Source organism: Globicephala melas, chromosome 8, assembly GCF_963455315.2.
Source record: "Globicephala melas chromosome 8, mGloMel1.2, whole genome shotgun sequence".
In the NCBI taxonomy this organism is placed as follows: Eukaryota; Metazoa; Chordata; class Mammalia; order Artiodactyla; family Delphinidae; genus Globicephala; species Globicephala melas.
In genome coordinates this window covers 2,265,849-2,321,918 of record NC_083321.1, presented here as the reverse complement: position 1 = coordinate 2,321,918, position 56,070 = coordinate 2,265,849, and the positions used below count along the sequence as shown (strand labels likewise).

General features: G+C 57.5%; 1 protein-coding gene across 2 annotated transcripts; it reads left to right on the top strand.

Annotated features, from left to right (window-relative positions):
* The first annotated feature begins 5,802 nt into the window (after positions 1–5,802).
* Positions 5,803–52,986, top strand: CARS1 (cysteinyl-tRNA synthetase 1). 2 transcript variants are annotated; one of them, XM_030833188.3, is made up of 23 exons: positions 5,816–5,905; positions 13,961–14,209; positions 18,281–18,372; positions 19,230–19,318; positions 19,789–19,885; positions 20,300–20,398; positions 21,250–21,399; positions 31,747–31,887; positions 32,086–32,174; positions 33,779–33,900; positions 37,466–37,578; positions 37,991–38,119; positions 38,379–38,508; positions 38,594–38,697; positions 39,076–39,173; positions 39,347–39,536; positions 40,031–40,099; positions 42,385–42,466; positions 48,353–48,433; positions 48,980–49,047; positions 51,466–51,525; positions 51,927–52,010; positions 52,593–52,986. In XM_030833188.3, exons 1-23 carry the CDS (start codon positions 5,881–5,883, stop codon positions 52,725–52,727), a joined length of 2,496 nt encoding a protein of 831 aa, XP_030689048.1. In that variant the 5' UTR covers positions 5,816–5,880; the 3' UTR covers positions 52,728–52,986. The 2 variants fall into 2 exon arrangements, with proteins under 2 accessions (XP_030689052.1, XP_030689048.1); XM_030833192.3 differs by lacking the exon at positions 13,961–14,209 and having other exon boundaries at positions 5,803–5,905; positions 52,593–52,973.
* Positions 52,987–56,070: the final 3,084 nt, after the last annotated feature.

Genomic DNA, 56,070 nt, shown 5'->3' with positions numbered 1-56,070 from the left:
CCCGTGCTCGTGGCAGCTCCTTCAGACGGGTGGTCAGCTTTCATCTGTCTGGTGTCCCGTCCACGCTCGGATTTCCCTGAACTAGGAGGCTGTGTGGATAAGTCCCTAATATTTGTCCACAGTGCATGTCTGTAGACCTGTGTCCTCTCCATTGTCTTATCCAGAGAGCAGGTCACCGACAGGTGACATCGTTCAGCTGTTACCCGCACCCCCCGGGGGGGAAGGAGCAGGGCCTGAGTCTGGGAAGAGTCAGGAGCACATGCAGAGCAGCAGGGACCCCCGCCCGCCCAAGCAGGGGCAGCCGTGACGGCACGGTGTCACCCGCACGCCCAGGCCGTGTCCCGGGGGAGCGTGACCCAGAGGACACGCTGGGCTGTGAGCTCTCTGCTACCCGTGGGGGGATGGAGTGGGGGTGACTCCCCACGGGCTGACTCAGGGGTCTTATCATGTTGATAGAGGCCCACCGGCCCCCACCCACAGCTCCCACAAGAAACCAGGTTCTGGTTCTATTTCCGTAGAATTCCTCTAAGAGGCCACACAGGTTTCTGCTCCTGGAACCATTTCATTCTCTTCTCTCTGCAGGAATATGAACAAAAGTAGTTTTTGAAGGACGTTTCCTGTGTTGGTAAGCAGTCTAAATTCCTCATTTTCTTTTTTTATTTGTTAACATTTTTTTTGGTTTTTTTGTTAACAAATTTTTCTCGTTTATTTGTTTAGGCTAAATCTTCCTTGTTGGGACTTCCCTGATAGTCCAGTGGCTCCCAATGCAGGGGGCCTGGGTTCGATCCCTTACTGGGGATATAGATCCCACATGCCACAACTAAAGATCTCGCATGCTGCAACAGAGATCCCGTGTGCCGCAACTAAGACCTGGTGCGGCCAAATAAATAAATATATGTTTTTTAAAAGTCTTCCTTCTTTGACATGAATGCTAAGGCCTAACGTCTTTATTTTTGAGACGGGGGACCACCTGCCTACCCGAAGCTTAGGGAACTTTCCTGTGGACTTGAGATCCACTTTTTCACATTCACCAATGACAGTAGAGAAACAGATATTTGCCAGATATAAGTTTTGTGGGGTTCATAAAGAAGGATTGGATGTTGTTTTTATTTTATTATACATTCTTGTTTTTAAGAGAAAGTATGAGTGGGTGATGGGAATACTTATCTAACCCTAGATCAGTGGGTCCCCATGGCTGGGATGCTACGGGCTTAGGGGCAAAAAAGGCAAGATTTATCGAGCACATGCTGCCTGCCAGGTGCTTTTTATAATCTTATTCTAACAGCTCTGGGAGACTGCCCCATTTTACAGATTTAAAACACGACAATCCGAAGCTCAGAGAGGCTACAAAACTTGCCCCAGCTCTCAAGGCCTAACCTGGTCCCCCCGCTGACGCCAGGAGGCCTACCCATCCGGAGCACCTCACAGCCCATGGCTGCGTGGCATGTGAGAGGGGCAGGGCAGGGCGGACGTCAGCAGATGCTTTATCCACAGGGCTTCTGACTTGCCTGGGGTTCCTTCTCCCAGGTTCATTGGCACCAGTAATGAATGAGCAACAGACGTGTCAAGAGACACAGCAGGTCATGGCCAGACCTTGGCCTCCTGGCCCCTGGGCCTGATTCCTTCTGTGGGATCATCTGGGCTGGCGCAGGGCTTCCCAGGTCGTGGGCTCAGGGCAGGTGGAAGCACCTCTAGGGCCACACTCCCGGGAGCCGAGTTACAGAGGATGCTCCACGGGCCTCCCAGGAATGTAAACAAACTCTCCCTTTTTGCTTTTATTTTTTTCATCCATCAATAAGATCTATTGTGAATTCAGACATGAGGTTCCAGAAAGTAACTGGAAGATGTTATGGGGTTTACTGGACTTGAAGAAAATGATGAGATATGGGAACCCCAACATCCAGGAAATTTGGAAGAGCTCCTCAGGCGGAGGAATGGGCTAGGGAGGGACATTTCTGTATTTAACTCATGGCTGCCCTCCATAACACGGAGCTACAGATATGTTCGCAAATTATAAACAAATTGCTTGCAGAAGGTATCTTAGGTAGGCATGCAGAGAGCTCCCAATAAACTCTTTTCTGACACAGGGCTGTTACTTTACGCAGTGTCCTGGGTGGGTAGGGTCTGAGCTTCTTTTTTTTTATTTGCGGTACGTGGGTCTCTCCCGTTGTGGAGTACAGGCTCCGGACGCGCAGGCCCAGCGGCCATGGCTCACGGGCCCAGCCGCTCCGCGGCATGTGGGATCTTCCCGGACCGGGGCACGAACCTGTGTCCCCTGCATCGGCAGGCGGACTCTCAGCCACTGTACCACCAGGGAAGCCCAGATCTGAACTTCTTTTCCAGTTCTGATCCCACCAGAAACTTCATGAATCCCAGATGGAACTGCGGTCCTTATCCAAATGGATTCTGTATAAACTTCCAATGGGGACAACAGCTCTGCCCACAAGCAAAGGTGCTTCTCTGTCAGGGGCACTGCCTGTGGCCAGTGTGGCAGAGATGGGATCCCAGGGGACTGCTGATTGCACTGGATGGGCTCACGTTCCTCGGAGCATTTCCCTAGGCTCTGCGGCCAGGAGAGTTTGGTGGTTGTCCTTCTGCCCCCACCAACTCCTTGATCTCAGAGTCACCATGACGTCTGCATGACCTGGGACAGGGCGTGGCATTGAGCAGGTGCTCCATGAATAGGCACAAGGAAGTTGGTGACAGGCAACCCACAGGCCACTCTGAGTAGTCAGAGACGCTGGTCCATACCTGGCCCTGGGACCAGACTATCCCTATCAAAAAGGGGCAGAAGGCTCTGCTCAGTATTCTGTGATAACCTCTATGGGAAAAGAATCTGAAAAAGAATGCTTATATGTATATGTATAACTGCATCACTTAGCTGTATACCTGAAACGAACACAGCGTTGTATATCAACTACACTCCAATATAAAAAATAAATTAAATTTTTTAAACTGGGCAGAAGAAACAACAAAACAAAGCAAAAAATGGGCAGAAGACCTAAACAGACATTTCTCCAAAGAATACAAACAGATGGCCAATAGGCACAGGGAAAGATGCTCAACATCACTAATTATCAGAGAAATGCAAATCAGAACTACAACGACGTATCACCTCCCACCGGTCAGAATGGTCGTCATCAAGAAGTCTACAAATAACAAATGCTTGAGAGGGTGTAGATAAAAGGGAATCCTCTTACACTGTTGGTGAGAATGTAAATTGATGCAGCCACTATGGAGAATAGTATGGAGGTTCCTTAAGAAACTAAAAATAGAGTTACCATATGATCCAGCAATCCCACTCCTGGGCATACATCTGGAGAAAACTCTAATTCCAAAAGATACATGCACCCCAATGTTCACAGCAGCACTATTCACAATAGCCAAGACATGGAAGCAACCTAAGTGTCCATCGACAGAGGAACGAACAAAGAAGATGTGGTATACATACAATGGAATATTAACTCAGCCATAAAAAAGAATGCCATTTGCAGCTACGTGGATGGACCTAGAGATTGTCATACTGAGTGAAGTAAGACAGAGAAAGAGAAATATCATATGATATCGCTCATATGTGCTATCTAAAATATAATAGAAATGAACTTATTTACAAGACGGAAACAGACCCACAGACACAGAGAACAAACTTGTGGTTGGCAAAGGGGAAAGAGGGGAGGGATCAATTAGGAGTATGGGATTAACAGATACACACCACTATATATAAAATAGATAAACAAGGGCCTACTCTATAGCACAGGGAGCTATATTCAGTATCCTGTAATAACCTATAATGGAAAAGAATCTGAAAAAGAATATATATATGTATGTATAATTGAATCACTTTTCTGTACACCTGAAACTAACACAAAGTTGTAAATCGACTATACTTCAATTAAAAGAAAAACAAAAAAAAAACCCTAAGACTATTCCTCTGCTCTTGTATCTGAGGATCAGATTAGAATGTGACCAGCTTTAGGCCCCAGCTTCCTAAACCAGAACTAGCCAGGGTGGGGCATGGTGACAGTCACAGAGACCTTTTTTAAGTACCTGAAACTATTTTTTTAAGGAATGGATATCATTATAAACTTTTTGAGATAATCATAGATTTACATGCAGCTGGAAGAAATAACATGGAGAGATCTCCTCACCCTTCACCCAGTTTCCTAAAATGCTAACATTTTGCACAATTATGGTACAATATTAAAGCCGGGATAATGACACTGACACAGTGAATATACCCAACCTTTCCATCATCACAAGGACCACTCATGTTGCCCTTTTTTTTTTAATGTTGCATCTTTTTTTTTTTAACTTTATTTTATATTGGAGTACAGTTGATTGACAATGTTGTGTTTGTTTCAGGTGTAGCCGCATCCACCTTCTTCCCGCATTAACTTCTGGTATTCACTTGTCTTTATTTCTATGATTTTTGCCATTTCAAAATGTCAAATAACTAGAATCACACGGTATGTAATGTTATGAGATTTTTTTCTTTGCATTTAGCATAATTCTTTAGAAAAGTAGCTTAAACTGTTAAAGTTTTAATGCCAAAGATACGCTTTTGCCAAAAAGTTGTACAATTTAGCAATACTTGCTTTTATACTTTTTCTTTACCTAATAAAATTTCCATCCTAAGTGTTTCTTTTCATTCCCTGTGTGTGCAGAAGCTTGAGTGTGATGTCCTTGGGAGATGGTATCTTACACAGAGGAAGGCACAGGCCCTGAGGATGTGATCTGTGGGCTGAGGGACTCTAGAATGGGGATTAAACGCCAGAGAAGCCTCTTCTCCTCGTTTGTGTTATTCCCCCCGGGGCCTCTGTCTCTGGGAATGACAACCCTGTCCATACAGAGTGTGTGCTCCACCCTGCCCCCCTTTCTCACTCACCCCAAACATCATCAGTCCTTGGAAATGCTGACAAACCAGCTGCTTTCTTCCACCCAGCACCAAGTGTCTTCAAGTTCATTATTAAAGGAAATGCCATAACCACCAGTCTCTCTCAGGACTGAAACGTGGGTGTCATCCCCGGCCCTCACCTCGCTCACCCGCCCCACCCCATCCCAGCATCTGCTGCCCCTCATGGCTCTCCCAGATCTGCCTGCTCACCCTGCTGGTCCAGGGCACCGTCTCCTCTCCTACAGACTATCGAAAAGGCTTCCTGCCAAGTCTTGCTTTCCTCCTGGCTTTCCCTAATCCACTCCACCGCCACACAGCAGCTGGAATGAGAGGTCTACAGCACAAATCCAGTCAAGCCTGCTGGGTCTCTGCCATTCCTGACTTTGCTTACAAGATGCTTCAAGAAGCGCCAGCCCTAGCCTTTGCCCCAGGCCCCAACTCTCGCCAGGGCTGCTCCAGCCTGCCCTGCGGTCAGGCTGAATTTCTCAGTGGCATGCTCTCTGTTGGTATCACTTGCAGGACAGTACCCTCTGCATGGAATGCACTTCCCACCCATTCCCAATCCCCTCCTCTAAGCCTCCTTCCAACTGGTCCTCCCTCCCCGGACCCTGGGAGACAATTTTTCCACGGAAGTGGGTGGGTGGGCGGATGGTTCAGGCGGTAATGCGAGAGATGGGGAGCGGCAGATGAAGCTTCGCCCTCCCGCCTCTCACTTCCTGCTGTGCGGCCCGGTTCCTAACAGGCCGCGGACCGCTAGCGGTCCGCAACCCGGGAGCTGGGAACCCCTGCTCAAGGGCACTGGCCGCAGCGCAGTAGGAACTACAACTCCCAGCATGCCCCGGCCTGCGGCGTCTCGAGCCCGCGGCGGTTGCCTAGCGACTGGGCGTGTCCCGGAAGGCGCACCGCCTCCGGCGGGACTTCCGGGGCGGTGGTTGCGTCAGATTCTGGGACGCTGTCGGCGCGGCCGCGAGTGCGGCGTTCCAACGATGGCAGGTTCCTCCGCGGAGCACGGTGAGTGCGCGCGGCGGGCGGGCCAGCGGGGGCGACCCCGGGCCGAGGGGCGGAGGGGCCACCGGGGATCTGAGGGGGCGCCAGGTCCCTGAGGGGCGGGTCTGAGGGCGCGCAGAGGGCGGGGCGCGACCCCCGGGCGCCCCCGGCAGGCCCCGCTCCTCCAACCTCGCGGGGACCCGACTCCGGACCCGGAACTGCCGAGGCCACCCCGTCCCCAGACTCGGTCCCCTCCTTGGGTCCTCCAGGTTCCATTGCGCCTTGACCCCAGGACGTGGCCCTGCGTTTCCCCCGCCGGTCCCTGGGCCGGACCTCGCCCCTCCTGTCCCCTGGACTTTGGAGGACAGGCACAGCCCTAGGGTGGTTTTCGTTTCCGCCCAGCCCGGGCAGCACCCGGGTTGGCACTTAGGAAAATGAGGCCGAGGAAACAGGGTACGCGGACATACAGGAAAGGGCTTGGGGTTTTACGAAGGCTTTCATCTGCGGCTGCAGACAGTGGCCATTGGGACCTGCGTGGTCACAGCGTTATTGCCGCCTCCGAGGTTCCGTGAGCAGCGCTGGCTCTGCCCACCAGAGTCACTCGTGTCGCCAGCCGGTAGACACGCCGCCCACAGGCAGACTCCAGGGAGCGCTGGGCCCTTGCTCCCCTCCCTCAGGCGAGATTGTAGGTGCCAGACAGACCGGAGGTTGTCCCTGGATTCCCTCGTCTGGAGCAGACTTTCTTCAGGAAGAACTCTGAGTGTGTAGTATTTATTCCCCGGGCTGCCGGGTTTAGGCTGTGCAGGCTTCCTGGAGCCCTGTGATCCCTCTTGCTTCTGGGGTTCCAGGCGGGAGCTCTGACCACCTGGGTCACCCAGTGACGTGGGCGGCCCCTGCTGACAGGGCTGCTGTGGTACCCACCTTCCGGGCGCCCCGCATTCCACCCGACAGGTGCGCCTGGATTCCAGCGCCATCTCTACCCACCTGGAGCCTCGGCCCTCGGCCCTCAGAAGTGCACCCGGACTCCTGTAACATAGCAGCGTGGTTGACACCCCAGTCTTCTGAGGGAGCGGGGCTGGGGGCCCACCTCTGCCCCTTCCTCACGTGCAGCAGGGTAACACGTCCCCGCTCGGAGGATGTAGTGGGCATTAAAGGGGCTGGTAGAGGTTAAGGGTTGAGAAGAACACTTGGCATGAAATGGGGGCTGTGTCCGGGTTGAGAGCCCGAGCTTGTTTCTTTTCTGTCTTCCTTCCTTCTTTCCTTCCTTCTTCATTTGTGAACACAACTGACGTATTTGATTTTGGGGTTTTGGTTTTTTAATCGCTTCGGAACTTGAGGTTTCCAGAGCCTTGGTAAGAACTGGCCTGTTTCTGGAGATTGGTACCAGAGTTCTAGACATTCTTGGTTTCCGGGTTCTGAATGCTTTTCATTCTCAAGGTTGGATTTATCGAAAGTGACCATCTTTCCGGACTTTTTAAGGAGACCCTCGTCTAGAATATTCTTCCCATTTCTGGTCATCTTCCTTAAGTTGGCTCAGAATGTCCATTTGGTTCCCTGCCACTGGGGTTAAAGCTTTTCCTTTGTAGCTTGAACGTGCAGCCTGTTCCAGGGCCCAGTGTTTTTAGAAAGACGAGTCTCATCCCCGAGGACCCCGGGGTGGATGGAGCGCGTGTCAGAGGCTTTGCCCTGCAGATCGGGCCACTTTGGTGGCTGTGTGTTAGGTCAGATTTGCAGTTTAATTTTTTATGCAGTTTAATTCAAAGGTTCTTCGTAATAACAATGCAGCTAGCTTTTTTTCTTAGCATGAGTCTGTGCTAAATGCATCTGCGGGGGGCCTGTAATCCTCAGAGCAGCCCTTTGTGGTCGATACTGCCCTTATCTTCCTGTGCAGGCGAGAATCCTGAGGTTCAGAGAAGCTAAGTGATTGTCCAAGGCCACACAGCTAGCCAGGGCCTGTGTGACTGCAGCAGGGATGTTGACTACGCTGCCTTGCTGCCTTTGATGACTCTATTCAGATGAACAGCAAGCACCCCAATTCCAGAGGGCGTCAAGGCAGCCCAGAGGAGGGAACACTTCCCTGTGTTTCCCAGAGAAAAAGTGAAACGCACATGTTTATAGACTACAGACATTTGCTCATCCCTGAACCCACAGTCTCCTGGTATTTACGCCTTAAGAGTTGTGAGAGATAGTGTCCTCGGGGGGAGATTAAACCGTTCCCAGTGTCCACACTGCTGTCCCCGGGCAGTGGTGCCGTCTGATCACCTGTGTGTCCTCAGGGCATCAGGTCACGATGGTCCTCATGACCTAAAAATCCCACGTGAAAGATTCACATCTGCTGTTTCTGTGGGAAATTGCCCGAGTGGTTCAAAATAATTTCCTTAAATAGATCTGTCACTTTATTTATTCAGTAGATCTGCTTCAGGCACCGGCTCTGCCGGACGCTGCTGGGCGTGGAGATGCAGCATGCCTGGAGGAGCGTCTCGGCCTTCCTGGGCCTTCCGTCCAGCGGGGCAGGGTGGCCGGAGCCCAGAAGCCCAATGCCTCCCCAGGTTGCATGGGCCATTCCTCTCTTGGTCACTCCCCAGTGCGTGTGCTGCCGGGTGGCCTGAGTCTACGGAGGTGGTTCAGGGCCCACAGTCTGCCAGAAACTTGGCCGGGTCCTCCTCTGCCAGCTGCCCTGTGGGCAGGGCGGAGTGCAGGGAATCACTCTGGAGGCCCTGCTGGGGCAGGTCCGGACGCTGCTGTGGGCATTAGCCTCCTGGCCAAGCCCAGCCCCGGAGCCCCGAGACAGAGAGCCTGGGTCTGGGGAGCCCCCTGTGCTCTGCTCCTGAGGGAGGGCCTGGCTGCAGGGCAGGTAGGGAGCCTCCCGAGAGAGGCTGGAAGCTGATCCTAGAGAAAAAAGGGGAGCGGGAGTCCTGGCAGAGAGCACCTCGTGCACTAAGACCTGAGGGCCAGCAGCACTGCTTTCCGGCAAGTTCCTGAGGCCAGAGGGGGGAGGGGGCTGGAGATGGGCCACAGGACCAGGTCTGCAAGGGCCTTGCGCACATTTGCGGAATTGGGGTCTTGTCTTTGCGTTCTGGCAAGATATCTGCCCCCTCCCCCGCGTGTACCAAGGCAGGGAGAGCAGGAAGAACCCAAGACGGTGGTAACCGGCGGCCTGGGCCCGTGGCGGTGGTGGGTGTGAGAAGTGGACAGTCTGGGGAGGACCGGGGCAGGTGCTGGGTTTGCTGTGGGATGAAAGAAACAGCCACCCAGCTTCAGACCCAGTGGGGAAGGTGGCTGTACCGTTCCCGGACTTGTCCCCAGTTGGAGGGCGAGACATGATGCTTGGGAGCACCCTGTGGACACGTGACCGCTGGGCCTCCAGGGCTGGTGCTCAGGACGGAAGGGGGCGCTAGAGAGGGCCTGTGGGAGGAGGTCCTGGGTGCCGGGAGTGGGTGGCATTGCCGCCAGGTGCATGCACCTCTCTCCTTTATGAGATTCGTGTGAGGAGGGGATGCATTCGTTTGAGAAGGCTTTTCCAGTCCCCGTTCTGAGAGCCACCTGGGCAGGCTGGGAAGCCCCACAGGAAAGAAAAGTGGGCCTGAAGAGGGACCCAGGGGGAGGGGCAGCTGCAGAGGCGGGCCAGGGAAGCTGGAGGAGCCTTTGCAGAAAGGATCTGATCCACAGGGCCGGGTGCCGCCGGGGCCTTGCAAGGTGTGGACCCGAGAGGCCTTCAGCAAGTGCGGGAGGGGTGCAGACACCCGCTGCGCTGGGCCTGGGAGCTTAGGAGGAGGGCAGACCTGCGGTGAAGGGGCCTGCGCTTCAGCAAGCCGCCTGGGGGCTCCTGGCAGCTGAGCTCTGCACCCGCCCCCCCAGGTTCCGATTCCAAAGGTCTCAGGTGGGCCTGGAACGGGTGCTTCCAGGAGCTGGCCCTGCTGCCACTGCGCTGGAGCCTCACTGAGCGGGAGCCTGGCTGGAGCGGAGGAGGGGGTGGGAGAAAGCAGGCCGCGGACTGCTGTCCAGCAGGTGTGAATGCTGACGGGAAGGGGCCAGGGGAGGTGACGGCTTGGTGTGAATTCGGTTCCTTAGCTGGTTCTTGCGTTTGTGCGAGTTCAGTAAGCGTCTTCTAAACTGTGAAGACCACGGTCCACGTTTAGGGCCTTCCCACAGTCAGAAGGTGTGTGTCCTGCGATGCATTTCTGGATGGACCTGCGGTGGACCTGGCGGTGGGTGTGGCGCGTGCGTGGGGCTCCCTGGGGAGGGCCAGCGTGGCCAGTGGGCGCCCTGCTCGGGAACCATCTCCTCTCATCTTGGCATCACGGGCTGATAGCCAGACCGCAGTCTGGCCCAAACCCAGGGCCACTTGAAAGCTGACCAATTTTTAAATTTGTTTCCTCAAGTCACGCTTAGCCACAGCTGCCACGGTGACCCCATGACTGCCCCCCTCTGCCCTGCGGGCTCCCTGCTCCAGACGGGGCTTTTTAAATGCGTGTGTGACCCCTGGGTAAACGCCTCCAGGCAGTTTCAATAGTAGTAACACAGGAGCGATTAAAATAAGAGTAATGGCAACTGCCGGGCGCCGGCTGTGTGCCCGGCATATTTCAAACAGTTTACAAGTGTGATTTCACTAACGCTCACCAGCTTTACCAGGCGTGTGTTGTGTGAGCCTGATTTGCCCTTGAGAGGAGCCCGCCGGGTGAGGGAGGGGTGCAGACCCCGCTGAGCCCTTGTCCCCTGAACTGCTTCATTAGTGCTTTAAAGCCATCGTGTTGGTAGAATGGTTGACATGTTTTTCTCATTGTAAAAACAACATATGCTTATTGTAGAAAATGTGCGCAGCGAAGAAAAGAGAGGGAAATAAGACGCCCTGCGAGCGCACTCCTCCAGGGTAGCCGACGTCAAGGCCAGGCAAGTCCCCGGGGGTCTGTGTTCCCTGGAGTAGTTCCGGAGTGAGGGAAGTCTGTCTGTCCAGTGCTGTCCTGGGGGTAAAGGGGCAGGGGGAGCTGGGAGACCACACAGCTTCTCAGAGAGGGGCTTCCTTCCCCTCCCTCCTGTGTCCTGGCATAGATGGCTGCACCAGAGGGATGCTCGGAGACGGGCAGAGGGAGCTTGGAGGGTCGGTGTCGGGTGACCGGCTGCCGAAGGATGGCCTGGCCCGCTCCGGGATGCGTCCCCCCACCCACCGCCCCGGCTCTGTCCACCCTCTGGCAGGTCCTCTGACTTAGCCTTCGTGAACTGAACTTTCTCCATCACGAGAAAGGAGCACGCTTGCCGACTCCTGACGGGCTGGCAGGGCTGCCAGGGAACCGTGCCAGGTGCAGTAAAGTTCCCTGGAAGGAAGACTCCGTGCCAAGGAATTTCTGTAGCGTTAGGTTTCCCGGTGCCCAGGGCCGCCCCGGCAGGTGCTGCTTCCTTCTCCCTGGGTGGGACAGAGCGGTCCTGTCAGAGAGGGGTGGGGGGCACGGGCCCGCCTGGCCTTCCTTCACTGTCTCAGAGGGGATCTGAGCCCTCAGGCTGGGTCCCTAGAGCCAGCCACCTGCTCCCGGGAAGGAAGGCGAGCTGGCTGGTGCTGCTCCAGGGCCCTCGTGGGTTCCCCAGGCTTCCCACTGGCACCTTGGGCGGGAGGGGCCGCCTCTGTGTCTCTCTTTGCTTCCTCCGACACTTCCAGGAACTGGAGTGGAAAGCAGCTGCTTCTCCTGCTAGGTCAGGTGTGGAACAAAAGCAGCGCCCCCTGTAGGTGTGCGCCCTCGGGCAGCAGGGCCCCAGCGCAGCCCGCCACGGGTCAGAAGCCTTCTTACACTCAGCCGGGTCCCCACCCTGGTGTCTGGGTACCGGGTGCTTCCCGGGAGAGGGCTTACGAGGCCCTGGAGTGACAGGTGATGCCGGCCTCCCGCGGGCAGGCCTGCACTTCGAGGTGCATCTGCCGCCCATCCACTCGTTCAGCAAATTCACTGAGTGTCTTCAGAACGTTCCAGGCTTGGTTCTAGAGGCTGAGCATATGCTGAGTGCATGAATCGGATAAAATCCCGGGGGGTGGGGCAGACAGTAAAGGAAAGAAAGCAGGGAAGTGTGTGTGTTAGAAATAAGCGCTCTGGAGAAATAAAGCAGGAAGGGGTCGGGGCCCCGGGGGGCGGGGGGCTCACTTGGAACAGTGCCCCGGAGGACCCAACGGAAAAGGGGACACCCGTGGAGCCCCGAGGAAGGGAGGGAGGCTGGCTGTGTCTGGGGGAGGCTTCCAGGCAGGCAGGGCAGGGGGCATGAGGGGCGGGGGCAGGAGCTGAGGTCAGAAGGGTGTGGTGGCCCTCCTGGCCGGCGCGAGGACCACTCTTGGTGGGACGGGGCGTCTAGAGAAGGAGCATGGGCCACTCTGGCCACGGTGTCCTGTGAAGCCCGGATACCAGCAGGGGCGCCTGCATCCCGGGGGCCAGGCGAGAGGAGGGCTGGACCTGCCATGGCAGTTGGGGTGAGAGGGCTGGGTTCCGGGTACGTTTAAAGGTGGAGGCCTGCAGTATCCAAGGGCGTGGCGCTGGGTGCTCTGACGGTATTCTGTAACGGGCAGAAGGGTATTCCTAGCTGTGCGCCTCAGGGCCACCCTGGGCTGGCGCCCCCGCGGTGCGGTGGGCAGGCAAGCATGCCGGTCTTCCTGGAAAGCCTGGGCTTGAGAGCCCAGGGAAGACGTTTCCCTGGTGCCCATGCCTGTCCTGGGGATGAAGAGGTCGGGGTTCAGGAGGTCCCCGAGAAGCCAGCCTCCGGGAGGCTGGGCCCTGGATGGTCGCAGCCCCTCCGTGGGGCACCTGAGGACGTCCGGAGATGCTGCCGGCTTTGGCCCTTCTGTTGGCTCCTTCCGTCTCACCCCCGTGCCCAGGAAGGCAGCTCCAGGTAGGCCCTGACAGAAGGGTTTCCCGCGGTGGAGACGGTGCAGGAGGGTCTCGTGTGCACAGCTGCTTCCCCACACGTGTGCTCTGCTGTCTGTTTGCAGGCGTCCTGTGGGCTTGGTCGGGGCGAAGTTCCTGTTTCTGTGCCAGGCCTGGCCGGTGTCGGCCCATATCTCCTCCCCGCTCGGAGCCGTCCCACTCTGGGTCCAGCACGGTGACCCAGGGATCTCGTGGTGTCAGGCAGCTGGCCGCGAAGGGCTGCGGTGTCAGGGTGTCTGCCCCGTTCCCAGGGAGAGTGAGAAACCGGGCTTGTGCTCTCCCACTCGGAGCCGACTCCGGGGCTCAGGGTGTGTCTGTGTGGAAGGGAACAGGCGCTGGGCCCTGTTCACACTCGTGGACTAGGGGACCAGGCTCCCTCTTGCAGCTTCAGGGACTGGTCTGCGCCCCTCCCCCCGATCTCCTACTGCGCCCCCCCAGCCAGCAGGTGATGAACGCATCCGCAGGGTAGTTGGAGCAGTGATCGGGGACGTAGGGAGGAGGTGAGGGTCTCAGAGGCAGCAGGGGGGGAGGAGGGGCTCAGTGGAATCAGTGCTGTCTGCCGGCTGTGCCTGCTGCCTGGTCCTCGCTCGGGCTGGACTTCTGTCCTCCCACGTCCTTCCTGAGGATTCCAAGGCAGAGGAGTGGCCTCAGGTCCCTGCAGGGGGGCAGGCTTGTGCCAGGTGCTGGCTGGACGGTTGGCCCCCTCTGGCAGGCATTTCCGGGGGCGGGGCCGTGGTCCTCCCAGGAGCTGGGCCTTGGCTGCTAGAAGCCTCACCGGTGCCAGGTTTGGAGAGCTCTGCAGTTCTTAGGCGCCACCCATCGCCCACCCAGGGACGGGTCAGCACCTGCCCTCCCAGCACCCAGTGCACAAAAGGGTGTGTGCGTGTGCGTTTCTCTTTAATTGAGGTGAAAATCACCAACGACGAAACTAACCATTTTAAAGTGCACAGTTCAGTGCGTTTAGAACCTTCACAATGTTGTGCGACCACCCGCTCTTTCTAGTTCTAAAACATTTTCGTCCCCAGATGGGAACCCACTGGCAGTCACTCCCCACTCCATCCCCCAGCCCTGGGCACCCGCCCGTTCTGGACATTTCCCAGCCAGAAGGGTGACCCTGGGACCCCATTCTCTGGACTCACCCAGGCCTCCAGCCCCACTGACGCGTGTGCCTCTGTCTTTGCAGCTCCCGACTACAGGTCCGTCCTGAGCATTAGTGACGAGGCAGCCAGGGTGCAGGCCCTGAACGAGCACCTGAGCACGCGTAGCTATGTCCAGGGCTTCTCCCTGTCCCAGGCGGACGTGGACGCGTTCAGGCAGCTCTCAGGCCCTCCTGCCGACGCGCAGCTCTTCCACGTGGCTCGGTGGTTCAGGCACGTGGCCGCGATCCTGGGCAGCCCCCGCGCCCCAGCCCCGCCCTGTGGGCTCCAAGCAAGTGAGTAGCAGAGCGGCTCCCCGGCCGTGAAAACCTCCCCTCGAAGTTCTGTTCACACTCGTGGGCTAGGGGAGCCCACGAGTGTGACCTCCCTCTGAGGTCAGGGCCCTGAGGGTGCGAGGCGCCCGCGGGGGAGCCCGCGGGGCTGGCACTTGTCCCCGCACTCAAGCAAGCAGACTGGGGGGCCTGCCGGCGCCCCCCGAGGGGAGATGAGGACAAAACGCCGAGAGGTCAGCCCCCAAGGATCACGACTCCGGCAGCTGCTGTAGCAGAGCCTCTGGGAGGGCGGAAGGCCTGTGCCCCTCTCAGGGCCGCCTTGGCCGTCAGCTCACTCCCGACCTGGCTCGGATTTGATTGGCTTCTTTTCCTTTATTCTTTCCCTAAGATTGCAGGGTGTGTGTCCACCAGATTTAGAATTATTGGATCTTAAGGAAGTATTCATGGACATGAACTCTTTGGAGACCGGAGAGAAGGCGTTTCTGGGCTTTGAGATAAGACCAGTCTTGCAGCTCTGGCCCCCACCTGTCGGTGTGATGTGTCTGGACCCTGTCATTTCAGGGGCGATTCTGGAAAGTCTCTGGGGCGCATGGTTCCTGGGTGGTCTCTCTCCTCCGGTGAATCGAGGTGCTTCTCCCATAATCGCCAGTGCCCTCAAGCGGCTCGGCCCCCCCGGGGGGGCTTCGAGCACGCACCTAAGCAGCGAGAGGGGTCCAGTGCCGTCTGAGTCGTCCCTGCTGGGCTGGGCAGCCTGCGGGGGCCTTTTCCAGATCCCTTCGGCTGGGACATTTGGACCGTTTCCCAGCTTCTGCACCTCTGCCTGGTCTCTGCTGGGTCCCCCTCTGTAACGGGGCAGAGGTGGGATGTCGTTTCTCCAAGCGTGGGGTGTGTTTTGGTTTTCTCGGTGATCCTGCAGCAGACACCCCTTCCCCGGCATAGGTGGGAGCCTTGCTGTGTAGAGCGTCTCCTCCCCGTGCTTCCAGGCGGTGACCCAGGGGTGTCTGCGGTGGCAGGGCTCAGTTGTCAGCTTGTCCCCCAGGTCCCCCCTCCCGAGGCACGGCCTCTGGGGGTGGAAGTCAGGGTGGGTTGGGGGCACGGCCTCGGCACGGCCTGTCTGGTGTTCCGTCCGGGGAACTTGTGGGGAGAGTGATGCAGACAACGTGAAGGAAAGGCGGGTCTCTGCCCTGCCAGTCGGGGGGCCTGCAGGTTCACCAGGGCGGTGAGGGAGGCACCTGGACAGCGCCAACAGGACTATTCACCTCCTTCCATTTCCAAGTCCCCCGTCACCAATGCCTCCCGGGGGCCGGCAGGGACCCTGAGTGGCCGGGGACGGCGGATGGGCTGGTGCCCAGAACCCCCAGAGCCGGTGTCCTAGGCCGCGTCCTGGATGCCAGTGGCCGAGCGTCCGCCTCCCCGCATTGCTGGCCCGTCTCAGACATCTCTCCAGCCTGTCCTGGGCGGGAGTGCCCCCTCTCCCAGCCCCTCGATCCACAGTGCCCCGCCGGCCTTCCGTCCATGTCCCACTCCTGCTTGAGACCCCCAGCTGGACATCTCAGCACCGACATGCCCACAACTGGCTTGTCACCGTCCTCTGCGCTGGCCCAGCCTAGGTCCCTGTGCCTCTTGCCGTGGCCACGGGCCTCAGCAGCCCCGGGGAGCCACTCAGACACAGGAGGTGGACCAGGGCTCTGCCTAAGCCCCTTCCCTACCTCTCTGTTCCTTGTCTCACCCCCTCCCCATCTTGTCGCCTCCTCTCTGCGGCCCCAGCAGGGAGGGTCCACTGTGCTCAGGGTTTCAGCCCTGCTGTGCTCTGTGTCTGGAGTGCCCCTCGCCCAGAGCGGGGCTCAGTCCAGACGGCTCCTCCTCCCGGGGCGCCCTCTGCCACTGGGCCCCCCTCACCCCCCTACCCGCCCTCCTGGGAAGGATCTTCAGGGCCTGCCCTTCACTGAGGAAGGCGTGTTAAGTCCCCCGGAGCGTGGGTCTGTCTGCGGCTGGGTGGGGTCTTCAGGGATGTGAACCTCTCGCTGCCCCTCCTCCGAGGCTGAGGTGCGCGCTGCGCCCAGGGGACTGGGGGCCTGGCTGGTGCATCTCCCTCCATCTCCCCTCGGCGCCCTCCCTGCCTAGAGCCTCGTTCTCAGGGCGTCCCTGAGCGGCACGTGCAGGTTATGTTGTCAAAGGTCAGGAGTGTATTTCCCCACAGCAGCCACGTGCCTGGGGCAGAGCCAGGGCAAGACTGGGGGTGCTAGCGAGCAAAGGCATGCACAGTGTTTCGCACAAACCAGAGGAAGGGCAGCCGCCTCAGGAGTCTGTGTCGGGGTGGGGAGGGTGCTGTCAGTGCCGTTGTCGGGCAGGGAACCGCGGAGGGACTCTGGTGAAGCGTCCTTCTTGGTAAACCGAGGTAACCTCCCGATTTTCCCCTTTGGCAGATGGGGGTCGTGTGTGCTGGTTGCCTTGAACTGTCACCGGCTGTGTGGCTGTAGCCACGCTTCGGGGAGCAAGAAAACCCAGGTGTGACCCGGTGTCCTGGACAGTGTCCCGCTGGCCGGGCTCCCTGGCTGCACCCTCAGCTGTGTCCTGTCACTGCCGTCTTTTCAGATGAGCCTTCGTTCCCCCAGACCCCGAGCCCCCCACCCCGGCCCCTGGCTCAGGGCAAGCACGGTGGTCGTCAGGCTCACATCAGTGTGTGGGCAGCTCTCGCCGGCGTCCCCTGTTGTCCCAGGTGGCAGCTCTGTCTTTGTGTTGGGAGCCGCAGCATCTAAGCAAGGGGAGGGGTTGATGGAGTCATAAAGGGGCAGGTGGAGCGTCATCGAATCGTTTGCTGCGTTTACAGTGAACCCTTAGACCACGCCTGACCTCAGGAGGCATTCGAAGTGTCAGGGGGACTTGGGCTTGGCCACCTGGGGGTTTGCTGGCGCTCCCTGGGGTCAGGAGCTGCTGGATAGCGCTGTCTGTCCCCCTCCCCGTCTGCCGCTCTCTGCCCGCCTGTACACATGTACACACACACACACAGCCACCTCCCACCCCCTTCACCGGTCAGTTACGTGCATCCTCTGGGTGGCACGTGGCCAGGCCCAGGGCTGAGTGCTCCGTGACCCGCAGTAGGGAGCAGCAGGTGGTTGCCTGGTGGCCACGCTGGACGTGGATTCTGTGCCGGGAGGAGGGAGAATCGCTTTGCAGACACAGAGGCAGGGGTCGGGGTTGGGGGTGGTGCCGAGAGTGGGCACCTGTGCCCTCAGGTGTGCAGGCGGTGTGCAGCCCGCGCTGGCGCCAGGAGAGGGCTGCAGAGCACAGCTGGGTTCTGGGTGCAGGAGCAGTGCCTTGGGGGTAGCTGGAAGGTCACCAGATGCCCAGGGCCTGTGAAGACTCAGCTTGGTGGCTCTTTCCGGCCCAGGGACGGAGCTGCACCCCGCCAGGCTCTTGGGGCGCAGGCTGTGTAAGGCCTGCCCTTCACCCAGCGGGAGGCGTGTGCGCATGAGCAGCAGGGGCAGGGGGTGGGGCTGGAGGAGGAGGAGGTGGGGCTGCCGGGGGACTGTGATTGGAGAGGCTCAGCTCCGTGAGGGCGTGGGGAGGACCCGGAGCTGCTCCCAAAGGCCTCCGGGGCCCATGTGGAGCCATGAGTGCCGGCATCAGCACCGTGTCCGGGAGCCTACATGTCGCCCGGGTCGGGGACAGGAACTGCGCGGGGGAGCCGGCCACTGGCCCGCAGCTGTTTCCGTCCTGACCTGGCTTCTGCGCCCGGAGGTGGCCCACGTCCTGGGAAGCCTCCACGGAGCCCGTCCTCCTGAGGGGGTGGCCAGCTGCGTTGCGGTCCAGGCATGCGGCCGGCCCGTGTGCAGGGCCCGCGCCTCCTGTGCGCCCTCAGGCTGGGTCGGGCGCCTCATGCTTGGAGCCGGTGGAGGGGAGGCTGGGTGTAATGGGCCTTCTCCCGCCCTGTGAGGTTGGGACTGTGGGATGCGCCGCCACTCAGACGTGAGCAGGCAGAGAGGGGGCACGAGCGCTGGACGCGGGTGACGCTCTCAGGGTCCACTTTCCCCTTGTCCCGCGGGTGACCCAGCTGTGCTCTCTCCCTGGCAGGCAGAGGCCGGCGCACGCAGCCCCCGTGGTCTCCTCCAGCCGGGTCCGAGCCGTGCCAGCTCCGCCTGTACAACAGCCTGACCCGGAGGAAGGTAGGGGGGCCCTGGGGGCAGGGGCGGCAGCTCTTAGCTAGCGAGCGTCCTCTGTGTGGCCGGGGCAGGACTGTCCTCAGAAGCACACCTGGCACGCCTCAAGGGGCCTGCCCGTTGGCGCTCTGGCTCTGGCTGTGCTCGGGGCCAGGCCCGAGTGTAGATGCTCGTGGCTGCTCTGAGCCAGGCCAGGAGCCAGCGTGCTCTTGCAGGGGACCTGTGGTGGCAGCTGGTGTCCCAGTGCCAGCCAAGCAGGGCCTGTTGCTGTCAGGGGCCCAGCAGGTGTGGGGACGAGGGCAGTATCGGCCGGGGCCGCTCAGCAGGGCCAGTGGCTCCAGAGATTTTGAAAAGGACTCCGGCCGAGGGCTCATTGGATTGCCATCAGCAAGCACCCTGAGCAGATGGGAGACGGGGTCCCCCTCATGGACTTAATTGGTGACAGCGGCCCCTGAACTGGTCTGAGACCATCGGGCCGTCGGCGGGAGGCCTTGCTCTCTAGGCCGGCTCCTCTGGGATTGCGGACCCCTGGGCATCTGAAAGGAAGCATCCCTGCTCACGTCGTTCCTGGGGGCAAAGGCAGGGCAGTCCCTGCGCTCAGCACGGGGCCTGGCTCGCAGCAGTGCTTGATGAACGGAAGAGCAGCAAAAGCAGGAGCGTCCGTCTCCTTGACCCCCAGCTTGCGTCCCCGAGTGGGATCCCAGGGAGGAAGGGGCCTGCCCCCATCCCAGATGACTGTGACTTTCCCGTAAAGCTAAGCAGTCCTCGTGGAATGTGTATGAACCATTTGTCTCTGGCGGCTGTGGTCCTGCACGGTGCCTCCTGCATCCTTTGTGACGGTCATTCCTTCATTTCCAACCAAGGACGTGTTTGTACCTCAAGACGGGCGGAGGGTGACGTGGTACTGCTGCGGGCCCACCGTCTACGACGCCTCCCACATGGGGCACGCCAGGTAGGGCTGCACCTGGGCGCCGCTACAGGGACCCAAGCTCTGAGAGGAAGCTCAACGCCCAGCCTTTCCTCTTATTTTTAAGAAGAAAAATTTTCATTCCATCAGTACTACATATTCACTGTAGAAAAACTAGAGAGACCAGATAACCAGAAAGAAAAAGCCCACAGTCCCGATGTTATCACTCTCCTGGACTCTGACCAGATACTTTCCTCCGTGTGCCTGGCAGTTCCTCCTCATCCGAGGCTCTGGAGGTGGGGGTGGGGGGTGCCCGGTGCTGGGATCCCTGACACCCACACCCGTGGCCAGTGTGCAGTGCCCCCTGCCCCGCAGTCACGAGTGGGGTGGGCATGAGAGTAGCGGTTTTGGGGGGAAATGCGGGGGATCTTTTTCCTTGTATGTGTTTTAACTGCAGAGCCAAGGTGATGTGCGTGATGTGCTGTGTGGAAAGGTTTGTCTTTTTATTGTCCTAGGTCCTACATCTCCTTCGATATCTTGAGAAGAGTGCTGAGAGATTACTTCAAGTTTGACGTCTTTTATTGCATGAACATCACAGACATTGATGATAAGGTAAAGGGAGTTTTCAAGGTTAAATTTTAAATACAGTGGACGGTACGAGGGAAGAAATGACTTTGGGTAAGTTAATAAAGTAACGTGGGCTTGAGTGCCCTCAGCCCAACACATGCTGTTTGAATCCCCTCTGGGACTTGTATCACGGTTTATGCAGATGATGATGTCCTGTGTTCAGCTGTTTGGATGCTGTTGGGAAACCGGGGGAAATGTAATAACACCCGGTGCCCCAGGGAAGGCGCGTGCTATAGTGTCTGGCGCTGCGGGGAGGCCGGGCCTGGCTCAACATGCTCGGACAGTTCCAGCGTCGGTGGTGGGGCGGTGTGTGTAAGTGTGAGCTCAGGCACCGCCCGGCACTCTGCACAGGGACCCGGCAGGTGCCGAGCTGACCCCATTGCCCTCCTCTGCTCGCAGATCATCAAGAGGGCCCGGCAGAACTACTTGTTTGAGCGGTATCGGGAGAAGCAGCCCCAGGCAGTGCAGCTCCTGGAGGACGTGCACGCTGCCCTGCAGGTGGGCCCCCGGCCGCTCCTGGGTCCCTACGTCCCCACGTCCCCACGTCCCCGTCCCAAGCGCAGGGGTTGTCCTCAGCGCGCTTCATAACGTGTAGGGTCATGATGTCTCGGTCGCAGTGCTCCCCTGGCCCACGGGGGAAGCCGCCAGGACGGACGCACACGGGTGGGGCGGGGGCTGGGGGTGGGTGACCGTTGCTGCCGCTTACGGGAGAACCTCAGAACCGGTCGCGGCGATCTGCGCCGACTTGTGAATCTTCCACGTGGAGCTCACGAGCAGATGACACGCGTGTGACCAAGACGCAGAAGCTGTGCTAAGCTTCTCAAATGGGTGGTGCTGGAAATTTCTGGAATTATTTGAAGAAATTAGTTCTTTCCAATTTAATATTTTTGTTTTGAATAAACAGTATTACAACTGATGGTGTCAGACAGTGAGGTCAGGAAAAGGCATTTTCTTCTTTTCCATAATTGTTATCTTTAGTAATTGCAGTAACGATTGTTGTGCTTTTCATGTATCTCTGGAAGAAAAATGTAGGAATAAAATTAGGGCTTAGCAATCCTCTAGGCGGACGAGGGGGGCCCACTGGGCGGTGGTGCCTTCGTGGTGGCAGGTGACACCCGCGTGGCCCCGGGCACAGCCTTAGGACGCTGCCACGCCCGGCTCACTCAGACGAGGCAGCGCAGGACAGCCTGGGCCGCAGGCCAGGGTCCCTCTGGGGTGACACTCCACAGACACAGACCTCTGGGTCGCCACGGGCAGTGGGCAGAACTGGCCTCGTGCGTGGAGTCACCTCTGCACACGGGGTTCTGCTGAGCGGGCATAACAGCTGTGGCCTCTCCTCACGCTCGCAGCCGTTTTCAGCAAAGTTACGCGAGACCTCGGATCCCGACAAGAGGCAGATGCTGGAGCGCCTGGAGCGCGCCGTGAGGCTGGCGGCGGAGCCGCTGGAGGAGCCGGCGCGGCGCGGCCTGGCGGGGGAGGAGCTGGACGGCCGCGTGCAGGTGAGGCTGAGGTGGGTCCCGCCGGCCCCTCGCCTTTGCCCCACTGCCTTCAGGGAAACAGCAGGCTCTCGGGGCGGAGCGGGCTCCTCAAGGTGCTTCCCACTCGCCGGGGACTCTGTCCAGCGTTGGCACTGGCAGCACCTGGGGCGGGCGGAGCGACAGATGCCGGTGGGCCTGAGCTCCGGGGCCGCGGGGACCCGCTGGGCTTGAGCCTTCCCCGCGGCGGCCTTCCGCCCCTGAGGGCGGGCTCCGGGTGCCCGGCCTTCCTCCGGTCCCGACGGCCCTTCTCCTCTGCGCCGGCGCCCCCTGCTGGCCGCTTGCAGAACCGCGGGAAGGACGCAGCCAGGGAGGCTGCGGCCGAGGGCGCGGACGTGTAAGGGGGTGGCCGCCTGCAGGGCCCCCCTCTTCTGGGGCCTCGCGGGGCAGGATGCTTGGTGTGCTTGTCCTGAGCTTCGTGAGGAGTCAGGCGCACGGGGTCTTGGGGACGAGGGCTATCCCGCTGGCGTGCTTCTGAGACGGGCCACACGAGGTCCCGCCCTCCCTGCAGTGGCCGCCTCGGGCCCAGCCGTTTATTTCTTGTTTCTTTCTTCTCCTGAGAAGCTGGTTACGTTTCTGTGTTACCAGCAGTGACGCTGGGCATTCTCTTCCCAACGATTCCAGTGAGGTCCTTTTTGTTAAAATTGTGGTGAAGTACGCATAACATACAGTTCACCACTTGAACCATTTTTAAGTACATGTGTTCACATGGTTGCGTAAACGTCACCACCGTCCATCTCCAGAAGTTCTTTCGTCTTCCGAAACGGATGCTCTGTCCCCATGGAACACTCACTCCCCTCCCCTCCCCCAGCCTGGGCCCCACGTCTGCTTCCTGCCCCCATGAATCTGGCTCCTCCAGGGACCTCACACAAGTGGGGTCACACCGTGTTTGTCCTTTTGTGACTGGCTTATTTCACTCGGCAAACTGTCCTCGAGGTTCAGCCACGCTGTAGCCTGTGTCAGAATGTCCTCTCCTTAAGACTGAGTACTGTTCCGTGATGTGGGTGGACCACGTTTTGTGTGTCCTGTCATCCTTTGGTGAACGTTTGCGTTGTCTCTTGTGAATCATGCTGCTATAAACATGGGTGTGCAAGTATCTGTTCGAGTCCCTGCTTTTAATTCTTCTGTGGGTATACCCCCAAAAGCAGGTTGTACGCCAGCTCAACTTTTAATATTCTGAGGCACTGCCGTGCTGTTTTCCATAGTGCACAGGGGTTCCAGTGTCCTCACAACCTTGTCAACCCCTGTGCTTTTCTGTTTTCCTGACTTTGCAGGACATTTGGTCCATGCCAAGAGGTCCTTGAAATTTGGTCCCATCCAAAACGTCCATGGTTATATCTGGTCCATGCCAAATGGTTTTAGATAGGACCACACTTCAAAGGCTTTTTGGTGTGGACCAAACGTCTTATGGACCAGATGTCTTACATGTAAATGTATCCTCCAACTAACATGCTGCCAGTGTCCTGTTAATTTGCCTATACACCAGCACTTTGTGTTGCTGGATTCGTTCCTTTTTATCAATGGAACGTATACTGTAAAGTGGTAATTACTGTGGTTTGAACTTGCATTTCTCCAGCCTCTCCTGAGACTGAGTATCTTTTCACATGTTCACTTGCTGGCTATAATTCTGCACATGCATCTTCTGCCCCGTTTTCCACTGGGCTGTTTGTCTTCTTACTGGTTTGTAAGCATCCTTAGGTTTTCCCTAGACACTAATCCTTTCTCATTTAAATGTGTTGCAAGCACCTTCTCCTAATTTGTGGCTCTTCTTTTCACTTCCTTTTAATAACAGAGGGTCTTAGTTTTAATGTATTCAACTTTATCTGTTTTCCCTTTTATACTTGGCAGTTTTGTGTCTTAAGAAATCTTTCTTGCCCTGAAACGTGAATATATTCCTCAGTATTTTCTTCTGAGGATTTTAAAGTTGTACAGTTCACATTTAAGTCTTTGATCCCCCAGAATTAGTTTTTGTAAGTCATGTGAGTAGAGATCCAATCCCCTCTCCCCCACACAGATACGGGAGGCCACCCTTTCCTCGCCCCTTTCTGTCGTGTGTCGTGTCTCAGTTCTGTTCCATAGGTCAGGTTAGCCACTCTGTGTGAGTCTCACTGCGTCTGTCACCAATGCCTGGAGAGGTAGGAAGCCTCACCTTGTTTTTGTTCTCCAGGTATGGTTTTCTTTTTTAAATATTTATTTATTTAATTTATTTTTGGCTGCGTCGGGTCTTAGTTGCAGCACGCGGGATCTTTCGTTGCCGCACGTGGGCTTCTCTAGCTGTGGCATGCTGGTTTTCTCTCTCTAGTTGTGGCGCGCTGGCTCCCGGGTGTGTGGGCTCAGTAGTTGTGGCTCGCGGGCTTAGTTGCCCTGTGGCATGTGGGATCTTACTTCCCTGACCAGGGATTGAACCCACATCCCCTACGTTGTAAGGCGGATTCTTTACCGCTGGACTGTCAGGGAAGTCCCTCCAGGTATGTTTTGAATGCTCCTTGCTTGTCGAGTCCCATACAAGATACTGTTGGGGCTTTATTTATTTATTTATTTATTTACTTATGGCCGTGTTGGGTCTTCGTTGCTGTGCGTGGGCTTTCTCTAGTTGCGGCGAGAGGGGGCTGCTCTTCATCGCAGTGCGCAGGCTTCTCATTACGGTGGCTTGTCTTGTTGCGGAGCATGGGCTCTAGGCACGTGGGCTTCGTAGTTGTGGCACATGGGCAAAGTAGTGTGGCTCGCGGGCTCTAGAACGCAGGCTCAGTAGTTGTGGCGCACGGGCTTAGTTGCTCCGGGGCATGTGGGATCTTCCCAGACCGGGGCTCGAACCCATGTCCCCTGCATTGGCAGGCAGATTCTCAACCACTGTGCCACCAGGGAAGCCCTTCAATATTATATATTGAAGGATCATTTCAGAGCTCCACCTTTGAATGTGTTGATCCTCTCTATTCTATTTCAAAAAAAATTTTTTTAAAGAGTTTATCGTTTTAGGTTTATAGCAAAACAGGTTTCGTGTTTTGATAAATAAAGGTTTCCTGTGTACCCCCCACCCCACCCCCATACACACAGAGCCACGCCCACTGTCAGCATCCCCCCCCCCCCAGAGCCGTATGTTTGTTACAACTGGGGAAACTACACTGACACGTTGTCATCACCCACACAATAGTTTACATTAGGGTTCTGTCTTGGTGTTGTACATTCTGTGGGTTTGGACAAATGTATAGTGATACGTATCTGCCCTTAGAGTCTTCCATACAGTAGTTTCCCTGCCCTAAAAATCCTCTGTGCTTCGCCTGTTCATCCCTCCTTCACCCCAACACCTGGTAACCACTGATCCTTTTACCGTCTTCATAGTTTTGCCTTTTCTGAATATCACAGAGTTGGAGTCATGCAGTATGTGCCCTGCTCAGATTGGCTTCTTTCACTTAGTAATGTGAATTTGAGGTTCCTCCGTGTCCTTTCATGGCCTGATAGCTCACTTCTCTGTAGCACTGAAGGTTAGTTCATTGTCTGGACGGACCACAGTGTATCTACGCACTCACCCACTGAAGGGCATCTTGGCTGCTTCCAAGTTTTAGCAATTAGGCATAAAGCTTCTGTAAACATCCATGTGCAGGTTTTTGTGTGGACACAAGTTTTCACCTCTTTTGGGTAAATACCAAGGAGCGTAACTGCTGGATCATGTGGTGAGAGTAGGTTTAATTTTTTTTTTTTGCGATACGCGGGCCTCTCACTGCTGTGGCCTCTCCCGTTGCGGAGCACAGGCTCCGGACGCACAGGCTCAGCGGCCATGGCTCCCGGGCCCAGCCGCTCCGCGGCACGTGGGATCCTCCCATACCAGGGCACGAACCCGTGTCCCCTGCATCAGCAGGCGGACCCTCAACCACTGCGCCACCAGGGAAGCCCCTAATTGTTGAAGAAACCGCCAAACTGTCCCCCAAAGTGGCTGCACCATTTTCCACTCCCACCAGTGGCGGATGAGAGTTCCCGTTGGTCCAGATCCTCACTAGCCTTTGGTGTTGTCAGTGTTGCAGATTTTGGCCATTGAAATAATGTACGGAGTATCTCGTTGTTTTAATTTGCATTTCCCTGATGCCACACGATGTGGAGCATCTCTTGATATTTATTTGCCATCTTTATGTCTTCTTTGGTGAGGTGTCTGTTAATGTCTTTGGACCTTTTTTTAATCAGGTTGTTTTCTTATTGAGTTTTGAGAGCTCTTTGTATATTTTGGATAACAGTCCTTTATCAGATGTGTCTTTTGCAAATATTTTCTTCCGGTATGTGGCTTGTCTTTTCATTCTCTTGACAGTGTCTTTCCCAGAGCAGAAGTTTTTAATGGTGATAAAGTCCAGCTTATCAATTCTTTTCTTTCATGGATCATGCATTTGGTATTGTGTGGAAGAAGTCATTGTCAAAGCCAAGGTCATCTTTGAAGTGCATAAGGTCTTGGTCTAGATTCATGGTTTTTGCATGTGATGCCCAGTTGTTAAGCACAGTTTGTTGGAAACTGTTTTTGCTCCTTTGCTCCTTTGTCAAAGAACAGTTGGCTATATTTATATGAGTCTGTTTCTGGACTCTGTTCTGTTCCATTGCTCTGTTTGTCTGTTCTTTCACCAGCGCCACACTGTCTTGATTACGGTAGCTTTACAGTAAGTCTTGAAGTCGGGGAGTGTCAGTCCTCCACCTTTGTTCTCCTTCAATATTGTGTTGGCTATTCTGGGTCTTTTGCCTCCTCTCCATATACACTTTTTTTAAAAAAATATTTATCTATTTATTTATTTGGCTGCGCCGGGTCTTGGACGTGGCATGTATGATCTTTTAGGTGCGGCATGCATGTGGGATCTAGTTCCCCAGCCAGGAATCAAACCCGGGCCCCCTGCGTTGGGAGCGTGGAGTCTTAGCCACTGGACCACCAGGGAAGTCCCTCCATGTACACTTTAGAATCAGTTTGTCAATATCCATAAAATAACTCGATAGGATTTTGATTAGGATTGAATGGAATCTACAAATCAAGTTGGGAGGAACTGACACCTCAACAGTATTAAACCTTCCTATCCCCAAACATGAAATGTCTCTCCATTTCTTTCATCAGAGTTTTGTAGTTTTCCTCATGTAGATCGTGTACGTATTTTGTAAGACACATATGTATTTCATTTCGGATGCTGATGTAAATGGTATTGTGGTTTTAATTTCAAATTCCACTTCTTATTTCCTGGCCTGTAGTTTTGTCTTCTTTCCCAGTCAATATACAGACGGTCCCCGACCTCTGACAATTTGACTTAGGATTTTTTGGCTTTACGATGGTGCAAAAGCAATAAACAGTATAAACCATACTTTGAATTTTGATCTTCTCCTGGGCTAGCGATATGCAGTCCAGTACTCTCTCGGGATGCGGGGCACCATCAGTGAGCCTCAGATCGCCAGCGTGAACAACTGACACACTTACAATTACACTGTGCCCAGACAACCATTTGTTTTTCACTTTCAGAACAGTATTCAATACATTACATGAGATATTTCAACACTTAATTATAAAATAGGATTGGTGTTAGATGGTTTTTCCCAACTGTAGGCTAATGTATTCTGAGCACATTTAAGGCAGGCTGGGCTAAGCTATGATGTTGGGTAGATGAGGTGTATTAAATGCACTTTCAGCTTAATGATATTTTCAGCTTACGATGGGCTTATAATCCTGTATAATCCTCTTTTTTTGCCCTTTTCTTGCCTTATTGCATTAGCAAGGACTTCCAGTATGATGTTGGAAAGGACTGGAGAGAGGGGACATTCTCGCATTATACCTCATCTTAGTGGAAAAGCTTCCGATTTCTCACCGCTAAGTCTGATGTTAGCTGTAGGCTTTTTGTAGCTGTTTTTTGTTTGTTTGTTTATTAAGTTGAGGAAGTTCCCCTCTATTCATTTACTGAGAGTTTTTATCATGAATGGGTGTTGCATTTTGTCAGATGCTTTTTCTGCATCTATTAGTATGACCTTGTGGTTTTTCTTTTTTAGTCTGTTGATGTGATGATTTACATGAATTGATTTTATAAAGTAGAACCAGCCTTACATACTTGTGATAAATTTCACTTGGTTGTGGCGTATAATTCTTTTTATACTTTTGTGGATTCAATGTGGTAATATTTTGTTAAGGATTTTGCATCTGTATTCATGAGAGTTTTTTTTTTTTTTTTTTTTTGCGGCACGCGGGCCTCTCACTGTTGTGGCCTCTCCCGTTGTGGAGCACAGGCTCCGGACGCGCAGGCTCAGCGGCCATGGCTCACGGGCCCAGCCGCTCCATGGCATGTGGGATCTTCCCGGACCGGGGCACGAACCCATGTCCCTTGCGTCGGCAGGCTGACTCTCAACCACTGCGCCACCAGGGAAGCCCCCACGAGAGATATTGATCTGTGGTTTTCTTGGAATGTCTTTGTCTGGTTTAGGTATTAGGGTAATGCTGTCCTCCTAGAAGGAACTGGGTAGTATTCTCTTTGCTTCTGTCCTCTGAAAGAAACTGTAGAAAATTAGTATAATTTTTTCCTTAAGTGTTGGCAGAATTCAGCAGTGAATCCATCTGGGCCTGGTGCTTTCTATTTTGGAAAGTTATTAGTTATTGATTTAATCTCTTTAATAGATACAGGCTTATTCAGATTCTCTGTATCATGTCGTGTGAGTTTTGGCAGATTATGTCTTTCAAAGAATTGGTCCCTTCAGGTTATCAAATTTAGGGGCACAGAGTTGTTTATAATATTCCTTTATTCTTCTTTTAACTTCCATGGGATCTGTAGTGATGTCCCCTCTTTCATTTCTGATATTAGTATTTATGTCCTCTTTTTTTCTTAACTTGGCTCATCAATTTTATTGATCTTTTCAAAGAACCAGCATTTGGTTTTGTTGATTTTCTCTATTAATTTCCTGGTTTCTGCTTTAATTTAAAAAAATATTTATTTATTTGTGTGGTTGCACTGGGTCTTAGTTGCAGCAGGCAGTCTCCTTAGTTACAGTTCAAGGGCTCCTTGGTTGCAGCTCGCTGGCTCCTTAGTTGCAGCACGTGAGCTCCTTAGTTGTGCATGCGAACTCTTGGTTGCTACACGCACGTGAGATCTAGTTCCCTGACCAGGGATCGAACACGGGCGCCCTGCATTGGGAGCGCGGAGTCTTAACCACTGGACCACCAGGGAAGTCCCTCTGCTTTAATTTTTTATTATATCCTTTCTTCTGCTTACTTTGAATTTTTTTAAATTGGCAACAAGCTAACTTTATTTATCTTTATTTTTATTATCACTATTTTTTCGGCTGTGTTGGGTCTTCGTTGCTGCACGCAGGCTTTCTCTAGTTGCGGCTAGTAGGGGCTACTCTTGGCTGTGGTGCATGGGCTTGTCACTGCAGTGGCTTCTCTTGTTGCGGAGCACGGGCTCTAGGTGCGCAGGCTCAGTAGTTGTGGCACGTGGGCCCTAGAGTGTGCGGGCTTCAGTATTTGTGGCGCGTGGGCTCAGTAGTTGTGGCTCGCAGGCTGTAGAGTGCAGACTCAGTAGTTGTGGCTCACAGGCTTAGTTGCTCTGCGGCATGTGGGATCTCAGACCAGGGATCGAACCCACATCCCCTGCATTGTCAGGCGGATTCTTAACCACTGCACTACCAGGGAAGTCCCTAACCATTTTTTTTTCAATTAATGTAAAGTTAATTTACAGTATTGTGTTAGCTCTAGGTGTACAGCAAAGTGATTCAGTTATATATCTCTTTTTCAGATTTTATGGTTCAGTATATATCTGTTTCTATATTTTTTTTTAAATGGGTATTGTGGTTGTGACTTTATTAAAATAAGTTTATTGGCTGCATTGGATCTTTGTTGCTGCGCACAGGCTTTCTCTAGTTGCAGCGAGTGGGGGCTACTCTTCGTTGCAGTGCGTGGGCTCTAGGTGCGAGGGCTTCAGTAGTTGTGGTGCGCGGGCTCAGTAGTTGTGGCTCGCAGGCTCTAGAGCGCAGGCTCAGTAGTTGTGGCACATGGGCTTAGTTGCTCCGTGGCATGTGGGATCTTCCCGGACTGGGGCACGAACCCGTGTCCCCTGCATCGGCAGGCAGACTCTCAACCGCTGCGCCACCAGGGAAACCCTTAATATTTATTTACTTATTTATTTATGTATTTATTTTGGCTGCGCCGAGTCTTAGTCGCGACAAGTGAGATCTCTGTTCTGTTATTTTTTGTCAGCCTCTGAGAACAAAGCCTTTTTGGTTTTCAGTTTTGGAGGCTGCTACTGAGATCTCCTCAGGCTGAGACTCCTTCCTCAGTCACGTCCAGTCAGGCCCATCAGAGACGTTCTTCGTTTCCATTTCGGTGCTTTCCCCTCTAGCATCTCTGTTTGGTCCTGTCTTGGGATTTCCGTCTCTCTGCTTACATTCCCCACCTGGCTTCGCGCTGCCTGCTTTGTCCACTAGGGCCCTTAGCATATCGGTCACGGTTGTTTTAAATCCCTGGTCTGATAATCCCAGGATCCCTGCCACGTCTGGTCCTGTTGCTCTCTCTGTCTTTTCAGAAAAGTGGCGTTCCGGCTTCCGGTTCGCCTTGTGATTTGTTTCCATGATAGTACATGATGTACTGGGTAGAAGGAGCTGCTGTCAGTAGTCGTGTGGCGAGGTGTGGGGAGGACGCCCTCTGTGGTCTTGTGATGGGTCTCAGTCCTTCAGTGGCCTATGCCCGTGGCCTGTGAACATCACAGGTGTTTCTGGGTTTCTCCTCCCCTCCCCCTTAGATGGGGCAGGATGTGTGGGGGGCCTGGAGGTGGACGTTTTCCTCCCGCAGGTCAGTTAGGCTCTGCCGGAACCCCAGCAGCTTAGGTTCTGGTTAGCTGGTTCCTCCTGAGGGCAGTCTTGTTCGGAACAGAAGGCTGTGTCATATTTCCCAGCAGTTCCTTTTCCTCTCCCCCTGCTGGAAGCATGAGGGCATTTTTCTCCAGTATTTACTGTGAGTAACCGTCAGGGCTCCTAGAGGTAAATCTCACAAATTTGTGGGGCCCCAAAGGCTGGGTCGCCCTGGAGTTTTGATCTCAGACTCGTCCACACCGAGCCTCCAGCGGGTGGTCAGTTTCAGTTCCGGCCTCCCTGCCCGTCACTGGGTCCCAGGCGCTTTCTGCCCCGGTAGATGGCGGTTCTCTGTACCTGCCCGTCTCTCTGCAGTTCAAGGGGCGGCAGTTTGCCCTGGGCCTCTTTCCCTTACGGATCTAAGAGGAGTAGTTGCGCAGCCTTTCGCTCATTGTCGGGACAGAGTGGCAGCTCAGGACTTCAGCTCATTTTCTGGTTTAAGCATTTGAGGCCATAAATTTTCCTCTAAGTATCATTTTTGCTACTTCCACGTATTTTGACATTATTTGCTTCTGAACGGTTTTTTATTTCCATTTTGATTTCTTGTTTGGAAACCCAAGAATTATCTAGAAGTTTGTTTGATTGGAATCTCATTCTTCTGCTTGGTCATGATCTGTGTCGATCCCGAGGGCGGGGGTGGGCTTTCTGCCCCTCCGCATGGGGCAGGCTCTGCCCCTGGGCACCAGCCTGGTCCTGGGAGGTTTCCCCTGCTGCCCTCCAGCGCAGCAGCACATGAGCGGCTCTGTTCTGTCTGGGAGCTGCCACACGGGGTGCCCTTGCCACCGCTTCCACGCCCAGCTTCCCTGCGCCCTCTCCCTCCACCCTTTGGTCTTTGCCTCCGCCCCTGCCAGTGGACCGCAGACCGCCTGCCTGTCCCCACGTCTGTCGGCTCCGGTTAATGAGCAAAAACACTAGATTCCTCCAGGGCAGAGCTCCAGGTCCCCCTGGCCTTCAGGACTCCGGATGCAGCCCTGATGCTGTCACATCATGTCTCAGATGGACGTTCCTGCGTGTGGCGTGAGTGCTGCGGCGACAGGACGTGACTCGTACCCATGCTGCACCATTGTGGTCGTAACACGGGGCCTTTGGTCAATGGCATGTGGCCGGCAGGGCGGCGTGGCCTTGGAGACTTCCCACCGGGACGTGGCTCCACCTCCTGTTGTGACCCTCCCCTCGAGCACTCAAGTGTCCAGGCTGTGGGTGACCACACCACGTGCTCTCCCACCCTGCCCCAGGCAGCCCCACTGCACCGCTGGGCCTCCCCAAGCCCACCTTGACCCTCCGGCGACATGGTCAGCGCTCTGAACACTCCGGCCTCTTAACCGCCAGGCCATCCGTGGGAGCGCCGTGGTCTCTTGGGTTGGGGCCGCGTCTTGTGCATCCGAGGCCTTGAGCGACACGGATTGACCGCGCCAGCTGTGAGCCCGTGAAACTTGCATGTGTGTGCGGATGTTGTTTCTGTTTCTTCAGGTGCTGTTGGAAGAAGCAAAGGACCTGCTTTCTGACTGGCTGGATTCCATGCATGGCAGTGAAGTGAGCGACAATTCTATTTTCTCCAAACTGCCCAAGTTCTGGGAAGCGGAGTTCCACAAAGACATGGAAGCCCTGAACGTAAGTGTCGCCGACTGTCTTGACCTTGCTGTCTTGGGCTGAGGATCCCCCATGACCAGAAGGCCTTGTGGGATCCAGACCATTTCGCTTTGCAAGTAAATTCAGTTAAAGATGAGCGTGGGGTGGGGGGTGGGGGGGCTTCTGGGCGCCAGCAGTGCTGCAGCTGCCCTTGAACCAGGACTTTGTCATTGTCCCCAGGTCCTCCCTCCAGATGTCCTAACCCGCGTTAGTGAGTACGTGCCGGAGATCGTGGACTTCGTCCGGAAGATTGTGGACAACGGTTATGGGTGAGCTTGGGGCCCTGCTCGGGGCTGCGCAGCATTCCAGGCAGGTTTTCCAGGGAGAGCGGCTCTCCTCTGGCTCCAGACCAGGAGCAGGGAAGTGCACGGTTTTGCTGCTCAGGGTGGTGGTGCCCTGGGGCTGCCGTTACAAAGCACCACGCGGCAGGCAGCTCAAACCACAGAAGAGTCAGTGCACAGCTCCAGGGGTTCCTTGTGCGTGCACACGTGCCGCTTGTCCCTCCCTTTGTGTCCCGATCTCCTCTTATAAGGACACTGGTCGTACTGGATTAGGACCCCACCCTAATGGCCTCATTTTAACTTGATTCCCTCTGTAAAGACCCTCTTTCCAAATACAGTCAGACTCCGAGGTGCTAGGGGTCGGGGCTCCAGCGTGTGATCTGGAGTACACGGTTGAGCCGTAACTTCGCCTTATCGGCAGCCGCTTTCCTCTGTGCCACTTGGTTCTCAGCTTCCCAGTTGTTTTGTAAGAGAACCCTCTGGGTTTTCCTTGGTAGTGGCGGCTGTTCAAACAACCATTTAGCTGTACGGAGGCCATGTCTTTGTTCCAGGCAGGAAGGGGAAGCAGGAGGGTGGTGCTGGCTACACCCAGCCTGTCCCCGAAGCCCCCGGCAGGTTTGGTCATACAGCTTGGGGCCTAGTCCAGGACCTGGGGCCACCCCCACCCAAGGGGCTGGCCAGCACCTCTGCCCAGGCCCGTGGCCTGCCCTGGGGACCACAGTGAGAGATGCTGTAGGTACCACCTGGCCCCTGGTCCACTGGGAAGCTCCCAGTTAAGGCCACGCGTCACCAGGTCCCCAAAGCAGCACGCTGTTGCCCTGGGCACCTCCAGGTCTTTGGAGACGCAGGCCACATGGTGTGGGCACTCAGAGTCTTCCTCGTGTCGGGTCCCAAGGCGGGTGGCCTTTATCCTTGCCGGGCCGGGATTTGGCCCCAGGTTACCGTCCTCACCATCTGCCTGCGTGGAACGCTTTTCATGCCTCTGAGTCAGCGTTTTCAGAAACAGGCAGCAAGTGGACCGGTGGACGGGGGCCAGGCGTCTGTGTGCCGATGCCAGGCCCCCGCCCAGGAGAGCTGCGATCCCCCTCGCGCGAGGTGAGGCGGGCGGGGGCCTCGGAGCAGCAGGAAGTGCCTGGCACAGGGACCAGGCCGTGGGTTCCCGCGAAAGGACAACAGCTCCTTGCACCACCACCACCGCCACCCCCACCCGTCACACGGTCACCGTGGGGCAACTCCAGACTGCCAAGCTGAGTGACATGGGCAGGGCCACGGCGAGAGGAGACAGGGCATCCCGGCCTGGAGTAATCCCCACGCTCCCAGGAGGCAGAGCCTGGCGGGCCGGGCAGGTGGTGGCGTGTAGACAGAGGCAAGGGTGGCAGGGCGGAGGGACAGGCTGTCAGGGAGTGTGGAGTCCCTGTCCCGGCCCCTCTCAGCCCACACAGCAGCTCTGTTTGAACAGCCTCCTGGCCTCCCTGCAGCGTGGCTGAACCAGGGGAGGCTCGCAGCTGGAGCAGATGCCCCAACGGCCTGCGGGTGTCCAGGCCGGCCCGCGAGCGCCTCATCACACCTCCCCCAATGGCTTTGTTTTCCAGCTACGTTTCAAACGGGTCCGTCTACTTCGACACGGTGAAGTTTGCCAACAGTGAGGGACACTGCTACGGGAAGCTGGTGCCTGAGGCCGTCGGGGATCAGAAAGCCCTGCAGGAGGGGGAAGGTAAACGGACCGGCTCGAAGTCAGAGCCAAGTGGAGCCGCGGCCTCACCGCACACGATCGGGGTCACCTAGGTTCACGGGGACCGTGGTTTTTCACCTAAAGGGATTTTAGGAGCTCTGTGCACTAAGCCCCTGAAATGTATTATTACTTAAGAAACAGAAGAGTGAGTGGCTGCAGTGCCATCCTGAGAAGCGCACAGACCTCGGGGCCTCGGCCATGGGGCTGGACTTTGCTGGTCTCTCGGCACCCAGAGCACCCAAGGGTCGGGTGTGTGGAGAGGAATCAGATGGTGCTGAACCACGCGGGGCAGCGGGGAGCCTGCGGAGGGAAAACCCCAGGGTGCTGTGGTCGAAGGCGTGCAGTACCCCCAGTGAGGGAGTAGACGTAAGATTGTTTACTTACCGATCCCACGAGGAGGGCCGGAGGTGGGCACTGGGCGGGGAAGGGCAGTCCCCCATCCCAGGGCAGGAGCGAGCAGCTGTTACTTGTAAGGCGGCTGTGGGAAAAGGAAGGTGGGAACTGAAGCCCGCTCCTTATCTGGAAGTCCAGACTGTGGCTGTGGGCAGAGCTGTCCTGCCGTGAGAAGCTCGGGCAGCAGCTCAGAGCGGCTGTGTTCTCAGCGCAGAGAGTGTGACCATGTATAACGACAGCCCCGGGCCCATCTTGATCCAAACATTTTAAACAGAGACACAGTGCCTTTTCTGGGCCAGGCGGGATTCTACTTGTCTTTCATAAGTGTTTACTTTCACCCCCTCAGTGTATCGGGGGGAGCAGTGCAGGGGCTGCTCTCACACTGCCGGACACACGCTGTTTATCCACCAGCGTTTCTGGGATGCACTTTGGCCATAAATATGTTCATCTTTTTTTAACCACGGGTACAGTTTTCGCTTTTATCGTCCTTACATTTATTTATTTATTTTTTAAGATAAAGGATGTTCTTTTTTTTTTTTTTTTTCCTTTGACTGTGTTGGGTCTTTGTTGCTGTGCGTGGGCTTTCTCTAGTTGCAGCGAGCGGGGACTATTTTTTGTTGCGGTGTGGTAGCTTCTCTTATTGCGGAGCACGGGCTCTAGGCACGTGCGCTTCAGTGGTTGTGGTGCGCAGACTCAGTAGTTGTGGCGCATGGGCTTAGTTGCTCTGTGGCATGTGGGATCTTCCTGGACCAGGGCTTGAACCCGTGTCCCTTGCATTGGCAGGCGGGTTCTTAACCACTGCACCACTGGCAAAGTCCCTGTCCTTATTTAAATTTCACCATTAGGTATACTTAGAGCATAAGTATATACCAGCCTTATGTCCAGATTTTCAAATGTGACGATAAATGGACAGGTAGCTGTAAAGATGTGATGTATTAGACGTTGTAGAAGATATTAAACAATTAGAGGGTCTAGTGGGTGGTAAACTTCTGTCTGTATGCCGTTGCGTGGTCAGCGGCCAGGCAGACTTGTGAATTTCCGGGCTGCGGTTGGAGGAGACACTGTCCAGGACTGAACTGAAGTCCTGGGTTGCTGACAGAGTCTCCCCAGACTTCAGGCCTTAGACAGACTCAGGAGTCTTTGTCAGGACACAAAGGCAGCTTTACTGTACAGGTTACAGTGCCGTCAACGTACGACTGTACGATGTTCGTACGTTTTGATCAAGTATCCTTACCTCAAGGGCTCTGTTCTAAAGAGATATCAGAACTTAAAACAGGACGACACAGAAACATGGAGGAAAGACAGACCAAGTTAGTTTAACAGCGTGACCATCCGACCCAACGGCGTTTCAGACTCACGGCCGCTGAGCAGGGCCAGGCATCGGAGGCGGACCACTCAGATCATGGCGCTCACGGTGGGAGAGCCACGTCAGGGGACCAGGAATGACACCAGGAGGGGGAAGCAGAGGGATCGTGTGGTTTCTCTCTCTTCCGTACAGAATCAGGAGCGAATAGCAAGCGTTACCAGGTAGTGACGTTTGTGTCAAATGCAGAGTGGGGGAAGGGCGCGTGAGACAGCAGATCCTCTGTTACAGAATTTTTCAAAGTTAATTTTTAAAGTTAGATACATTCATGAGTAACCATGTTCATTATAAAGAGAAGTTTAAAACCTCAAGGTATGTTATCTGTCCGGTAAAGGGTGGGTAAAAGAGAAGGTCCCGGCGCCAGGTCAGATTACGTTTTTGAGTAACTGCCGTCGCCGACGCCGTGGTTAAAATGCGCACGGTGAGAAAATAGATACAAGACCAGGGTGGCGCTTGTCCTGTTTGCTGGGTGTGTCTGTGTCCTTCTTACATGGATTAAAAACCCACAAACCCACAAATCAAGACACCAACATGTTAATAGCAGTTACCCCTGCGTTTCCAGCAACATGTTAATAGCAGTTACCCCGCGTTTCCAACAACATGTTAATAGCAGTTACCCCTACGTTTCCAACGACATGTTAATAGCAGTTACCCCTGCGTTTCCAACGACATGTTAATAGCAGTTACCCCTGCGTTTCCAGCGACATGTTAATAGCAGTTACCCCTGCGTTTCCAACAACATGTTAATAGCAGTTACCCCTGCGTTTCCAACTGTGGCACCTTTTCCTGGTTCTTGGTCGTGTTTTCCAAGTATTCTGCGTTTAGTGCCTGTTTCACCGTCACAGTCTTTGTGTTCAGCAGTGCCTCCGTCTGCACTGTGTCCCTCCCAAAGTGGCCTTTTTCCAGTCATCCTGCGTTTGCAGCCTGGACAGGAGAATGAGAGTCATTCCTGTTCTGGAGTTTTCCAGCAGGCGCCCTGGTGAGGCCCTCTAGGGCCTGAGTGCCGGGCAGGCCCCATCACCCAGCAGGCAGCCCCCACTGCCTCCCCACTCAGGGATGCTCCGCCTGCAGGCTGGGCTGACCGGTGGGTGTTCATTTGCAGGAGGCTGATGTGTCCGTGGCCCCAGCACGTGGTCTGGGGACGTCTCCCGTGGGGCCGTGGATTCCCGTTCTGGCTGGCTTCATCTACGTTCAGCGGGTGTGGGGAGGGAGAGGGGGAGGGTCTTCCAAGGAAACGGAACTTGGCCCAGGGAGCAGTGCTCCCGTTCGCTCTTGGGGTTAGACTGGTCCATAGCCTCCTTCCCGCAGCTGCCCTGTGTGGACACGGGAGGCCCAGTGAGTGTCCTGATTTGCCACCTTCAGGCTGGGGGCGCCACACACAGCAGCCTGGTCGCCCTTACGCCCCGCAGAACCACAGCCAAGAGGCCCTCCGGGTGTTAGTACAAGATCCCGCCTACACGAGCCCGGGTCCCCGAGGCAGCCCATGAGAACAGCGCCTCACACTCTGGGCCAGGCGCTGTCGTTGTCCTAGACGAGGGGCCGAGGTGGGGCGGCAGTGGAGGCAGGGGGTGCGGGTCCAGGTCCGGGGGTCGTTGCCCTTGGACGCCGGCTTGTGAGGCCGTGGCTTCTGAGCTTGCGGTTAGGGCTTTGTATCTAGACCCTGGGCAACTCCAAACTCTGGTCACAGTCAACTTGAAGGAGTGCTTGACCAAGTTAACAAACAAGTACCTGAATCGTCCCTGGACCGAGACAATTCCATCCACCGAGTACCCGCCTCCCCTGTGTCCGCAGGCGACCTGAGCGTCTCGGCCGAGCGCCTGAGTGAGAAGCGGTCCCCCAGCGACTTCGCCCTCTGGAAGGCCTCCAAGCCCGGGGAGCCATCCTGGCCGTGCCCCTGGGGAAAGGTGAGCACCCGGGATGGGGCCCCGGGCCTGGGGCCGTCACCTCCCTGCCTTCCTGGGACTTGCGTCTTCCGCTGCATGGCTGGGGTGGTGGCACTGGACCGCCTCGGAGGCCCCTCTGTCCCAACAGTCTCTGACCCGGGGTACTAGGGGACGGATCTGCCCTCCGACATCCCCTGTGACAACAGTCCTGGTGGCCCAGAGCTGTGGGAAGAGGTGTCGGGAGCGGGGGATTCCTTGGCCTTCGCGAAGCTTGTTGTGACTTTTATAGCCTGGGGCCCTATTCATCTTTTCGTGTGCGGGACTTGACCCTCGTTCCCATAGAGCTCAGGGGTTCTGAGGGTCGTGGACAGGGGAGCGAGTCCCGGCCCGTCACAGGGGGCGGTCAGGGCGCTCACCACGTTTGGGTCCCTAGGGGCGTCCAGGGTGGCACATCGAGTGCTCGGCCATGGCAGGCACCCTCCTCGGAGCCTCAATGGACCTTCACGGAGGGGGCTTCGACCTCCGCTTCCCCCACCATGACAATGAGCTGGCGCAGTCGGAGGTAGGGGCGAGGTTGCCGTCCTGGGCACACACGGGGGGCGGCGAGGTGCTCCCCAGCAGAGCCTGGCCTCCACGTCAGGGGCTCTGAACCGCATTACTTAGTCCGGCTCGCGTGTGAGCAGCCTGGCCCTTGGCAGCACAGGCCCGGATTCACGCTGGGCGGCACTCCTTCTGCACGTCAGGTGCCCAGAAAGCGGCCGGCACCCTCTGTCCGGCCCGCAGCGGCGCCCCTGACCCCCGCGCGCGCCCTGTCCACTCAGGCCTACTTTGAAAACGACTGCTGGGTCAGGTACTTCCTGCACACGGGCCACCTGACCATCGCCGGCTGCAAGATGTCCAAGTCGCTCAAGAACTTCATCACCATTAAAGACGCGCTGAAGAAGCACTCAGGTAAAGAGGCCTGGACGCTTCTGTTGTCGGAGGCACGGGGTTGGAGCTGCTCGGGAGGTAAGGAGCCCCGCGCCTCTCTCCCCAGCCCGGCAGCTGCGCCTGGCCTTCCTCATGCACTCGTGGAAGGACGCGCTGGACTACTCGGCCAACACCATGGAGTCGGCGCTGCAGTACGAGAAGCTCCTGAACGTGGGTCCCGCCTCCCCGAGGCAGCTCTGGGCCAGCACAGGGGGAGGTGGTGCCTGCTCCCCATGTCCCCCAGAGGGAACGGGACGTGGCCAAGGCCACTAAGCTCTGGGGGGAGGCCAGCTCCGCGCCACCTTCCCAAGACACCTCATGTCACGTGTGGCGCCTCTCATTCAGCCCCACCCGCTGGCTGCACCTCGGGCCCCCAAGGCTGAAACCGGACCCACTTGTCTCAAAGGAAAACCTTTCCCTTCCCTTCCTACACCTGTGTGACGTTCAGATCGCACCTGCAGTGGAGGCACGTCAGTAGAACGGCTCTTTCCCAGGTTTCTCTGGGATGGAAAGGTCTGAATGCTCTTAAAAGGAATTTTCATATTTTAGGAGTTTTTCTTAAACGTGAAAGATCTCCTCCGAGCCCCCGTTGAGGTAGCCGGTCAGTTTGAGAAGTGGGAAGACAAGGAAACAGAGCTGAACAAGAGGTGAGGCGGCGCCTTCTCTCTGGGGCCCACGGGCGGTCCCCGCAGCACGCCCGCCAGTGGGGAGGCCGGTGGCGCCGTCCCTCCCACTCGTGCAGAGCCACGCTCAGAACGGGCCGCCCCGGGAAGGTCGTCTGTCTGACGCCCCCCGCCTTCCTCTTCCGCTTCCCGTTCAGCTTTTACGACAAGAAGGCCGCGGTTCACGAGGCGCTCTGTGATAACGTCGACACGCGCACCGTCCTGGAGGAGATGCGGGCTCTGGTCGGCCAGTGCAACCACTACATGGCAGCGCGGAAGGCCGCCAGGAGGAGGCCCAACCGCGCCCTGCTGGAGAGCATCGCCCGGTACCTCACGCACATGCTGAAGGTGAGCCCCCTGCGACCGTGCCAGTGCGGGCCCGCGGGTCACGGGAGCCGCGCCGCTCTGTTCTCAGGTCCTGCCACGCCTGTGCCCGAGACAGCAAGCCCCCCGCCCTGCCCTCGCTCCGAGCAATTTCGCCTCTTTGCCTCTGCTTTTCCCCTCCTGTCTGGAGGTTTGAAAAGCACAAGGGCTTTCTCCCACAAGTGGCCCTAACATGTTGTTCACCACGCCCACTTCGTGCTGACAAGTCCTGGGTCCTCTTCAGGGGGCTCCGTGGTCCAGCGGCTCAGGCTGGGAAGGGGCCGGAAGGGCAGCGGGAGCCAGACCTCGTCCTGGGTCAGGTGCGGGGGCACCCAGGCCTAGGTTTCCATCTCTCCCCACCCGGCAAGGCCGTCGGCACTTAGGCCCACCCCTCCCGGGTGCAGCGGCGTGTTTCGAGGACCAGTCCCCGCCTCCCACCTCTCAGGACCTCCTGTCCTGCATGCCTCTTTCTTCCCTAGATCTTCGGGGCCATAGAAGAGGAAAGCTCCCTGGGTTTCCCCGTTGGAGGACCTGGAACCAGCCTCAACGTGAGTAAAGCACACCTGGGCCCAGAGAAGCTCCCTGCTGGCCGCCCCGCCAATTTGGTGTTCCCTCCTGGGGCGTCTGAGACCAGCAGTAGGTCCCATCCTGCCCTGGGCCCTCCAGCCTGAGCCCCACGTGGCCGAGTCTCGGCCTGGCTGGGGAGTTGGGCACAGTCCGCCCCCGTCCTCACCACCAGCTGTGTTGTCTTTGTGAGCTCGGTCCCAGGAGACCAGGCTGCACGGGACGGTCCTCAGCCCCCAAGCATCTGAGCCATGGCCACGGGGCATCACCACGGCCATGGGCATCACTATGGCCATAGGGCGTCAGGAGTCCCACGCCCGCGTTTCCCGGTGTGCGTGCACCTGTAGGCAGACAACATGTGGAACCGTCTGTCCAGTGGGTCCGTGCAAGTGAGAAAACTCGCCAGTGGTTGTTGGTGTCTCCTTCGAACTTGGCATCCGGGCAGACACACGGTTTCTGCTGCGGGAGGAACATCACGTAGGACAGGCACACACTCAGGTTCATCTGAGACGCGCTCGCCCTCCTCCCCTGGTTGGGAACGCTCTTTAAGTATTTGGTTAGAAGGCACATATAAATGCTTACACGTAACGGGTCAAGTCCAAAGTAAAAAGGCAAAACCTTTTAAAAGTCCTGTTACCCAGTGAGGGACGGCGTGAGGCACTCTCTCCTGCGGACGGAGTTTAGGGGTGTTTCCCCAGGAGCTGACTTGCACCCCAGGAAACAGAATGCCAGGCCCTGTCCCCGGGCCCCTTGTCAGCCTTGGAAGTGGCTGTTGCTGTGGTACTTGGTGCTTTTTAGGAAGGAAACCCACGCGGTTGCTTTGTTTTCTCGTGTAAGCAATACTAGACGTGTATTATCTTTAAGGAGAAACACACACTAGAAACACCTTGGAAGGAAGTCTGCCTTTGAGCTTTAAAAAAATGTGTCCAGGGCTTCCCTGGTGGCGCAGTGGTTGAGGGTCCGCCTGCCGATGCAGGGGGCGTGAGTTCGTGCCCCGGTCCGGGAGGATCCCACGTGCCATGGAGCGGCTGGGCCCGTGAGCCATGGCCGCTGAGCCTCCGCGGTGGTGAGAGGCCCGCGTACCACAAAAATAAAAAATAAAAAAATGCGTCCAGCATCGGATGCCTGGTGTTTCTGGCCCCCAAGCCTCCTCCACCCGCCCTTTGAAGACAGCTGCCTGGAATAAGCGGCCCCGAGAAGCGTGGTGGGTGCCGGCTGGGCCGAAGGACAGGCCCGAAGTCACGCCTTCCAGAGTTCATGGCTTTACTTCCAGACCTGCATGGTTTTAGGAGCAGGTCTTGAACCACCTAGTACTGAGCGGTCTACAGCGTGTGCTCGGGTAGTGTAGTCAGCTGGGCCGCTGGGGGTGCTGGCCTGAGACCCTCCTCCAGGCCGACCTCAGGCACGCTGGCCAGCTCCCCGCAGCGAGGCTCCCCTGCGGCCGTGTACGTGTGTGGGTGGGTAGGCGTGTCCTCAGCCCACGCGCAAGATTGGGCCTGAAGTGGCTTAGGCCGTGCTGAGGGCTTGGTGGCCTCACTAGCCTTTGCATTTGATCGTTGGGATTTTGGTCACTGAGCTGCACGGAGGCACAGAGACCTTGCTCAAAAGTCTAGTGGAAAAATATGGTAGATGTAACAAAAAAGGTTTTCCATAAAATTGTTATTTCTCTGGTTTGGATTCGCCCTCTTGGGTTTTCCTTTTCCAGTGGGCTTTGCGTCCCACAGCCACCTCTGAGTCACCGCGGGTGGTTCAGTGTTGCGCAGACGTGAGGGTGCGTGTGGACAGCAGACAGTTGATGGTACACAGGCGTGTGTGTGGCCTCAGGTCGGACCCAAGCACGGCCGGGCTCTGTGGTGCCGGCCCCGGTGGAAGGGAGGCCCCAGCCCAGGAGGAACGGCCTCAGCCTCAGAAAACCATCCCTCCTGGGAACGCTCAGTGTCACCTTACGGACAGGCTTTTAACAGCCGTGTGTCTGCCTGAGACAAAGGGGCTCCTGTGAGCCACTGGGCGGGGCCGCCCACAGGACTCAGTTCGCTGGGGGGAAGGGGACCCTCTTACTGTGCTGTCCGCGCCGCCACGCGGGACGCCCCCGCGTCCATGAGCCGACCGTCGGGGATGGGCACGCGCACCCTGGACGCGGGTCACAACGGGGCGTCCGCCAGCCACACGTCCCTTGGCAGCCCTGCCCTGCGGCGCGTGTACTGGGCTCTGTCCTTCATAAACACGAGGGTGGCTGGTCTCTCGGTGACCCAAAATGTTCTCTCCGCAGCTCGAGCCCACAGTCATGCCGTACCTGCAGGTGTTGTCGGAGTTCCGGGAAGGAGTGCGAAGGGTCGCCCGTGAGCACAGAGGTGAGGCCGTCACGCGCTCCGTGGCCTGGGCACGCCTGGCCGGTCCTCTGCTGCACGTTGTCCTGGGTGCTGTAGGCGATGAGCAGCGTCCCTGGCCTCTGATCACGAGATCCAGGGACCCCCCCCCCCCGCCCCAGTCAAGTCCTGGCCTCTGATCACGAGATCCAGGGACCCCCCCGCCCCAGTCAAGTCCTGGCCTCTGATCACGAGATCCAGGGACCCCCCCCCCCCGCCCCAGTCAAGTCCTGGCCTCTGATCACGAGATCCAGGGACGCCCCCCGCCCCAGTCAAGTCCTGGCCTCTGATCACGAGATCCAGGGACGCCCCCCCCCCCCGCCCCAGTCAAGTCCTGGTAGCCACGCAGACGTCTAGACCAAGTGCCCCTACGGTCAGGGCAGCCGAGCAGAGCCTGGGGACACTGAGGGGCCAGCGTTTCCTCACCTCTTTTGTTTGTGGTGACTCGGTTCTGCTCTCTGGGGCGTCCGCAGGGTGAGGACTGGAGGTGTCCTTGTCCCTGCCCTGCAGAGGCTCCGTGGTGACTGCACAGCCTCTGCTGGGGACAGTTCTAGGTTCTGCTCGGGGCCTCGCCAGCGGCCCTGGGGACTTGGGATGAGCTGGGATCAAACGTGTTGTCTTTGGGGCCAGTTTTGAGCAGTTGTTAAGCGGGCGGTGAGTGGCCTCAGTCAGGCAGTCTGCTTCTTACTGTGGTGGTCTGGACTCACAAATGACCACCACGGCTAAAACTGACCTTGCGAGGTTCCGGGCCTGGTCCAGCTGCTGTCCTCACGTTGCTTCTTTAATGTTTGTGATTGGACAGAGGTGGGCAGCGAAGCCCCTGGAAGGTAGAGGCCTCGCCTGGGGTCACGTGGGGGTCGGGGCAGACCCCCACTGTCGTCGCCTGGTGTGCTGTGCCCCCCCCCCCCAGTCCCCTGTGTGATGAGAAGTCACACCTGGAGCTCATCCGGGTGGGGCCTCCCAAGGGTGGAGCCGGCAGAGGCCAGATAGGCGGTCAGGGAGCCTCCAGGGGAGCTATGCCTCAGTGGGGAGTGGGCAGGCCCCGGGGTGGGGCGGGAGCTGGCCGGGGCCTGTCCCAGGGCCAGCAGAGCAGGGGGGCTCTACCGACAGAGAAGAAAGAAGCAGTTTCTCCTTTAGTGCCCACAGTCCATTTGGCCAGAGAGCTCAGGCCTGGCCAGCAGGGATGTGGAGTGTGGGTGTGTGACCAGGAGAGGCTTGGGAAATTGGGAAGAAGTTAGAAGGGCCGGGACGGGCACACGGTCAGAATGGGAGACCGGCAGGGCGTCACTGGAGAGATGGTAGCCATTAGCTGTCGTCGTTCTTTTATTGTGGTTAAATGTACACAATGCAGGAGTTTCCACCTCAGCCATTTCTAAGTGTAAAGTTCAGTGGCCTTAAGTAATTCACATTGTTTTGAACCATCACCCCCATCCATCTCTAGAACTTTCCATCTTCCCAAACATCTGTCCCCGTTAAACACGCACTCCCCTCCCCTCCCGCAACCCCTCATCCCCACCGTCTACTTTCTGTCTCTCTGGATGTTACTTCTCCAGGGACCTCATGTGAGTGGAATCAGACAGCATGTGTCCTTCTACGTCTCGCTTATTTCACTGAGCGTAACGTCCTCAAGGTTCATCCACGTTGTAGCTTGGGTCGGGATTCCCTTCCTTTTCTTAAAAAAAAAAATTATTTATTTATTTTTGGCTGCACTGGGTCTTGGTTGCTGCACGCGGGCTTTCTCTAGTTGAGGCGAGCGGGGGCTGCTCTTCGTTGCGGTGCGCAGGCTTCTCATTGCAGTGGCTTCTCTTGTTGCGGAGCACGGGCTCTAGGCACGCGGGCTTCGGTAGTTGTTGCACGCGGGCTCGGTAGTTGTGGCTCACGGGCTCTAGAGTGCAGGCTCAGTAGTTGTGGCATGCGGGCTTAGTTGCTCTGCGGCATGTGGGATCTTCCCGGACCAGGACTTGAACCTGTGTCCCCTGCAATGGCAGGCGGATTCTTAACCACTGTGCTCTTCCAGGGAAGCCTCTCCCTTGCTTTTTAAGGCTGAGTAACATTCCATTGTGTGGATGGACCATATTTTGCTCATCCGTTCATCTGTGGGTGGAGCCCGTCTCCTTTTGTAGCATCTCCAAGCCTGCGCCTGACAAGGTCTCCCTGCTCACTGCCCATCTGTTTTCCACTCCCGTGTCACAGCCCCGCCCCACAGTAACCAGCCCTGATGGATGCAGGCTGCCCCGCCCTGAGCCTTGTGGCTCTATGGACAGTACACACGGGGAAGGGTGCGGACCGCAGTTGCAGGGTACGGGGAGGTGCTGGCAGGGGCATCCAGCAGATGGCCACACATAGACACGCTCCTTCCCTTCTAGAGCCTGGAGTCAGAGCCCCTTGGCGTCTGCAGGGCTGTGAGGTTCCCGGGGCTAGCACGCTTTGCCAGGTGCCCTGGGAAAGTCGCCGCCTTGGCCCACGTCCAGGGAAACCTGTTTTCCTTTGCTGGGCTCCGTCGTGGTGGTGCAGCTGCTTCCTTCCAGAAGGGGCCCTGCCAGCCACCGGCTGCCCCGTCTCTGTGCACCCACCACTGGGAGCCAGTCCACACAGATCCGCCCATCCCCACTGCTGTCCCAGTGCCTCTTCTCCACGGGGCAGCCTCCGCTCCTGTCTGGGCCTTGCATGAGGTTCCATCCCAGCCCCAGATTCAGTAGCCGCAACTTCAGACCCGGATTTGCACAGCATTGGGAAGACCCCAAGAGCCTTGGCTTCACTCCTGCTGGCATGGCAGGTGGGCGGGGTGGGGGACGGCATCTTCTGTCTCCATGTACGGGCTTCTCCCCGCACCCCACCCTGGAGGCGAGCTCCCCGTCTGTGCTCTTTTAAGGTTGCATTAGCTGTTCTGAGACCTTTGTTCCATATGTTTAAGAGTTGGTTTATTGAATTCCTCGAAAATATCCAACTGGGGTTTTCCTTTAAACAGAAATAACTTATTGAAGTGAACTCGTGTAACGTAAGCCTGGCCGTTTTAAAGTGAACCCTTCAGTGGCGCTGAGTGCCTTCCCAGTGTTGTGCAGCCACCGTCTCCTGGTCCCAGCATGTTTCCACCCTCCAGGGTCACGCCCCCTGCCGCAGCCCCTGGCAGCCACCAACCTGTGTTCTGTCTCTGGGTTGACCTGTTCTGAGCATTTCACATAAATGGAGTCACACAGTGTGACCTCTTTTCTCTGGCTTCTCAGCAGAATGTTTTCGGGGTTGTCCACACTGTAGCACGTGGCGGTGCTTCATGTTTTTAGGGCAGAGTGATCACCAGATACGTGTACCGCTTCCATGTATCCATTCAGCCGTTGATGGGTGTTTGCACCTTTGGTGAACAGGGCTGCTGTGAACATGCATGTGTAAGCATCAGATTGGGTCCCTGTTGTAGTTGTTTTGGGTACACACTTAGGAGAGGAATTGTGGGATTACACGGTAATTCTGTGTTTAACTTTTTCAAGACCCACCAAAGTGTTTTGCATGGTGGCTGAACCATTATGTGTTCCCACCAGCAGTGCGCGCGAGGGTTCCGATTTCTCCACATCCTTGTCAGCCCCTTTTATTTTCTGTTATTGTTAATAGCCGTCCTGGTGGGTGTGAAGGGGAATCTCATTGCGGCTTTGATTTGCATTTTCCCTGACGAGTAGTGACAACGAGCTGCTTGGCCGTCTGAACCTCTCCTTTGGAGAGTTGTCTATTCAGGCCCTTTGCTCTTTTTTTTTTTTTTTTTAAATAATTTTTTAAAATAAATCTATTTATTTTTATTTATTTATTTTTGGCTGCGTTTTTTGGGTATTTGTTGCTGCGCGCAGGCTTTCTCTAGTTGCGGCGAGCGGGGGCTGCTCTTCGTTGTGGTGCGCGGGCTTCTCATTGCGGTGGCTTCTCTTGCTGCAGAGCACGGGCTCTAGGTGTGTGGGCTTCAGTAGCTGTGGCACGCGGACTTAGTTGCTCTGCGTCATGTGGGATCTTCCCAGACCAGGGCTCGAACCCGTGTCACCTGCATTGGCAGGCGGATTCCTAACCACTGCACCATCAGGGAAGTCCCCCTTTGCTCATTTTTACTTGGGTCATTTGTCTTATTGAGCTATAGGAGCTCTTTCTTTATGGTGGGCACTAGACCCTCTTCAGAAATGTAAGTCGGGAGAGGCTAGAAGAGAAAGCCGGCTCCTAAAGTGAGAAAAAGGTTTGGAAGGAAATCCCGGGGCCAAGTTTGAGCTCCGTGGACCAGAGCAGGTCTCAGATGGAGGTGAGGGTCGCTCTCTCAGCCTTGTGGAGGCCACCTAGAGGATGGCGCCTGAGGGGCCCCAGGGAGGAGTGTCCCTCCCCTGGGGGTATGGCGGGGAGGCGGGGTTGGGCCTGAGGGTGTGGAGGGGAGTTGGTGGCAATGATGGCAGGGCCAGCCTGCTTCCCTTCCCGTTACGGTGAGCAAGCATCCGTTGGGCACTTGCCTGGGCCGGTGCCCTGGGGTCTCCTCAGGGCTCTGGGGGGACCCGTCTGAGCAAGGGGCCCCGAGGGGCAGAATGAGGGGAGGGACCAGATACAAAGGGCCTCGTCCCACCAGCCCTGCTGCGGGGCTGGAACGGGGCTTTTCCTTGACTGGCGCTGGGAAGCGGGAGACTGTGCGTCTCGCACGTGTGGCCGGGGCTCGGGCATCCCCTGAGATGTGTGGGGCATCGTCCGTTCATTCATTCACCCGTGAGTGGACTTGCGGGGCACCTGCACAGTGCTGTGGGAGCACCCCGGGTTCTGGGGACACAGTGGAGACAGGACAGGTGAGTGAGTGACCACGTGGGCCGTGGTCAGTGCTGCGGGGAGGGACAGCGCAGGGCGGGAGGGGTCTGCTTTGCTGGCGCCAGCTGGAGTTCCCACTGGCCCAGTTCTTAGCCTGGAGCTGAATCTGCTTCACCCTGAGGTCAGGGTCTCAGAGCTGGAATGTCCAGGTGAGCCTCTCCTGACGTCTGCATGAACGTGTTTAGTTGGGCTTGAGCCCATATGGACTCTTCAAGCCCAAGTACAAACGGGCTGGCCTCTCCCTGGTCTGGCTGGGCATCAGACACCCTGGGCGCCGTCCGTGATGGCCGTTACAGGACTCTCCCAGGCTCCCCCGAGCTCGTGGGCCTTCACCGGCCCTAACCAGGTGGTGCAGAGGTTAACACTGTCCAGACTTGAAGGGCCCGTCCCGTCAGGCCCAGAGGCCACGCCAGCCGTCTGCTCAGCTCTGCCCACTCTGGCTGCTGCGTGTGTGCCATCTCTCCTGGAAGAGGCACTTCAAAGCCAGTGGGCCGGCCAGGCTCCCCGGGCCGCTGCCCGTTCAAGCCCTGCTCTGGGCGACCACTTCCCTCGGCTGGGGCGAGGCTGGCCAGGAGCGCCAGTGCCCAAGGCAGAGTGTCACCGAGGTGGGGCGTGGGTCCCACCCCCAGGCCTTTGGCCCCTTCTGATCCCTTGCTAGGCCGGGGCCCTGGACGGTGGGACGCGGCCGCCTCTCTCAGGATCGCCTTGCCAGGGCCGCGGGAGCTCAGCGCTCCCCGGCGCCTTCCCGAGTGACCGGGGAGCTCATTCCTGTGCAGCAGAATCCTAGTGCCCCTGGGCCTGCCGCCCGCAGGGCTCTCCCCAGTCCGTGCACCTCTGCGGTCAGTGCCCACCTCTGAGCAGGACCCTGAGCCGGTGCACAGGCCACGGGTCCAGGGGCTGCTCTGGGCTCACCAGTGGCCGCGACCTCTGTGTCTCGGCTTCTCCTGCATCTGTGGCCAGTGGAATAGCCCGGCCCCTCCAGAGGCACAGGGGGGCGCTCTTCCATGGGGCCCGGGCGTTTCCGGGCCCAGTGGACCGAACCGCTTCCTCTGTCCACAGTCCCCGAGGTCCTGCAGCTCAGCGATGCCTTGCGGGACGACATCCTGCCTGAGCTGGGGGTGCGGTTTGAAGACCATGAAGGTGGGTCCTCTGGGCGTGACACCGGGTCAGGGGAGGGACACAGGGTGGAGATTGCTTTTGAGAGGAAGAACTCCAGGACGGGTCCGAGGACGCTCCGCCTTTTACGTGGTGAACCCCCCGTGATGTGTGGTCCTGGGGGACCTGTAGTTGTACCTTCGTGGGCATCACTGCCAGCACCTCCTCTCCTGCGGCCTGACTGCCCGGCGGCCCTGTTTTTGCGGGGCCACTGGCCTCCTTTTCTCATGGCCTGTCACGTGGGAGGCAGCCTGTGTCATGTGGATCGTCAGCAAGTTTCACAGCTTGTGTTTCGACTTGGTGGGAGTTTGGGCTGCATGGAAAATTATTGGATTTTAAACACTCAGATGAATGTCTTATTTTATGACTCCTGGGTGCTCGGTCTTGAGCAGCAAGGCCTCCCCACAGCACAATTAACATTTGACCTATGCGAGCAGGAAGGAGGCCCCGGCTTCTCTCGGGGGCCCCGTGGGCGGGAGTGGTGTGGGCAGCGCTGGGCTCGGCCTCGTCTCACGGCTGTTGGCCTTTCAGGACTGCCCACTGTGGTCAAGTTGGTGGACAGAGATACCTTACTGAGAGAGAGAGAAGAGAAGAAAAGGGTGAGTAAAACCGCAGTGACCTGAGCTGGGTGTTTTGGTTTTTGTTTTAAGTTGTTCTTCTTCTTCTTTTTTTTTTTATTGTCTGCGTTGGGTCTTCATTGCTGCGCGCTGGCTTTTCTCTAGTTGCAGCGAGCGGGGGCTGCTCTTCGTTGTGGTGCGCGGGCTTCTCATTGCAGTGGCTTCTCTTGTTGCGGAGCACGGGCTCTAGGCGCGCGGGGTTCAGTAGTTGTGGCTCGTGGGCTCTAGAGCGCAGGCTCAGTAGTTGTGGCGCACTGGCTTAGTTGCTCCGTGGCATGTGGGATCTTCCCGGACCAGGGCTCGAACCCGTGTCCCCTGCACTGGCAGGCGGATTCTCAACCACTGCGCCACCAGGGAACTCCCTGAGCTGGGTGTTTATTGAAAAAGTAAATATCACTGGAGTTTTTATACTTCATCTTTAGGAGTTGGCATTTATACTCTTAGTAAAAAGACTAGATAGGTAACTACTTGGCAATTTTCTAACAACAACAACAACAAGATCCAGCTTCTGATGAAGGACCCGGGGTACAAGGGAAGACTTGTCACCTCTGGGAAACTGCGAAGCTGACAGGTGTGGTCATACCTCGCCCTCACCTGAAGTGGTGTCTCCCTGTCCCTGGGGTTGAATGTGTCACAGTCACACCTCCACCCACTCCCGCCCCCAGCACCGTCCTTCTCACGCCTCAGATGTTACTACACCTCCGTGAGCAGGGCTGAGCCAGGGACTCCGTGAAGTGGGACAGTCCCTGCTCTCGGGGACCTCAACGTCCCATAGAAAGAGAGAGGCAGGAACAGACGCAGTGCCTGTCAGATCTGCTGGGCACAGCTCGCTGGGTGCGGGGCCCGAGAGGCCTTAAGAAGAAACCCCAGGGAGAGGAGTTTGGGAGGCTGGGAAGGGGCCTCGACAGGTGTCCACAAGGAGAACTGACGGGTGGGTGGGTGGTCAGGGAGAAGAGCGGCAAGGCTGGCCCGGGGCTTCGCTGGGCGCCGGGGACGCTGGTGTGGACGCCAGGAGGGGCCGAGCTTGAGAATTAAGGAGCCCGGGTGCCGGGGAAGGTCTGGCTGGAGTCAGGCTGGTGTGAGGTTCCGGGAGCTGGGCTTTGACCCCAGTCCAGGCCCTTCTTGGCCCCTCCCCCCGCTTCCATCCCGTTCGGTCACCCCCGCTGGCGTCACGTCCCCTGGGTTGGGTTCTCCCCATCCTTGGACACCGCAGCGTGTGGGCCGCCCTGGCCCTTCCCCGGAGGTGACGTGGGGCTCACTCCCGCTCTCCCCCCAGGCGGCCCGGGGCGTAAAGACGGGGCAGTGAACTTGGATCGGTCACCCCTGCTCATGTCTTCACTGGCCGTAAGGCCTTCGCGGGAGGGATTTGCCATACACCTTCCCCCTGGTAGCTCGAGTTTCCAGTCGAGGGAATCCCACCCCAACCCCCGTGTGTGGAGGCGCCTGGGACCACGGCCTCGTAGGCTGTCTTCTGCTCCCCCAGCGGGATAAGCACCTCTGGTCTCTAAGTGGAAAAGCAAAAGCCCTCGGCACCCGTCTTCCCACCTCCCAAGCTCCGTGCCGGGTCCCTCTTCCTCCGTCCACCCTCAGCCCCTCCTGCTCTGCTCAGGTTCTCCGGTGACAAGGCGCATCCTGGGGCGGCCCCGCCCTTGACCCCTGCTCTCTGGGACCCTCCCTTTGCTTCCCCCACTGCACTGCCTGCATTTCCCGCCTCTCTGGCGTCCCCCCACCCAGGTGACCTCACCCCGTCCCAGGGCCCCTCTGCCACCTGTGTGCCTGTGACCGCCGAGTCCTCTCTGGCCCAGACTCCTGTGTCCAGCCGCCTACCTGAGGGCTCCGCTTGGCCAGGAAGCACCCGAAACCCAAGACGTCCAAGAGGGAACGCGTGACCTTCGTTCCCCAAACCCGTTCCTCCTTCCTGTCCGGGGCACACGCCGTCCACATGGTGGCCCGAGCCCAAACCTCCCGAGGCAGCCTCGGGCCCCTCCTCACGGGCGCCCAGCCCAGCCCCCAGGCCCTCCCTCCCTGCCTCCTGCCCGGACGCTGCCTGCCTGGTGGGAAGTGGGCTCTGGCTCCCACCCGTCTCCTCCAGCCAGCCCCCCTCCCGCCCTCCCCAGGTGCCTGGGCCCCTCAGGGTTGGCCCTCGCCGTGCTGTCCCTGGTCCCGCACCCGACCGCAGCCCCCCTGCTGCCGGGCAGGTCTGGTCCTTTCTTCATGTTGGTTGTGCTGCAGGTGACCTCACGCATGGTGTCCAGTCACCGCCCCGTGTCGAGAGCAGGGCTGGGTCAGAGCCCAGCTCACAGGGATGGGCGGGGGGACGGCAGGGAGCTTGTCCTGTCCCTCTCCCACCCAAGAGGGGCCTGGGCAGCTCCAGCTCACGGGGCGTTTGCTGTCCCCCAGGCTGAAGAAGAAAAGAGAAGGAAGAAAGAGGAGGCCGCCAGGAAGAGACAAGAGCAGGAAGTAACGTCTGCTCAGGGGCGGGCTGCTGGCGGAAACGCACTTTGACCCCATGCCCTACCCCCTGTGCCTCCTTGGGGCCCAGCCGGGCGCCCCCTCTGCCTCTGTCCCCAGCGGTGGCCCCTCATACAGTGCCCCAGGGAGGCCGGGAGCCCTGGGCAGGGACAGACGTGGCCGCGAGCTCCAGGACGGCTTCTGTGGCCTTGATCCTGCTGTGCTGCGTGCACGGCCGTACCCCTGTTCCTGCAGAAAACACCTGGCTCCCTCCTTTCACTTCCCTCTGCCCAGCCGTCGCTCCCTGAACCTGGGGGCTGGGGTGGGAGCCGACACGGGGTCACGGGCATGGGTCACGGGCATGGGTCCCCACGCGGGCTCGGAGCAGCGACCCCATGTCTGTGTTCCAGGCGGCAAGGCTGGCCAAGATGAAGGTTCCGCCCAGCGAGATGTTCTTGTCAGAAAGCGACAAGTATTCCAAGTTCGATGAAAACGTAAGAAATCCTTTCTTTCTTTTCAGAACGTTGTTAGACCATTAAATTGGGATGACAGGGGTTTTCAAACTTGGCTGAGAAGATTCTCTGTCCAGGGTGCTGTTTGCAGGAAGGCGGGCTTATGTGGGGCTGTTTCAGGTCCAGCACGTGCAGCCCAGTACCCAGGGCCGCCCCTCCCTCACCGCGGCCCAGCGGCTCTGGTGCCGGGTGTTGTGTCCTGGGCTGGTTGATGGATTTGCAGGGACTCACCCCACAGACAATCCAGAAGGGCCATGGCACAGATGTGCCCATTGCTCCAGGGGCTCTTCAGCGTGGCTACTCATGGCTGCTTGGCCTCGAGACCCTCAGGCCTCCCTCACTGGTCTTGTACGTATTTGCTCGTATCAGAACCATGTCGACCTGGTGGGGAACGGTGCCCCTCACCCCTCAGGCAGGGGGGCACCCCAGGATGGTCGCTTCCCAGAGGCTAGCACGGGCACCTCGGAGCAGTGCGCTGGGTCCAGAGCGTGGCGGGGAGTGGATGCCGGGCAGGCGGACTGGCCTGGTCGGTGGGCGGTGACCGCCCGTGCTCTCGCCTTTCAGGGTCTGCCCACACACGACACGGAAGGCAAAGAGCTGAGCAAAGGGCAGGCCAAGAAGCTGAAGAAGCTCTTCGAGGCCCAGGAAAAGCTGCACCAGGAATACCTGCAGCTGGTTCAGAATGGAAGCATCCCGTGAAGGTGGGGCCGAGGCTCCACACCGCCCCGGGGGCACCAGCTCCCCGCCCCGGGGACTCTGCCGCCCGCCCTCGGGGCCTAAGTTAAGGGTTCTGTCCGGAGAGGGCTGGGCCACCTCCGGCTCTGAAACGTCAGCAATAAAGTCTTCCCAACGCGAGGCCGGGCTCTGTCTGCCGTCACCCTGCATGGTCAGCGCACGAGGGGGCCCGGCCGGGCTGCGTGGTCAGCAGGTCACGACACGGGAGCTCAGGCCACTGAGCGGCTGCAGCTGAGGACTGTCCCCCCCCGCCCCTGCCCCCGTGCAGATGGCTATCGGCTAATCTCTGGTGTGTAGGCGCATTAGGAGGCATTTGAGTAGGAAAAAGACAGGCTCAAGCTGGCAGAGCCCGCTGGCGCCTCGCACAAAGGCTGCTCGGCCGGGTGCCCGGGTCCTGCTGGGTCAGCTCGGCGCCCTGTCTCTGCAGCGATTCCGCGGGCGGGCGGGCCGGCTCAGCACGGCTGGCGATGAGATGGGAGGAGGGGGGATCTCAGCAGCACAGGGCAGCGATGTCCCCAGGTCCCAGCCAGGCGAGCGTGTCCTCACCAGCCTGCTCTCGCATTCTTACTCCTGGGGCTGAGAATCCCCACCTGAGCTCCAGGCCTGGATGGAGCAGGGTGGCAGCGAGCCGGGACCGGCTCCACCTGCAGAAGCGCGGGGCCAGGTCAGATCCGCGAGAACCGGCGATGGAGCCCTCAGGGCTGGGAGACGACATCCAGGTCTCGCTCGCGGCGATGGCGAGGCAGGGGGCTGGGGTCGGGGTTGGCACTGTCCAGTGGTGGCCACGCTCACCCTTCACCCCCGCGGCCTGCTCGTAGGAGCATCACCCCCAGAGCAGGCGGGGAGCAGCCTGCTGGCCGGTGCCGGCTGCTCTGGGGGGCTCCCACCCACCCAGCCACACGTGGAGCACGACAGCTGTGACCCCACGAGGACAGGCCCTGCATATGTTGGACTTTTGAACCTTGTAAATGTTGTACGTTAAAAAAAATAAGCCAGTAAGAAAAAAGGCCCCAAAACGAAGTGGAGCAAACCCAGGGCAGTTACCTACCTAACAAGTCACCCCAGCATTTAGTGCCTGAAGTGACAACGAGCTTATTATTGACCCTGGGGGTTCCAGGTTGACCGGCTCCTCTGGGCGGGTCTGAGTCAGGGCCCCACACCGGGTGCGGTCAGAGGGCGGGGGGTCTGCGTGCTCATGCCCGGGTCCTGGGCGGGGGATGCTGGGCTGTGGCCTCCAGGTCGGCAGCCTCTGCGGGTCCCAGGAGAGTTGGGCACCACGTGCCCTTTGGGATCTAACCTCAGAGGTCACGCGGACCCCCTCCATCCTCCCTGAGGGGAGGCTGCCCCAGGGCCCACCTGCAGGCCCCTCCCTGTGACGGCAGTGGCAGGGGCCGGAAAGGGCGGCAGCTGTTTAGGGAAGCGCCACCTGCCGCAAAACCGCAAATCAAACCGGTGAGAAAAGGGCCCCTTTGGTTGGTTTGAGAACCTGCCGCTTCGCCGCACGTCTTTTGGAGGGTGTGTCCTGAGGCCAAAGCCGTGCAGAGAAGTCAAACTTGGTTCCATTGTCGTGTCGCTGGGCATGGTGCTGGCGTGGTCGTCACCCTCCGCTCTGTGTGGGCAGTGGACACGTGCCTCGACATCAGCAGCCCCGCATTCATCCATCGTGAGGAAAAGCGCCAGAGGATCACGTGCTGTTAAACACGAACGGAGGAGACAACGGAGGAACTGACGCTTGACTTGTAAACAGTAGGTATTTCCCGCCATGCAGGCTGAGAGGGGACCACCCCGGTGGCCACGAGCACCCCCAGGGCCAGCTTCCAGGCTCTGAGTGCCATCCCCTCTCCTGGGAGAAGCGGCCAATTCCAGGCCGAGGGCGAGCGCACGTGGAGGCCCAGGGCATCCCGGTACCCTGAGGGGAAGCGTCCCAGACGGAGGGGTTGTGTCAGAAGGACACGGGACAGACCAGGAACACACACAGCAGCCAGGAGAGTCTCCAGAGCATCGGGGCAGAGGGTCACACGCAGTGAGATTCCAGTGAGATGACTCGAGAGGACAGAACCAGAGAGAGCGGCGTAGCGGTGCCAGGGGCTGGGTGGGGGCCGACTAGGGACAGTCCGGACCCTTCACCCTTCGACCGCAGTGGTGGCTGAGGACTCTACGCCCGTGGCCACGTGACACCAGGGCTGGTGTCCCAGGGTTCATCTTTGGCAAGAGGGAGCTGTCAGGAAACCATGTGAAGGGCACAGGGACCCCTCTGCTGCAGCTTCCCGGGAACCTTTCATGGTTTCAAAGTAAAAAGCCTCAGGAGCTTCCCCCGGCTGAGTCTGCGAAAACTGGAGCCCTGAAAAGAAGGGGTCATTGAAATCCAGGCATCCACACTTATTCTCAAAAGCAAAGAAGACCAAGACATAAGAACGGGTCACCACTGGAGGTGACACCTGGTCCACAGACTTAGTTATTTATAAGTGGCAGGATTGGGACTTGCCTGGCGGTCCAGTGGTTAGGACTCTGTGCTGTCGCTGCCATGGCCCTGGGTTCAGTCCCTGGTCGGGGAATTAAGATCCCGCAAGCTGTGTGGCGTGGCCAGAAAAAAAAGGTGGCAGGATTAAACGTCTCCCACCCTCCATGGAAACTATTTCAGAGCCACCAATGTCCCTACTGAAGGGGGCAGCAGTGCCAGCGAGTAGAAGTGGACGAAACAGGACAGTTGGAACGCCTCTGTTCTGGGGCCCCGAGTGCAGCCCCGACTCCAGCCAGGGCTGGCAGTGGACGCCGAGATCCCTGCTGAAAGTTGGGAGCCGACTTTTCATGACGCCAAAGCGTCCCCTCGCAGGTGGCTTGTCGGTCACAGGGGACCGGGAAAGGTACGCCTGTCACCTTACAGCTCGGAGCTCTGCCCATCACCCCCTCCCCCCAGCACTCAGTCTCAGCATCCCCCGAGAGGGACATGTGGGCCTGAGGGGTGGCCTGCAGGGGGGAGCCCGGCCTCACCTGCACAGAGGAGTCTTTCCACTAAGAACACGGAGTAGGTACTGAACGAAGCTTTTAGCCGTGCTGCCCGGGACCTTGTTAAATCACAGACCCTGGCTCGGATCTGGGTGGAGCTGGAGGTTCTGCGTTTCCTCCAGGTCCCAGGGTCATGCCCCTGCCTCTGGTCGGGGGCCCCACCTGGAGGAGGGACTGTCCGTTTCACTTCCTGCTCACCGGCAGTACTGGGGACCGAGACACAGGCGGCAGGTGCCACAGAGAGGCAGGCAGACTCATCGAGGAGGCGGCGCCCTCCTCGGGACTCGGGAGAGATTCGAGA

Excerpts from the sequence above, each read along its gene's own strand:
- CARS1 (XM_030833188.3), top strand. The coding sequence starts at position 5,881 with ATGGCAGGTTCCTCCGCGGAGCACG. Across the intron at positions 19,886-20,299 it reads TCACAGACATTGATGATAAG|ATCATCAAGAGGGCCCGGCA; the intron begins GTAAAGGGAGTT and ends CTCTGCTCGCAG. Across the intron at positions 40,100-42,384 it reads GACCTGGAACCAGCCTCAAC|CTCGAGCCCACAGTCATGCC; the intron begins GTGAGTAAAGCA and ends TTCTCTCCGCAG.